This window comes from Semicossyphus pulcher, unplaced genomic scaffold (assembly GCF_022749685.1).
Source record: "Semicossyphus pulcher isolate SPU_LCO1_2020_fin unplaced genomic scaffold, fSemPul1.0.p SCAF_20, whole genome shotgun sequence".
NCBI lineage: Eukaryota > Metazoa > Chordata > Actinopteri > Labriformes > Labridae > Semicossyphus > Semicossyphus pulcher.
In genome coordinates, this window is record NW_027211694.1 from 21,389,205 (window position 1) to 21,459,793 (window position 70,589).

The 70,589-nt window shown below is 40.9% G+C and overlaps 5 protein-coding genes and 1 non-coding gene across 6 annotated transcripts; 5 read left to right on the forward strand and 1 right to left on the reverse strand.

The window, feature by feature from the left end:
* Positions 1–4,711: 4,711 nt before the first annotated feature.
* glt8d2 (glycosyltransferase 8 domain containing 2) lies at positions 4,712–17,124 on the reverse strand. The gene is made up of 10 exons (XM_069671466.1): positions 17,082–17,124; positions 14,451–14,494; positions 11,463–11,555; positions 9,314–9,515; positions 8,141–8,258; positions 7,960–8,044; positions 7,673–7,785; positions 7,351–7,517; positions 5,130–5,242; positions 4,712–5,001 (listed from the first exon to the last, which is right to left on the reverse strand). Exons 2-10 carry the CDS (start codon positions 14,467–14,469, stop codon positions 4,823–4,825), a joined length of 1,089 nt encoding a protein of 362 aa, XP_069527567.1. The 5' UTR covers positions 14,470–14,494; positions 17,082–17,124; the 3' UTR covers positions 4,712–4,822.
* A 1,055-nt stretch (positions 17,125–18,179) lies between these two features.
* Positions 18,180–24,545, forward strand: ankrd16 (ankyrin repeat domain 16). The gene is made up of 7 exons (XM_069670983.1): positions 18,180–18,615; positions 19,939–20,159; positions 20,393–20,435; positions 21,912–22,020; positions 22,114–22,275; positions 22,373–22,451; positions 24,323–24,545. Exons 1-7 carry the CDS (start codon positions 18,278–18,280, stop codon positions 24,484–24,486), a joined length of 1,116 nt encoding a protein of 371 aa, XP_069527084.1. The 5' UTR covers positions 18,180–18,277; the 3' UTR covers positions 24,487–24,545.
* On the forward strand, positions 18,725–18,812 carry trnay-gua (transfer RNA tyrosine (anticodon GUA)). The gene is given in 2 exon segments: positions 18,725–18,761; positions 18,777–18,812. It is a non-coding gene; the product is annotated as a tRNA-Tyr (tRNA).
* A 1,808-nt stretch (positions 24,546–26,353) lies between the features above and the next one.
* On the forward strand, positions 26,354–47,408 carry gdi2 (GDP dissociation inhibitor 2). The gene is made up of 10 exons (XM_069670982.1): positions 26,354–26,489; positions 36,369–36,476; positions 38,769–38,868; positions 39,657–39,791; positions 39,953–40,151; positions 40,273–40,404; positions 42,005–42,104; positions 44,060–44,231; positions 44,644–44,843; positions 46,330–47,408. The coding sequence occupies exons 1-10, from the start codon at positions 26,445–26,447 to the stop codon at positions 46,480–46,482; spliced, it is 1,344 nt and encodes a 447-aa protein (XP_069527083.1). The 5' UTR covers positions 26,354–26,444; the 3' UTR covers positions 46,483–47,408.
* An 11,918-nt stretch (positions 47,409–59,326) lies between these two features.
* On the forward strand, positions 59,327–62,836 carry asb13a.1 (ankyrin repeat and SOCS box containing 13a, tandem duplicate 1). The gene is made up of 6 exons (XM_069671316.1): positions 59,327–59,406; positions 60,215–60,402; positions 60,731–60,887; positions 61,647–61,781; positions 62,013–62,204; positions 62,286–62,836. Exons 1-6 carry the CDS (start codon positions 59,364–59,366, stop codon positions 62,432–62,434), a joined length of 864 nt encoding a protein of 287 aa, XP_069527417.1. The 5' UTR covers positions 59,327–59,363; the 3' UTR covers positions 62,435–62,836.
* A 1,044-nt stretch (positions 62,837–63,880) lies between these two features.
* On the forward strand, positions 63,881–67,312 carry asb13a.2 (ankyrin repeat and SOCS box containing 13a, tandem duplicate 2). Its single transcript, XM_069671426.1, has 6 exons — positions 63,881–63,955; positions 64,640–64,827; positions 64,937–65,093; positions 65,191–65,325; positions 65,822–66,013; positions 67,185–67,312. Exons 1-6 carry the CDS (start codon positions 63,913–63,915, stop codon positions 67,310–67,312), a joined length of 843 nt encoding a protein of 280 aa, XP_069527527.1. The 5' UTR covers positions 63,881–63,912.
* Positions 67,313–70,589: the final 3,277 nt, after the last annotated feature.

Below are 70,589 nucleotides of genomic sequence, written 5' to 3' on the forward strand. Positions count from 1 at the left end.
TCTTTAGCGAGTTTGGCCTCAGAGGCCACTGTAAGCTGGGTGAGGGTGCTAAATGAAGAAGCCTCTAAGCTTCGGATAGGGACTGACTGGATCTGGTGCCCCCTAGATGGTTCACATGTTAAATGCCTGAAGTGTTGTCCAACCAGGCAAGGACATGCTTCCCCTTCGAAGAAAGGAAGAAAATGCCCGAGGGCTAAGTGTACTCCACACAACTTCAGCACGTTTATGTGCTGGAGCCTCTGCTGATGACCCCTGGTATCCCTGCTGTGCTGCAACACACCTGATAAAGACCAGAGGGCCGAACGAGAGCCAGAAAGGGAGCACCCAAAACTGGTATGCCTGTGCCTCAAAGGTAAAGCAAAGACATTGTCTGTGGTCGGGTGCCACTAGCACATGAAAAAAAGCATCCTTCAAGTTGATGCTTGTAAACCAGTCTCCTTCTGACAGCCTGGAAAACATCCGCTGTGCGAACCATGTGGAAACGAAGAACCTTCACAAACTGGTTCAGCTGCCTGAGATCGAGGAGTGGGCGAAAAGCGCCATCCTTCTTTGGAACAAGAACATAAGTTAAATAGAACCCTCACGATCAAAGTGACCACTTTAAGAGCCAATGTTTTATCACACCCCTTTTCTTCTTAGTGCTTGACGCATCACCTTGCGTCTGCCTATGGCTTTGAACCAGAAAGGAGCTGTATGCAGGTAATCCTGATGAAGGTAAACAAGCCTAGCAAAGCTATCAGAGTTGGCCAACCTTGTGGTCCTCTCTGCTGACGGCATGCAGCTGCAATTAATGCAAGCATCATCTGTGGTGGTGACTGACCGGGGTTCTGACCTGCTTCAGGTGTTCAATACCAATGCACCATAGGCATCTGTCATGGCCGTCCTCTGGGCTGAGAGGGATCATGTAGGAGCTACAAACTGAGAGCATAGTCTTCATAGGGCTTGCAATGTAGTAGAGCGAAAACACTTAGCTACAATCCAGATGTAGCAGTAGAGCGAGAAACAGCAAAATCTCCCGGCAGAGATGTGCACCAACTATGCTGCTTCTGGAGGAAGAAATTGTTGCTCCAACCAAAGTTACGAGGCTACTGGCATAGCTAGCTAGAATTTTTTTGATCTATGTGCAATGTTGTGGTACATGTTTTGAGCTGGAAGTTTTTATTTGGTTCCCAGAATGTTCCTTTTAATAGTAGGAGAACGTTCTCTGAATGTTAGTTAATGTTATGGGAACGTATGTGGCAACGCACTGATGCTAGCTAATGCTAACAACATGCACGACCAGCGAGTTTAGGCGAGAAGATGAAAGGAGACGACTGCTGGGTGCCAGGCACCTTTATTAGGTTGCTGGCGTCACCCAGGTCGCATGTGACTTTGTTGATATCATGCCTTGACTTTCTGCACTTGTGCGCAATGACTATCTGTGTATTTCATACTGTCTCTGGCGGTCAGTAAGAATGAAATAGAAGCCCAGGCAAAAGCAGCAGATCAAAGTGCATCCTCTAAAAGTGCTTATTTTTGCAGCCTCACGTTGTTGTATATGAAGTGTCAACAGATTCGGGGCAGCTGTAGCTCAGTGTTAGAGTCAGTTGTCTCTCAATAGGAAGGTTGGGGGTTCAATCTCTGACTGCTACAGTCCACATGTTGAAGTGTCCTTGGGCAAGACACTGAACCCCAAATTGCTCCCGAAGGCACAGCCGTCAGGTATGAATCTGCATAGATACTGATGAAATTGGCACTTAGTCCGAAGTAAGTTACAAAAAGACCTGGAACTAAAGGAACTTGTCTCATTGGATGCTTTTAAGGTGATTTTGAATAACTTGGACACATCTGGCTGTAGATGTTCTGTTTGATATATTTATGCTTGTGTTTGTATTAGACAAAGTTTGACTGATTTTACTTGTTATTTCATGTCTTTAATTGTATTATAGTCACATAGTCTGTGTTAATGTGCTGCTGCCTGTCTTGGCCAGGATACTCTTTCAATCTTTTCCTGGTTGAATAAAAAAGTCTAGAAAAGTGCTATATAAGTACAATCCATTTACCATTTTACCATTACAGAAAGAATCCCCACATAGACAGACCTTTTTGTTCAGGTAAGACCCCCCTTTTTTTTTTAAACAAGAAACAGCTGTTACGATGTAGTCTTTAAACCCACCAGACTCCATTCAAAAATCAAGTAATTTAACATTGCTGATGGCTGGTCTCCTGCTGCTTTAATCCGTGAATCATCGTGTTATTGAGTGACTTTGTTGTTTGAAATGGTCAATTCGGATACAACAAAAGATTTGTGTAAAAAACAAAAACACACACACACACAAAAACCTTAACCAAGCACCGTTAGGCCTACCTCCTGTGCTCTGCAAAGTAAAATTGCTGTTTTTGTCAATGGAGTCTGGTGGCTTTGAAGAGAGCGACATAACGGTTTTTTTATGGTTTTAGAAAGCATCCTACGCTGAAACTTCAGGACTTTCTCTATATGGATCCTATCGGTAATGTTGTCAGACACTTGGAATAACAATCTGAACATGTCAGAGACAAACAAGAACTTTTTGTGGACGTACTTTGTAACTTGCTGCAGACCAGTCTTTGTATCTATTATTCATTTAGACGCCAAAATATGCACCAAAAAAATGGACCAGGCTTCGAAATACAGGAGACGTAATACAGGCAGCTCATCTACAATGTATTTATTAATACCAACAATTGGGGGAGGAAAAAAACGGAAGACAACTGACGAAAGACAACCAGTGTTCGGACAGAAAAAACAGCTTGTCAGACTCTTATTTGTGTGATAATTCCCCCTTCCTGTTCATTCCCTTTGATTATCGGTAAAATTAAAATGATTTATATCAACTGTACTCACCGGTTGTATGCAGAGGGTCCGTTTTATTGTCGACCTGAAGTTGTTTTTCCTGTCGACGGAGAAACGCATCTGGACTCTGTGTGAATTTAAGTTTCATTTCCTGTAAAATGTGACCGTGAGTCACCCCATTTTTTTCTATCCCCCTTTTCATGCAGTTCAGCTGTTGATAGTTTGACCCATCCAAATATAAAGATATGCACAGTCCACATCTCACATGTATAGGGAAACATATAAGGTTAGTGGACCAGGAAGGAAAACTTTCATTTATAAAGCCAGACTTTAACTTTACATCAATTCTATGACATGTATTAAATAGATAAAACAGTGATGAGAAATCACGTTTTTTTAAATTAGGTATTTTCTATATTTTTATGTTTCTATTTATGAACAGATGTGTGTCCAGGATAAAACAAAAAATACACATACATAAAAAAAAAACATTTCCCTACCAAGATGATTTATATAGAGTTTATTTGAAATGAACATTTCTAAATATATTTAAAAAAGAAAAACCTCACCTGAAATGTCCCTTTTAATTCCACAGGTGAATCTAGTGATGTGAATATTTCAGCAAAAGACTAAAAGGCACAAGTCTAGAAGTTACACAACAAGCTATTATCACATTAGTTTAAATGTTATTGTTTATAATGTGATTTTTTTGGGGGAGGAAATGAGTGATAATCTTCTCAGGAGTGTGACACATACACACACAAAAATGCTGCATTAAATATAAACCAATTTTTTTCTTTCTTCAAACTCAGTGCTGGGTCAACTATGAACTTACCCAGAGTTAGGCTAATCGCACAAACCTCTGTGTAGGGTCACAGGTTACACAGATTATATACAAGATCCAGGTAATGTGTGAATGTGTGAAAAGTATTCAGTTCACAAATAAAAAAGCAAATTCACATATTTGAGGGACTGAAATAAATATTTTTACCTGACTTAAATAAAAGTGAAAAAAGACACCATCTTTTACATTTTAGTTTGTGGTCCGAGTAGTACTGACCAAAAACATATCAGCAGGCTTTGGTGTTTGCAGGAAAAACAGTTCGTGTGGAGAGAAAAGCAGACGGAACACAATCTCCTGTAATAACATCCCAGCTCCCATCAGCAATGATCAGCTAACAATTTGTTCTAGATCAAAAATTCAACTTGAGACAAATCTGCTCGACGCTACGCCGTGAAAGCTGTTCAGCGTTAGGATTTCCCGACTTCCTTGAATCCAACCTCCATTAAACAAACTCCTGCATGTTAAAGTAGTTTTCTTCTCCTCTTGAGGACAGACCTGACAAAGCTTCATGCTGACTTGTTCCTAATCTGCATCATGATGTTGTTCTTTCAGCAAACTGAAGAGCCGTTAATTAAAGTCAATCACAAGAAAATCTGTTTCTGTTTGGGCTTCATCCCGCTGCAGTAAGCCAGAGTGCAGCCTCTGTGTAACTTCCTGTTTACAGTGAGACTGAGACTCAGCACAGACAGATGAACGGGCGCTCCTCCGGGGGATGGGACGAACCGAGAGATGACAGCGTTTCATTTCACTTTGATCTGAACACACGGTCGCTTCTCAAGCTGCTAACTGGACTGTAAACAATGCAGTGTACATAAAAGAGAGTCTTGGCAGGAAGTCCTTTATCGCTAACCGCTGGCTACACTGGACATGCCCAAAAAATTCGCCATCACTCTCAGAGGCTGTATCAAAGCCTACAAGTCATGTTTCGGTACCTTTGCAGGTGTCTGTCACCTACTGAAGACAACAGATCAATCATATTTTCTGTATTTAGCGAACAAAGAGAACCAAACACTTTTTTTCATAAAATGTTTAATTTTTAAAAGCATTCCTCATTCTTAAATTCACTGTACATTTCATATCACACCTTCCAGCGATGCTCACGTAAGATCTGAACTTCTCATGCTTCATGTCCCCCTGTCGCTCACACTTGGTAAGTTCCATAGGCCTCAGCTGTCACTCTCGGGTCGTACCAAAGAGAACTTTCTGGAGGGGTCAGGGACGAACCACTTCTCCCACAGATCCAGGTGAACCGCAGGGTAAGTCCACGGTTTAAATGGGCCGTTCCAGTGCAGCAGATGCGCCCCCTGCAGGTAGGTCTCTGAATAGCGGGCATCTGGACTCCAGCCTGGACAAACAGGCAAAACTTTTTTAAATTAGCCTGAAAATTAACCAAATTATTACCTGTATAAAGAAAGCGGTCATTTCATAATAATAATAAATACTTCTGAGTGTGGACAGAATGGCTGATCTTACCCAGGTGTCTGACGTGCCACAGCGGGTCCAGTGTTGTGTATTTGCCATGAAACACTATCAGCATGGGTGGAGTGGCCACGCCTCCCGCCATGGCACTGCTGTATATGTTGTGTCTGGTGGAGAGGAGAGAGAGGGTCTCTGATCAGGCAGATGCTTCTACTAAGCCACTTAAAATGTACATGAAAATACAGCTCAAAGTGACCAATGAAATGAGAAGCCTGTCTTCACTCATCCTCGCTCTGAAATAAAAACAGATTAAAGACAGTAACTTGGTCCTTTTCCAGGAACAAAGTTAGCTGAATCATCTGGATTACTTCCAGGTGAAAACCAGGACACAAAACACACAAAAAAAAACACTAAGCCAGCATGATGGCCAGGGGACAACCTCCAGTGTCGAGAAATTAAGCCAATGTGGAAACTGCAGTTCCATTAGTGTCCACTTGAGGCTCCAGAAGCCAAAAAAATCCCCATTAGGGCCTGTTATATATGCCAATTTTTACAGCAGAAATAAACATGTTTATAGCCTGTACGAAAAAAAGGTTTTGTTGTAAATGGCTAATTTTACTATTCAAGATAACTGTGGATTAACCCTTAAATTATAGGGGCGGGGTCACTTGAGTGACAGGTGGATCCTGCTGGCTGTCTGCTAGACGTCAACACAGACACACAGTCACTGAGCTTAACTTCACCTGTTTGTGTTGTTGGAGCCTTTAGAGGACAAATAATCTCTCTGTGGGATTTATGGAACTTTGTGGGCGGGCAAGAAGTCTCTGCTCCAGCTTTTTAGTGAGTTAAATGTTAGTGTTATTGTATTGATATAGTTGCAGTAAGTAGCAGGTATACTGTGCTCGTCATACCTGGCTTGTTAGCTCGTTCAGTGTTTATCTTATTCGTTGGCCCGTGCAGGAGTCAGGATTGTTGTTGGCTTTTCCCCAGACTGTATTGATGAGTAGACCGGTTATTTTAAGTTTCCCCGTACGTGTTTTTTTTACCCACTGCTCTCTCATTTGACATTCGAGCGAGCGAGCTACGAGTCTGCTGTGTTCCACGAGCGCTCATTGCTTCTTTGACTGACAAATAAACAACCCCGGTCAGTCACCACCACAGAGAGAATCTCCTCTGTGGGAAACACAATGTAACACTAGCATTCACAAGCTAATGAGTCAGACAGACTGTTTAGCTTTGATAACCTAGCGTTTGCTAACCCCTAGCTCTTCTCCTGCTCCACCCTGTCATCCAAATATGGTCACTTATGGCTCCTGAAAACAAACATGGCGGAGGCTTGATTTATGCAGCCGTGAAACCACTGGGTGAAGTCACGGTGGCTACAGCCATCATTTATACAGTCTATGGTAACAGCAGTTTTTCCTTTCCTGAAGGAGCAGTCCGTCCCTGAAAAAGGCAGTGTCAGTCAAAGCTGGTGTTCTCTGTAATCGCTAGAAGCAATAATATTTGAAATTGGCGCATAGCTGTGGAGAAAGTTCAAACAGCTCGCCCATTCTGCAGTCCTACAACACCCAGCGTGCATTGCGCCCCTCCCTCTGAACGGAACGGCCCAGCGAGAGACGCTGGAGTGAAATACCATCGCTGCAGACGACGGCTCAGAGCGAAACAGAATCAGAAATACGACGAGAATATACCGGTGGATCGTCTAAAAAATCTTCAGGTCTGCAGTCTACATTTCAAACCTGATGATTTTGAACGAGACATGACATCAGAGGCGGGCGTCCTAGATTGAGGAAGTGTAGGTCAGCGAGCTCCCTGGCCTCCGCCAGCGTTTTACGTAGTTTTCCAGGTTTTCCAGGGTCCATTGGAGAAGCAGATAGCGTCCTCCAAAGGCACAGAGACAAACTGCATTTTTCTTTTTACTATAGTGGCATTAGCTCCCCATGATAGCATGATAGGACTAAGGTTGAAAATCAGCAAACTGGCCCTTTAATCCCTATATAGAAAAGGGTTCCAGCACCACTCAGCAGGGGGCAGCACTGCTAGAGGACATAGACCCTTTAACACATGCGCTGCAGTCCTGAAAATATAACACTTCCCTGAGGAAAGAATTCCTTCTCGTTTATATTTGACCACAGATCCAGGTGAGGAAGGTCCTTAGAAATGTTCCTTGTTCTCGGGAATCAGGAATCTCAAACGAAAGACGAAAAATTGCTCGTTGTTTTGTACTTAAGAATGTTTTTATATCGTTTAATTTGCTGGTGACAGTTCATACCTGAAATTCTCCTCCATCCATTTCTCCAGCTGTTTGGTGATCTTCTGTTTCTTCCATTCGCTGACATCTGCCACAAACACACCAGGGTTGAAGGAGCAGTCTCTGGGGTGGATGCCCAGATCTTTCACTTCCTTTTTCCTGTAGTCCAGGAAGCCCATGTAAGTCGTCTACGGGAAGAGCTCAGAGGAGAGGACGCCATATTTCAATAACCAGAGCAGAGTATAAGGTAAGGTCACTGTAAGTTGACTCGGTTTGACTTTCATGCTTATTGCATTGCCTCGTTACTACAAGAGAAATAATAATAAAAGGTATAAAAATCCACCTGCATGCCGATGCTGCGAACCATCTCATGTGTGGAGGGAAGGTCGCAGTCTGTGGCGAAAGCAGCAGCATGACCTGGCTTCAGTTTGGTGTGAAACAGATCCTTGATGTCGCCTGAAAAGCATGAATAGCTTTCATCAAAGGTCTCCCTAAACTTCTGCAATAATAAAATCTGTTTTAGGTTGATCCCTGAAAAGGCACAGCTCTAATCATCTGCCAACCTTAAATCAGTTTATTCTGAAGATACAGAACTTTTCACAGGGATTACTTAAAACCCCCCAGACTTACCCTGCACGATGATGTCATCATCTAAGTATATCACCCTCTTATGGTTGATGTCGAGCAGAGGTAAGTAATAGCGCACAAAGTTAAGCTGCAAAACAAAAGCAGGGTTATTCCACCTGCGGGACAGGTAACCCTGGTGACTAGTTCAAAGCTTCATGTAAAATAAAAACAATTCAGAACTCACCGGATGCAACAAGTCGGGTCGGGAGGAATCTGGCTTCACTTTTCCCTTCAGAACCATGGGGTTAAACTCCACTATCTTATACTTGATGCCTTTCAGTTTAGTCTTCTCTATGTACTGCCTGGAACAAAGAACGTACGATTAGGTCAATAAACATGAGAGTCATCTTCACAGGGAATAATAGGCAGAGCAGATAACCTGCCATCACCTACATATGCAGAACAGATTCAATACAAACACGGCCTGTTTGGACCAAAAGCAAAGCGAATTTTCAGCTTGTTTTTCTCGCAGAAGTTTGAGCGTTGAATTATTTGTGTTTATGTGTGTTGATTAAATATGATCTGTTAATATTCTCCCCTTCCAGATATGTTGGAAAACACTTCTGACAAACTTCCAACTATGAGCCGATGAGATGCAGCTGTAGAGTGTTGAGTTCCTCCGACTTCCTTGTGTAGTACACTCAATCAGTGATAAACAGTCACTTCTGTTAGCGATTAAGACGGAAAACGAACACAAACAGGAAACAGACCTGTTGTTGAAGCCGCCCTAAGACATGTGGATCGATAACGCCTGGTCCAGTAACAGCGTTTTTTGCTGGCAGCAGCTATTTTCAATGCAAAACCAATGCCGTGCAGCAATGCAGCGTTCTCAGCACAAAAACACCCTCAGCGTCAGCTGTTTCAGGGCCTGTGTCCACTGACGCCTTTTTTGCACAGAAGTGGCACTGAGGACTGCAGTAGTTTTACTTTGGCTAAAACCTGCTTTATTACAGCATTATGAACCTGAAATAAACAGATTTTGTTGTAATTTTAATGCAATAAACAGGGAGAAAGGATGTCGAAATAACAACGTCATTGTTTAGATTTGTAAAAAATCTGAACACTTGCTTTGTTAGGTCTGTTTGAGGTGAAGTTTAAGATGTTTTTGGACTGGAGTTTCGTTATACAATTTCCAATGCTACCCCAGGACGTCAGGAGGATCTGTGTAGCGTCAGCGTACCATAAAATCTTTGCTGTAGTTGAAAAAATTAGCGTGAATTGTGAACGATTACAATTACATGTTTATTTTTTTGGTTTTAGCGTCGACTTTTTTACGTAAATTCACTCTCCTTTTGGTCTAGAAACCATTGAGGAGCACAGCTCACCTGCTTGTTTTACGTAAAAACACGAGACAAACCTGGTCAGTTTCACGGCATCTCGCAGAGTGACGATGTAGAAGAACACGCTGGCGTCTGTGTTGCTGTAGACGCTGTTGATGGTCGTCATGCTCGCACCCATTCGCTCCTCGGATGCGCAGATGATGACGGGGATGACGTTATCCGCCTCCGACACTTTCACTGCCGGGACTTGTGCTGCTTTTCCGATGCTCTTCCAGCGATCTGAGAGGAATCAGGGAGGAGAGGATGAAGACTGTTTGATAAAGAGACACTAAAAAAACTGCAAAGTCAGCAACGTAGAGTGACAGCAAAAAAAGACCAAAACTCTTTGTGATCTTTGTTCAATTTACCGTTGACACCTGCAGTATCTTCATGGTGTTTGAAGGATAACGTTATTCTGCATTTTCTCCCGAGCTAATTGAGCTAATTTGTCTCCTCTGACTTCCCGTCTGCTGCTCTCCAGGCTCATAGGTAACTGCCATAGAAGTAAATCTTTCAAAATATCTCAAATATTTCATTCATTCATTCAAAAAAATTCTTCTTTAATCTTGCAAAAGGAAATTAGATGTTTTCATATGCGAACTAAACAAACACTCAAGCTTTTGTTTAGTATGCATTTTTACTTTCTCCAAATAATGTGGGATAAGTAGGACGTGATAAGTAAAAAAATAGAGAAATAAGCCAATGAAATTATCAAATAAGAATGAAAAAAAATAAAATCAATGTAGATCATTTTTATCAACTAACTTTACACTTTCATTATGCATGAACAATAACACGAAACACGAAAGTGGGGCTGCACAGGAGTGCAGGGGTTAGTCGCCTTACAACTAGAAGGTCCCTGGTTCGAGTCCCAGTCCCAGACATAGGTGCCCTCCTGTGTGGAGTTTGCATGTTCTTCCCGTGCATGTGTGGGTTCTCTCCGGGTACTCCGGCTTCCTCCCACAGTCTAAAGACATGCTTGTTAGGTTCATCACTCTAAATTGCCCGTAGGTGTGAATGTGAGAGTGAAAGGTTGTCTGTTGCTGTGTTCGAAATGCCACACTATACTAGCAGTACATACTGATGTGGCCAAAATGTAGTATGCAGTATGCAAACAAAAGCAAAATGTGCATTATACCAAAAACCCCCGGATGTCTTACTGATTCGGAGAAAATCTCCAGTGTGCATCGGACCAGTCTACCTCGCCTACTGTATCCCACAATGCAAAGCGCTGGAACGTCACAGCGGCAGTTGAAATGACGGACAGCAGCAGCCTTCCAGCAGAAGGGGGCGCTATAGCTAAAGAAGCGTTGGTTATTGTTTACTTCTGCCTGGCGTGGCATACTGCAAAATACATTTGAAAAGCTCCTCCATGCATACTACCGCCGAACGCAGTATGCAGTATATAGCATGAAGTGTATAGTATAGTACGGCATTTTGAACACAGCCTGTCTCTATGTGTCAGCCCTGTGATTGACAGGCGATCAGTCCTCCGCCTCTCGGCCAATGACAGCTGGGATAAGCTCCAGCCCCCCTGTCACCCTGAACAGGATAAGCGGTAGGCCTATAGATTAAGGATGGATGTAACTAAAGTGAGTACTGCCTGAATCACGGCCGAATATATTGCTAAAACGTTGCATAAAGCAGCATAAATTAACAACTTTCAACCACAAAATTTGATGGTTCTTGTTTCTTGTCCACTTTTCTCGAGATCGGCCGTAGAATTACTTGGCACAGATGGCAGCCATCTTGTTTTAAAAATGTGTATCGCAAAAAGAGCCTAAAATGTAACGTCGCTATAATAGACACATGATACTTGTTTGCAGACACATTTAATGCTGGTTTGGAGCTTTTTATTGGATTCACTGACCAAATTTACAGGAACATTTCAGCCTTTATTTTTGACACATTTTGAAGGACCAGTTTGTGGGATTTGGCGACATCTAGTGGTGAGGTTGCAGATTGCAAACAACTCAATAAACGAGTAATACTGTATGTCGGTGTAACAAAGTGGACTGTGTATAAAAGGACCCACTCCTTACAAAGAGAAAAGAATTGTCACTTATACACACATTAAAATGTACTTATGAATATTATACTCCCTTCCTTTAAATATTTCTTTATTAATCCGCCTCAGTCTCACTCACTGGTCCTTTAAATATTTCAATAAGACCTGTGTGTCTGTACCTGAAGGTTTGGGCCGTGTGGAGGCTCTGAGCAGCGTGCTGTGCAGGAGCAGACACACCATCAGCACCAGCAGCACCAGGAGGACCCGGTTAACTGGAACACACAGGAACAGTCAGCACATGCACATAAAGTAGTTTATATCCAGTCACACTGATTCCTCCGTTAGCGTTGTTGCTTTTGTTTTCATAAAGTTTACATCAGAAAGGCCACAAAGAACAATTTCTCTTCAACTGCTTATCTCTTCTCATTTTCTTTTCAAATATTTCAAACTAGAAAATGTTGAAAATGTTTGTCTAAGGTTGAAGAAGTTGAAGGTAAAGTCTTCATGTTGTTTGTTTTATCGGAATGACTCTCCAAACCCTAAAGACATTCTGTTTGCAACAATATCAAACAGAGAAAAGCGGCGTTTTAGAGGCTGAAACCAGAAAGCATTTTTGCTGCATAAATCACTTGTTCAAAGTGTTTTTGGCATTGCTCAGAAATTATACTTCTTGCTCTCATGTCTGTGTGTTGGGTTTTGTGGTTGCTGCAGCCAGCTGATTAGCCTAGCTTAGCGTAAAGACTGGAAGCAGAGGGAAACAGCTAGCCTGGCTCAAAATTCGAAGGTGTAAACAAACATATCAACACATCTTTTTTATTTAAATCTCATTATTCTAGTCCTTCTGTTCTGTTCTTTGCCGTTTTGCCTGTTTTTAAGAATTCCTGAGAAGTAAAAATACAACAGAAAAATCAAACACAGTCATTAAAAAACAAACTACATTAAAGTAAAAAGCAAATACACTTAAACACCAACAAGAGCGGTAAAGTCCATATTTTTTGGTGATGCTGGTACAGTCATTTTAAAGCACCAGTGTTCACAAAAGAATAAGTTGTATTTTTATCTACCCCTATAAGAGCAATAAGAAAAGTATTGTGGTTTTAAAGGAATATAACAGTTAATATCTGGTGTTAGTCAAGAAATAGGTAATGCAGGTAACTCTGTAGCAAATCACAAGTTGTGATTTTTCTTTTTATCAAATAAGAATGTTTTTATTAGCCCGCGTTAGATTTCCTCAAATGGTGTATTATAAAATGTTGCTTTTGGACACCAAGTGCCAGATGTTCCCTCTGAGGGTGCAACCATTAATCAAAATTTGTTGTCAACGAATTTAACTGTCGATAATTAGTTGGTTACGTCCTTGCAGTTGTTTTCATGCTGTGCGGACATAACGTTGTTTTCCAGAGCTGAGATACTGAGGGGTGAACCATCTCGCATCCTTACTATCGCTATCCCGGTCGCTATGCTGCACCTGCAGCATAGCGACCGGGAAGCGACAGGTAAACAAATCAGCAAAATGGCGGCAGCTGATGCGACATCATCATGTCCTATAACGTCTAAAGCAGGGGTCTCCCACCTTTTTTCAACTGAGAGTCCATCATCAATCTGGCTAAACAGGCTAACAGCACCGAACTCCTCACTTTAGCTCAACTAGCATACAGCATGACTGACCCGACCTGTCGATGGAGGTCGCTGCAACATTGCTGTGATTGGTTCGGTTCAGACGCTGACAAATATGCCAGGAGCATCACCGTGTTTCATTGACAGCTGATAGGCCTATCCTGTTTTGTATCTGAGGGGGCGGGGCATCTGTGTATTTGATTTAAATGACGTGGGAAGAGGCTTTCAAGGTGCATTTATTGTCGTCTGATTTTTTGTACAGTCTGTGAACCTCTGGGCGAGCTACTAAAATCCAGGCCGAGCTACCTGTTGGTCTAAAGTCTGGGAGCATTTCACCGTCAACGCTGCAAAGAAAAGGATCCCCTCAGGAGTTGTGCAGAGGACCTTGCTTTTCACGGGAGCACGTCGGTAATGCACGAGCATCTGAAGAGAAGGCACGACGGACTTGACGAACTTGATATTGTATTTTTTATTTCTCTTCGTATCAGTAGGAGCCAAATCAGCAGCAAAGTTTATTTAAAGACATTTTTGAATGACGAACTCATTTTATTGTATTTATTGTTAGTCAGCACATGCTTAAAAGAACTGTGTAAAAAACTGTGCAATTCATTATGCAACCATTAATCGTTTCAGTAATCGATGACCAGCCAACTATTAAAATCATTAGTTGCAGCCCTAGTTTCCTCCTGTTTCCATCCTTTGAGAAAAACTAAGCTAATTACTTCCCACTTATTGCTGCATAACAGAACCAGACACAGATGTTGAACTGCTCCTTTAAGCAATTTATCAGAATGGCTTTTGATGATGTTTGCAAAGTTAACAGTGTAACTGTATGCACATTGTGTTTCTTTACTTAAGTTTGACTCTTTCCCCGGCGGCCTGTCAGGCAGAAAGGAGGATCAAAAACCCACCTGCAAACAGTTACAGGCCACTTCTAGCACTTTTGGCTGCTCTCTCTGGAGCCATAGCTAATTTTACACAGTATCCCACCTGAGCCTTGAAGTGCATACCTCGAAAAGAATGTGCACATATGTACTTCTTCAGACATTTTATAATCATTCTAAACCTGCTGAATATAAATATGCGCCGTTTTGTTTTTCTAGTTTTGCTAATGAACAAAAATATTGAGTAAAAAATAATTTGGAAGATTAAACTTGAAAACAGTGGTAGTTTTTATGTTTTTTTGTACGACATATTTAAAGCATAATTGTTGTAGTCAAGTTTCACTCTACAGGATTCTGCATTAAGTGCACACAGCTGTTACAGCCTGTCATCTGGCTATCTCATCACACCCTCCCCCAGCACACACACACACACACACACACACACACACACATTGGGTGCACGTGTATGAATGCTGGAACCTCCTGCAGAGACATTTGGGGGTTCTTTATCAGCTAAACTTCAGTCTTGACGCAAAGCTGATATGAGTGTTAAAAAACTGATTCTGCTGTGTCCGAAGCAGAAGACTGACATATTTCTTCTTTGTTTCGTACAAATGTATATCCTCCGAGAGCAGAGGTCAGTCATTACATTTATATTACACTTACTTTTTCTCAGGAGAGCCATATTTCATGTTTGCTTCCAGCGACATCTGCAAACACACAAGAAGAAAGAGAAAGCTATTAAGTCACTCAAGTTAACTTCAGAGTAACAAAAGATGACATATTGTTTAATAATGAGGTGTGGAGGGTTGAAGGATTTGGCCGTGCACTAAGTAGAGTATTAAAACTGAAACCTGGCAACTCTAAGAGATTTTAAAGTCTTCAGTATACATTGAAGGTGACATTTTTTTCTGACGTCACGTTCAGGCTGGGAAACTCAAATGCTGTTCAAATGTCATACTAATGTGTTCCAGTTTGACAGTTGTACAAATGTAAAGCTATCTGTCATATTATAAGACCTTCAATTTAAGAAGCAACTGAAAAGAAGAAAAGAAAGTGAACATTTTTTGTAAGGTAAAACACGATTAGCCGTGATTAAGACTAAATGAAAAGGAGTTTGTTTTGATGCCCCAAAAGATATTCTCTTAAACACCAGTGTTACTATAGATGCTATAAAAAGATGGACGCGTGACAGCTCCCTAAAAGTGGAGCCAAACCCTCTCTATCGCCCCCTGCTGACTGGCTGCAGTATAGCTCATAAAGCCCGCCTCCTCCATGTAAACAGATGGGACATGAGTCAAACTCTAAAATCTGAATACACGTGAAATACATTTTTCTCAAACATGGTTTCTGTCGTTATAGTTAGTTCTTATCATGCTGATTTAGGTCCAAGTGTTCATTTTTCTGACAAGTTTACTTTTAATTAGTTATTTGATGCTGTAAAAAGGGGGCGTGGCCTCATGATTGATCCTGCAGCGTTCTGTTCCCGAGTAGCAGAGTAGAGGAGGAACGGCGAGAGGAGACGTAACTAACACTAACACTACAGTCACTGAACTTTCCAAGCGTGAATATCTGCTTCAGACCGACACAAGAAGCTGTTCTGCTGTTAAACACGCAGACGTGCGGGATCTTTAACGTTTATTTTGTGCTAAGTTAAATGTGTGTTTTGGTTAGCAGAAGAGGCGGGACATGGTTACCTCGGCTCCACTCGCCGATCTCTACTGCACAGATTCTGGCTCCAAATAACGTCACCAATGCAAGATGGCAGTCAGTGGTTGTCCATCTTTTTATACAGTCTTTGGCGTGACCTGACTGCCTGCAAACTCTCTGAAGCCTAAAGCCAGGGGACACTGGACGACACATGTGTCTGTATTATGTCCAAAAACCTGACACCACTTCCTTCTGCTCTTGTGCCAGGGCTTTAGCAAGCATTCTAGCTGCCTTCCAGCCTTTTTAAACATTTACATAACTGCAGAAACAGAAATGCTTACACAATTTAATGACAAAAGCAAATCTTCTGTAATTTCTCCTTGTATAGCCGCCTCTCAGAGTCACTAAGGGTGTCATTGAACTCATTATTCGTGTATTTGTTTTAAAGAGTTGAAACCTTCAGCACACTTAAAGTTTCTCATCAGTTGAACAACACACCTACAGTAGTCTGTCTGCTTTTTATGTTCCAACACTTAACCACTAAAGTGAAATGAAACAGGACGTTCAGTTTGTGTCGTGCATTTGTTTCTGATTTGTTTAGAGCTGACCAAAACATCTGGACTTTATTAGCCCCAGATACACTCCTTTTCCAGGAGGCATACAGGACAGCCTAACAGCCCGCGTCTGGCCTGCATTCGAACAATCTGTAATACACTCAAGACTCACTAAATCACCATCTACTGTGTTCTAATGTGATATGTTATCCAGTGTCAGTGCATGTATACTCATAATTTACAAGTTGTTGCAGAATTGTGCCATCAGATAAAAACTCTTTGGCAAAGAAATAAAACCTAATATTGGTTTCTGCATATTATCCTTGTGGAAATAGGCCACCCAATCATTTTGGATTATGTTGAAGCTAGACACTAGCTAGAGAACTAGTTTTTCCCCTCATAAAAGTGTGCACGTAACTGTGTGTGCGTGTGTTTGTGTGTGTGTCGGAGTGTCTGAGTGTGTTGGATGGGGGTTGGGGGCACAAACCACATGAAGTCATTACACTGCAAAAAATCCCCAACGTGTGTGAAATAGTTAACTTTTCAGGACTTACATTCCCTCACAAAAGAAAAGGTGCGTAACATTTCCACTGGTGTGTAGTAGAGTTAAAGTTTTCTGAGGAATATTCAAGGTAGAAAAGTTTGAAACAATCTAAAAAGAGGCAAATAAATCACTTCCCTTGTGGGCGACAGTTTGAAAAAACTGATAAAACCCCTTTAAATCCTGACCTTTAACTCCAGAAAAGTACTTCATTTCATTGAAACAACTAAAAAACTATATCATGCATCATGCATTTGCGCATCCTCTATTTGTTTTTAGAGTAAAAACACAAATGTTTAATAGGCAGATATTTTTTTCAGTGTATTGGGACAAAAAGTTCTTTATTCTAACAATGAAAAGGGGTTGCATAAAAAGCGCAGCACACAATGGACAGGTTTCATAACATACCACAGACATATATCTGCAACACCCCAATATCTAAGTAAATATGAACTTTAGAAAACGGAGATAAAGCAAGGGGGTGTGTCCCTGTCACTCATTTAAATGATAGCACAATTTAAAGTCCATTAGAAATGACAGAAACGAACTCACCAGAGAAACAGGGTTGTGATTGTTGTCAGTCTCATTCGTGATGTTCATTGTCCATGTTTTAAAACCTCTGAGGACAGAGACTCACCCTCACCAACAATCCAACTTTTCTCCTCTCCCACCACCCTTTTTCTCCTCCTTCCTCCCTCCAGATGTGACTCATCTTGTTCATCAGCGCTGTGATGCCTCGCTGTCCTGTAGCCTGCAGCTAGATTAGCTGACTCCATGATTTTACATAATCAAAGCAGTGATACTGATCATTTATTTTCTTCTTGTGAAAAGCACTGCCCGGTACGGGCTTGTTACTTTAGTCACAGTGATAAAACATGACTTTCAGCCGCTGCAAATTACGCTGACTAACAATTTTGACGTGAAAATGCATATACTAACAGATACACATGGTTGTATTTATTGTCCTTTTACTGGGAGCATAACTTAGAAGTTTATATCCTGGAAGAAATAACCGATTAAAAGCAGTTTGGCGGTCTTCTTGCGGGCAAAATCGTATATTGTCACATAAACTCCATTTCCCACAATGCCAATTGTGCCGCTCTTCCGGAAAGGACAACCAAAGCTGATCCCTTCTTCAACAGGTTGGTGGTCACAGTTCTGAGATTAGATTATCTCAGTTATACCTGTAAATGAAACAGATTCACAACTTATTTAATGGCCATTAAAAGCGTTTGAATTATTCAAAACAATAATCAAATCAGTGATAAACAATTAATGCTATCCTTAAGTTATATACTTTCAGGTAGTAAATGTAAAAAGTTTAGGCTATTATATAATAATACAGCAATTGAATCATATTTGGTGGTAGTCATTCGTTAGTCAAGATTTTATTAAACAGTTATTTAATTAAGGCTTATGCTTAGTAAATCATTTGTAATTCACATGTATTTTCTATATTTATTATTAATATAAATATGTATATCTTTTAAAATACTAAAATAAATTATTGTACTACTACGAGTAATAATTATTAGAATATTTAACAGGGTTTGCATTTTTATTGAGTTTAATTATTTTAAAATAATTACAGTGTAAGGTCATGGTTGGCCAACTATTTTCGCTCCTCTGTGAAATGAACAGGTAAACACTGCTCTGCATGGCGTCAAGCAGCTCTTCGTAACTATTTTCTCTGTTTTTCACCTGTAAGTGACTTTGTGTTTCTGCAGCAGCCTCTTAACTTCACAAGCATGGACGAGAACACTTTAAAGCTGCTCGTGAAGCTCACTCAGGACGGACACTTAAGCTCTCTGAAGGAACATATCACATTAGGCGGCCCGGCAGCGGTTCAAATTGCGTGCAGCAAACATTTTGGCCGGTCAGGGGACACACTGCTGCACTACGCTGCCAGACACGGACACCTGGACATTGTGGAGTATCTAATAAAACAGGTAGGCATGGATGTGGAGGCGTACAACAGTGACTACAAGAGGCCGCTGCACGAAGCTGCGTCCATGAGCCACCAGGCGTGTGTTAGCTACCTGCTGCGGGAAGGAGCCAAAGTGGACAGTCTCAAGAAGGCTGATTGGTGAGTGGGGTCCTTTGAACCTACCTTTATTTATTCAAACGTATCCTGTATTCATATAGCGCCCCCTACTGGCTTTAAGAAGGAACTGCAGTGTTTACAGGATACGCTCCCTTCGATAGCTCAGTTGGTAGAGCGGAGGACTGTAGTGGCTTCATGCTGAAATCCTTAGGTCGCTGGTTCGAATCCGGCTCGAAGGAGCAATTTTTTGATTTACTAAAGAATTGAGCTAAATCATATATATATATATAAAAACGATTATCTCAGTTTTTGCCACTCGTTTATGGTTACATTTAATTCACGGAGATACGCGTCTCTTTTCCTTAAAAATAAATCCCTGGCCATGTTTCAGAAACCCAAAATGTACAAAAGCCTTTTAACACTCTCTTGATCTAAATAAAAACCCATCCTTGCACTTATCCGTAAAAAAAGTTTTGACCGTTTCCTTTCCGGTTATTTAAATTGTATGCTTAGTAAATCCTTTATAATTCACATTTATTTGCTACATTATAAACATTTTATTTATTATTTTAATGATACTTATAATATTTAATGTTTCGTGTAGTTGTGTATTTTGATTCTATTTTATTGTTTTTTGCCGTGTATCTGATAAGACAGTTACAGTGTAAGGTCATGATTGGCCAATTTTTGATCCTCTGAAATAAACTCCACCAAACTATGTAATCAATAACCAAGCCCCGACAAAATAAACATAAAATGCATAAACATGTAATATAGAGTTAAAAGGTTAAATATCAAACACCTATCCAATCGAATTTAATAATGATAATAATAAAACCTTTTACTAGCAGCTATTGATAATATTTTGTTGTAATTGACAGGTTTATCATATATACTCTATTTCCCCTTGAAAAGTCAAGTAAATGTTTTATCTGATCTATGCATCTGTTTTATATTAGAGATTAGATTAGCAATTAATCACATAGATCAGTTGTCATATGTTAAATTAATGACAAATATTTTGATTTTAGTCAAATTTCTCTTTTACCAGCTTCTATAATGTGTATATTTTTCACTTACTTCCCCTATTATGATTGTAACTAAATATACTGTATTTATGGTTATTGAAACTTAAAAGATCAAATAAGTAATTGATTAAACAAGAAAATAATAATCAACTTATAATTATCAAAACAATCTATTCGTTTCACTCTTATTCTTTTATTCTAACTATATTTGCAAGATCTATTATCTGGGAGATAAACTAATACCACTGTGTATTGTTTTAAAAACTAAATGTGACTGCCGATTTCAGTAGATGTCACTTGGTTGGAGTTGGTGTCAGTGTTTCCTCTTGTCTGTCAGGACTCCCCTGATGATGGCCTGCACTCGGAGGAACCTCGATGTGATCCAGGAGCTGCTCTGCCACGGCGCCGACCCTGCACTGAGGAACAAGGACGGCTGGACCTCGTTCCACATCGCCTGCAGGGAGGGCGATCCTCTGGTCGTACAGCACCTGCTTCTGATCGCCCCGGACGTCTGGAGGACGGAGAGCAAGACGCGCAGGACGCCGCTGCACACTGCAGGTAAAGTGTCCTCAGAATGACTGTTTCCTGTTATGGCTACACCTGACACAAACAATGTCCTGACTTGAGGCTGGTTTAAAAGAATACTTCCCCTTGAGTCTGTAACGTTTAAGTACGTGGGATTCTGTTTGTGTTGATCACTGAAGGACAAAAGTAGTATCTGTTATGTGGGAGACCTTTTTGCATTTATGTTCAGATTATAACTTACTGTACTCTTCCTCTTCCTTATTCAGCGATGCACGGCTGTGAGGAGGTTGTTCGGATATTGCTGGAGAGGTAGGTAGACTCACATGGAGACTCAACTTTTGTGACTTTAAGCATTTGCATCCTTTTCCTCAAAACTTCAGCCCTAACATGATAAATGCACCTGTTAAGACTCACAAGTATGACAATAATTTTGACCCAGAGGTCGCTGGTTTGATCCCTGGTTTTGCAACTGTCTTAAACGCACTTGTGACTAGCCTTTACTAACTGAAAAACTAAACAAAAGATAAAGTGGATTTATTCCTCTGCAAGCGTTTGTTGAGCTGACCAGCTTAGAGGTGCAGTACTGCCACCATCTGTACAGCTGTGGAACAAGTGGAGTGGATTCATGGCAGGCTGTGAAATTTTTAAACATTAAAAAGGTACGGAGCCCCTGAAGTCCCAGAAGGTGCTCATTTTTATCTTGTGCGCACAAGATAATAACGTGTTCGTGTAGCAGTTGTGTACTCTGTCTTGCGCTGCGTGATGAAGCAGATATAAACATTCACCTTTGGCTCCAACACCCGTTTAATATTCTGATAACAACAGAAACATATTAAGGGGTCTCACAGCCACCGTTGTAGTTATATGCTCCAAAGAATGCTTAGACACAGGACAAAATAATTTAGCAAACTGTGGGTAAGTGAACTACACCTCGGAGTTAAATGATAAAGCTACAATTTAGCTAGCAAAGCATAGTAACGTGGTGAGCTGAAATGACTCTACAGCAAATTAGTATCATCACAAAAGATTCTCTCAAACACACCAAATGGATAAAGAACTCTTTAACCCAGAAAACAAACTCATTTTGATGTATTTTAGCAGAGGTTATTACACAACATGTGGCGCATCCTTCATGTCTGCAGGGGCTCCAGCAGAGGGCGCTCATGTTACACTAATAGTTCCCATCGATGGGAACACAAAACTCTGGTAGACACGCTAATCTCCGCCCCCTTTCCGGCATGATGCTATGACGCACACAGCTACAAATTCAGCCCGTCCCCGTCCAAGTAGCGCTTGAACATCGTTTCAAATTTGTCGGCGCTGAGTTTGATAAACAGACTGCATGAGTAATAGATACATTAAAGACCACCGTAACATCTTCACTGTTTACTAAGCCTGTTTCCGTCGGTCAGACGGTGACGCATCAGAAAAGAGACCGACAGGAGTATACTCCACTGGCAATGGGGAAAATAGACAATCGCCATTTATTAGCGGGTCTTCTAGGGTCTGAAAAACCTGCGTCAACCTGCTAATTTAGGTGGGAAAGGGGTATGGCATTCATCGGGATTCATGTTTGTTGTCACCTGGCTATTATAAAAAGGAGAAAAAGTGTTTTTAAAGCTCAATAATCTAACATTTAAGTCATCCATCCACTTGAGACACAAATAACTGTAATTCTGTTTGTAGACTCACAGAATGATTTCAGCCCTCGAAAAATTCTCTTGTTTTTCTGACTTGTTCTGGGAGATATAAAACACTTGACTGCCTCTCTGTGTGTCCTTGCAGATGTGGCTACACTGCAGACAGCCCTGACAGCTGTGGAGTGACTCCTTTCATGGACGCCGTCAGGAACGGACACATTTCTGTGGCCAGGCTGCTTTTAGAGAAGCACCAGGTAGACAAAGGCGATTTAATTCACCTATTTGTGCTTACATTAAGATATCTTTGTGTAGCTAATCTGAAGTCCTGACTTGTTTGTGTACTGTAGGCGTCTCCTACAGCAGCTGATGTACTCGGGGCTCAGCCGCTGCACCAGGTCGCTGTCACCGGCCAGGAGGAGGCGCTACGGTTCGTGGTGCGGGACCTGAAAGTAGACGTGAATCAGAGGGCGACGAAAATCCAGCTAACGGCTCTGCATTACGCTGCAAAGGTGAGATCAGTGATTGCCAACCAGAGGTATTGATACACGAGATGCTTGCAATGTGCAAAAAAATCTCTCCTTACCTCTTTGGATCTGTGTTTTCCAGGAGGGCCACACGTCTGCCATAAAAACACTGCTGGATTTGGGGGCAGATCTTCATATTCGTGACAACAAGGGAAGAACAGGTAAGGCTTGGGTCAGCTTTAAAGCATTTTTTTTTTTAACCTGAGCCATATGTTTACAAATTATGGGGTTACAAAAAGTTTTGGAACTGCTCCAGTAGATTGCTTCAGCCTGCAGCCGTCAAAACAGGCTGTAATGACTGCAACATAATCCTGGGGGGAAAAGCATCCCATATTCCAATTGTCTGAAAACATTACAGAGAGAGTTTTTGATCTAAACACCAGATTCCATCATGATAAGCGTTCAGTGAAGAAACCCCTCCCATTGCGCCCTCATCCCAATACTTATAAGTTAGATAAGCTACCACATGACCCTTAGTGGTCACCACAACCCAAGCTGCATTGCCACCTTCAAGAGACCCATACTCTGCCATGCGAGCTCCAGGTATTGACAACGCTAACACCACCTACCCTACCACATGGCTCCTAACGGCCCCCACAACTCAAACTTGTAGATAGATGAGCAGCGAGAGCCAGCACATCAACAACCACATCAACCCCCTTCACCGGTGTTTCGTTAAGTTAGGCCCGCGTTACCTCGGTGAGGCTCAACAGGTAGCTCTGGCGTCCCAGAGCCACCCCCCTCCATGCTAGCTCTCACCGCCCACCGAATCATCATGCTGTCAAATCCTCATGTAAAAAATGCAACTATTCCTGGTGCCAACGTTATACGTGAAAAAGTAACTGCATAGAATAAAGGATTAGTATTACCTTTGTTTTGGTCCCCAACTGGCATTATTTCCCCTCATCCAAATCCGCTGACTTGCTTCTTCTGACATCTCCTTTACTATCTTTCGCTGACTCTGTCCACACCCTCCCAACTCTCCCAGTAGTGAGATAGTTGATCGTGCTATGAACCCTCGACACTTTATACAGGACAAACCCTAACCGTCCCCTATAGAGATAGACTTTTATGTTAAAGAGTAAGATCTTTTTTTGTAACCAGAATAAGCTGTTACATCACTCCCTTGAAAGCCACCAGACTCCATTAATAAAAACATCATTTTAAAAAGCATAACATGGGACTTTCTGATCTACTGCTGCCTCGATCGGTTAGTTTTGTTGTGTAACTGTGTGACTTCGATCAAACACAAGCCGTTTAAGAGAAAAAGTTCATGCATGACCTCAGAGAAAAAAAGGTTTTTTAAAGGCCTTAAACAACAATGCATGTCATGGGTAAGTTGGTGATAAGCTTGGGGAGGAAATATGAAATAAATGGGACTTTTTCACATTTCTTTTTACAGATTATTTCTATTATAAACCAGCCATGATGTTTAACTGTGATGTACAGTATACTGATGTATAATCCATCACTGTCAACACGCTAAAAGCAGGTTGATTTGTTGTGGCTCACAATTTTACGTGCAATTAAAAAGATTTTAGAGTCATCTGCTCAACATTAAAATGAACATTAAAATAAAATCCAGAGAACAATTGAATAAATGTGCAGCCTATTAAAAAGTTTATTATAGTTTTGGATTTGGAAACGTCGTAGCAGCACTTGAATGCACCAGCAAGAACCTCTCAGTTTGTCCTCTCTGCTGCATTACCCAATGAAAATAATTGAAGTCTGATTATTCAGATTCAGAATACTTTATTAGTCCCAGAGGGCAATTCATTTTTACAATCTTACCCATTCATAAAAATAAAGAAGGGCTGTTAAATGTTGCATCATGTGTTATTTACACATGGAGCAGCTTAAGAGTAGCTTTTAAAATGCTCACATAAAATGGGGGTTCACATAAAGGACTGTTATGAATAGAAACCACTGGCTGCCTGGAAGTCAGGACGGCAATCTGGAAACTTCAGTTAACCTTTGTCGATGGGATAAAACATCCCATTATGTCCCCTCTTATTGTCTCTTCTCCTTGCAGCTCTTCATATGGCCGCCATCGGGCAGCACGCAGACGCAGCCAGGGCGCTCCTGCAGCTCGGACTCAGAGACTCAGGGGACGCGTCCGGCACAACCGCACGGCAGTTCGCCAGGAAACCAGATGTAGTGCGAGTGTTTGAATCTGGTCTACATGACACATCGTAAATTCTCCCAAAGTAATACAGAGCACAGACAAGACAAGATATCTAAATTTAATGTGGTTGAAGGCAAACAGTTTGGGTTGTCTGGATTACAATAAATCTTCACTTTCATTGTGGTTTTTTTTCTTGAATGAAAATTACTGAAGTTTAAAGGTTCTCAAACCTTAAAACAGTGTACCAAACACATGACAGCTCCTCAAAGTGAAGATAAACCCTCTCTAGCGCCCCCTGCTGACTGCCTGCAGTATAGGTCATAAAGCCCGCCTCCTCCATGTTAACAGATGGGACATGAGTCAAACTATAAAATCGAAATACACGTCAAATACATTTTTCTCAAACATGGTTTCTGTCATTATAGTTAGTTCTCATCATGCTGATTTATGTCCAAGTGTTCATTTTTATCACAAGTTTACTTTTAATTAGTTATTTGATGCTGTAAAAAGGGGGTGTGGCCTCATGATTGATCCTGCAGCGTTCTGTTCCCGAGTAGCAGAGTAGAGGAGAAACGGCAAGAGGAGACGTAACTAAGACTAACACGACAGTCATTGAACTTTCCATAAGCGTGAATATCTGCTTCAGACCAACACAAGAAGCTGTTCTGCTGCAGACTGAGCCCACCTGAGGGCTCCAACACGGCAAGGCCACAAGGTAAAGGTGTGTTTTGGGTAGAGGAAGGGGTGGGACGCCAATACTGCGGCTCCACCCGCCGAGCTTTCCTGTGCACACTCCGGATACAAATGAAAAAGATGGCAGCACCCGCTCCGGGGGGATTTTGGATTCACTTTTGTACAATGAGGTGGAGACGCGTTGACCATCTTTATATACAGTCATTGGTTTGCGCTGTCAACATCTGCTGCCTTTTCAGGACCAGGATTGTCACAAAAGTCCAAATTCAACTGTGTTAAGCTCACTTTATTGTTGGATGTTATATTCAAATATTTAAATAATGAACAACTAATTCAATTGAATGATTTTTTGGTTTCAGGTGAGGACTTGAGGGCCATTGTTAGGCCTCTCAGCGAGGCTCTCGTTTACCCCCAGGTAAACCTTGTGTCCCACCAGCAGTACACGTACCTCAGTTTGGGAATCACTGCTTTAGTCTGTTACAGTAGACTTAATGCTTGAAACCTCACTTGGACTGCAATTTTAAAAAATGTGTCTTAAATATAACTTGAAAAGGGCTATAATGTTTGTGTCAAAAGGCCAGACAATCTGCAGCATGGGATAATCCTGTATGGAGAACACAACGCACTGAGGTTTAGACATGACTGAACACGCTAAAGATGAACTCACCTACCTGTGTGGGAGTTTATCTGATGTATTTTCCTCTAACTTGCCATCACAGTTGCTGGGATGTCAGACACAAAATGTTAAAGTAAATATTTAATACAGTAAAAGGCTGGTATAGGAATTAATGGTAATGTGAGAAATTATGGAAGCATGTTTCTGCCACTTGGAATTTTAAAAAAAAGGTCCTGTAAGTCATCATATTGAGATTCTTTCTCAATATTTGGACGTCGTATCTCAATATAATGACTTATTACCTCAAAAGTCCTTATTTTGAGATACTAAATCAAAATACTGAGATTCTAAGTGAAAATATTGAGATAAAATACTGAGGTACTAAGTAATTATTTTGAGATACTAAGTCAAGTAGTATCTCATTTTTTTCAGTGGCGGAAACGAGCTTCCATAAGAACTTGTGAATGTATGGTTAATTAACAAGTTTGGGTATTTACAAGTTTGTCTCCTTTTTGCTTCATAATATATGAAGTCTTTATATTTTCCCTCTAGTTTTTTATTAGACACTTTGCGCTTCTTCCTCCAAGTGATTGACAGTCGACAAGCACCGCCCCCGAGGCGCCTGACGCTGAACCGCAGCCCCTTCTCATTTTCAGCCCCGCAGATCTCCATTTTCTTCTTTCCCGATATTCAGAAGCAGAGGAGTGAAGATTTGGAAAAATGAATGAAGATTACGACGTTATCGTGCTGGGCACCGGACTCACGGTAAGAATAAACAAATGTTGCGGTCATTGTTAGCTTGGAAAGGATTTGCAACCTGTTACCAACCCGGTTAGCAGTTGACAGCTCGGCTTTGAGCTAACCGGGCCTAAGCGCTAACTAGCTAGCTTAGCCGCTAAACAAAAGTGGGCGACTACCTGTTAGCTAATGGAAACTGTGAGCAAAGTAGCTAATGCTAACTGTTAGCACCATGCTATCTGCAACTGCTATCAGTGCCTGGAAAGATTAGCGGTACTTAACTGTTTACTTTCACACGATAAGTTCAAAATACCAGCCTTTCCTATGTTTTCTGTCGACTGTGTATCTAATGATCCCAGTTAATTTACCTTATTTGAATGTTGGGCGCCAATTAGGGCAGCTTTTGTCACTCAAGATAAGATTATACGCGGATGATTAGTCTGCTAACGTTCGCCGACCTAAATTAAGCTAACTAGCTGCTTACAACGGAGTAACGACGTGTCAGCTCCACCGATTAATCTCGGGTGTTGACTTTATTTCAGTTCTAGTGTAAGATTAGCTAACCTAGCTACTTACTTTGAAGTCAGTAAAATAAATAGCTAGCTAACTTGCTAACTAAAGCTTAAGTTTCTAAAAGCGCCAGACGGTGCATTAGACTCAACAGGCTGGGGTAGTAAAATAAGTCGTTTATTGAGGAATAAAGCTAATTGTCGTAAAGCAGACGAAGGTAAATCACTTTTAATTACTTTAAGAGGACGAAATTTGGGGACTGGCTGCTTATTCAAACTCGCTGGTTTGCTATGCTGTATCTGTCTGCCAGAAACGGAAGCAAAACGTTGTTAAGATCTAACTTCCAAGTTCTTGCGTCGTTTTACTATAATGCTATATAAGCAGATCCACCTCAAAGTGAGGTGTCTGTTTGTTTTCGGTATTAAAATAGAGATGTGAAATACATTGCAAGTACTCCATCAACAACAGTGACTCATTAATATTTATACAGGAATTCTGTATCTACTAGAATGGCCATGGCAGTCAATCTGTTCTGACTGCTCACACATTTGTGGAAAAAAATACAAGTACATTTAGACAACCTCAGAAACTGCAAATATTTGTATGCGATCATATCGTTCATTTTCTTTTTATAAAATAGAAACTATTAAGTTCTTCCTTAAAACGTAGGATACAATAACTTTTAAAAACATCATCAATATTTCATTTGAAGCATAGTAAAATTCCTTAAAGACCACCTCCAGTGAAAATCCAGTGTTTAACCTTGTAAACATCTCCATGTGGTGTTCTTCATGTGCTACAAGACATATCAGGGACAACATAAGCAGTCGTCTCCATGGCTGGGCCTGTCTGCTGTTAAACTGCAGTGTACCAAGGACAGGCTGAACAATACGTTTTCAGATTGGCAGGTTTGAGACGTCACAAGTTAGCCAATCCCATTAAAACAGCTGTTTTGATCAAAGTTTAACCAATATCTATCTGGGGGTTATGTGAGGTGTCAGTTTAATGAGCTATTCATGTATGTGCACTGCAGGGTTAGTTTACACGGAAATGAACCATGCCACAGCCTTGTAGACATAATTATACTCGCTGACAGGCCTCCTGACTTGCTAACAATTTTACACGGCTGAAGCATGACAAGGAAATACTGTGCTGACTTTGGGACTTTTTTGCAGGCCAATGTGTGCAGCTTCCTGTCAACTCACAGGCCCTAAATTCACTGCAGTTCTAGACATTTCTTAACCTCGACATACTGAGAATAGTTTAAACAATGATGTAATCAATGGCTCACACAACCTTGTAAATTTTCTGGTATTTCTTTATGACCACGAACACCGAGTTACAGTGTTTGCTGCAGGCTCAGAGCAGTGGGTTGCGCTAAATTCTCAGCAGCATGTTGGTTTAGCTCACACTTGGGTGTGGTTCCACCAAGTCTGAGGAACTGAAAGTAGCCTACACTTTAAGTCCTGTTTGAGCTCAGTTAACTGAGAGCTAGACTGACTGCCAGCCAGTCTGAAAAGCACTGCAGACCGTGGCACAGTGTAGTTTCACATGCTTTTACTTCTGTAGTGCTTGTCAGTGACTTCACTTCTGTATATCTGACAGCTTCCGCTTTTATTACTACACACAAACATAGAACTCAGCCGGCGATACAGGATGCCCCTATCTGTTATTGTAGGGGTATTAACTAAGCTCCTACAATGAATACGTTTGACTAGTTTTGTATTCCTAAAAACCCACTTTTTCAAGATTTCTTCACTTAGATTAGTTATTTTCATGTATGACTTTACAAGTGCATTTTAGTGATTCATACCTCACTTGTAATTATTACTCTATCAATTCTACTTTTATCTAATATTGATGGTTATTACTCTTGTTTTTATGTCCCTGTGATGCACTAGTGATCAAAATATTTTATAAAAGGCAATATTGCCAAGTGCTATATTAAAATCAAGAGAAGCTGAATTTTATGATCATTCTTTTACAATAAATGATTATAATGACAAACTGTAGAGCTGCAGAGGTAACACGGCCTACAAATCTTGCTCTCTGCAAATTGTAATTGCAGTTAATAGTGGGAAGGCTGCTTTCTTTATAAACTGGACTGTAACTGGGTGGAGGCCATGAATAAAAGATGTCTTGAGAACTGAAACGGAGAGCTCTCTTTAGTGAAAATAAAAATTGTAATTGCAAAAATAATCATTGCATTGAATCACATCACAATCTTAAAGTCGAGCTGAAACGGCATTTTGAGAGTTTCTAGCTTCCGTATCGTGACGTATTTCCGAGTGAAACAGGACGTGCAGGCGGGACATATCATTAGAGGGATTTGATTTGATCATTGAGAAGTGGGCGTAGACAGACGTTCTCCTCAGCGCAGTAGCTAGCTAGCTAGCTAGCTAGCTGACCGAGCGTTCTTGGTGCTCTGCGGCTAAATGTTGCAGATTGTTTGGTTGAAATTGGTTGGTTCTTTACAGGAAGAAAAAATGATCGAATTTTGATATAAGAATACGAAGAAATGGATTTTCTGTATTTCTTTTGGCCTATATTGTCAAATAGATGCACAGTATTACCGGGGATGTGATCTAAAAGGATTAAAATGACATTTTTCATTTCACCTCGACTTTAATGTCTGTAAAATTATTCCAATATGATTATTTGCCAGTTGCATACAGCCCTAATTTTGTGACTTATTTTGTACATTTGTTTTTAAGTGCTATATAAATTAATTTCTAATTAAAAAATGACTGTTTTACATGAATTGAAAAAGCCAAACTAATCCACCCTGCTACTGTACATCCAGACAGGACATGATTAGTGAGTCCATTGTTTACTCCTCTTAGCATGTTTGATTTGTTAAGCAGCTGGGGGATGGGGTTTCCCATCTGTCCACTACTAATGACACATGAGGGGAGTGGCTTGACACAAAATATCAAACTGTACCTTCCTAGATGCAGCCTGGTTCACATTATGGTGATTTATGATAGGATTTCATCCAAAGTAAGCATCTTTTTTTCTGATGATGAGAGAACTGAGTAAGGTGGCATTGTAGTGCTTTTACAGCTGCAACAATATGCTGTTTAACTGAGCAGTCATCAAAATAATTAATTTAACTATTTCATAATTTATGTTGTTTTTTAGTCATTTTTAATGCAAAAAATGTTCCAGTTTCTGAAATGTGACTTTTTTGCTACTTGTCCTTGTCATAGTGATAGTAAATGAGGATTTTAGGATTTTGGCTCGTTTGTTGGGAAAATAGCAACTTGAAAAAGTCACTTTTGACTCCGTAAAACTGTGACAGCCATTTTTTTAGCATTGTTGCTTTTTAAAAAATCATCTCATTGACATTTTATCGTCCAAACAATCGCTTGACTTATCAGAAAAATCATTATACTTGTATAAATAATGAAAATACGTAAGCTCAGCCCTAATAGGCAGTTATACCTTAATGAAAATTCAGTTAAATATGTAGAGGAACATGGTGAAATTCCTTTTGTTTTCATAGTACTAGAATAGTTTGCTGCTATCTTTGGCCTATCAAAAGGAGGAAATTAAGTTTCATGATGAGTGAAGGCAAGCATTGTTTTCCATTTCCTTCTCTTTATGGAATCAGGAAGGTCAACACATTTTGAAGTTTCAGGCATCACCAATCAACCGATGATCAAACAAAATCTTCAAATGTACGAAACATAAAGGCGTGCATTAATAAGTTTAAATCAACCAAATACTGATGAAGTTTATGGTCATGAAAAATCTAAATACCTCTGAAGCAAGCACATTCCTGTCTAATTTCATAAGCTGATCACATGTTTTTCTTGTAGAACCTTAATCTGCTGTGTAACTACGAGAGGAATGCAGTGTATAAGTACATTGCAGTTAATTACTAGTTCAGTTTGAGTAAAACATAAAGATGCAGGGGACTCATTGTACTGAGTAAGAGTTGACTAAAAACTAAAAAATATTTAATCTTAGTTATTTCATTAATTCACTTATAGTAATGTCTATAGAAAAAATTCTGTCTCAATTTTCCAAGTGCCAAAGTTGATGTCTTTGGATTCTTTGATTTGTCCAACGAGCCTTTTGAAACCCAGGATTGCCCCCTTAAAGTCGCTGATTAAATCATCAGTGAGAAAACCCTCTCACATTTCGTCGGTCGTATTTCTGTCCTTTTGGTTTTTTAGCTTCGTCATTGATTAAACAGAGAGCAAGGCAGCAGCGACAGCGCAGCAGGCTTCAAACTTTACAAACCAAATCTTGAATCTTGAGAATGACCCTTCTAAATTGTCTGCTGTTTCCTTCTCTTTAAAACAAACTGACCTGGTAATTTTATCAACCCTTTATAAAGCAGTTAAAAATCAGAGTCTCTCTGTCGCTTTTTGGAGGGACTTGGGGCCTGCAAGCAAACCTGCCACTAACTTTAGCATACTAGCCTTCATCCTGTAAAATTATGTAGTTTAAAAAATGACTTGAAATTAGGCCTGTGCATAATGTGAGAAAACTTTGCGTTGTGCAATTGTGTTGTTTAAATATTGGGATAACGACATGATGCGAGAAATGAGCAAATATTCAAGAGTGCATATTGGCGATAACTCTTACTTTGTATGTCTATCTGCTGTTCAGCATGTTTTACACAACACGTCCCTCCTGAATCCAAAATCCATCCAAAAAGCAGTTTTTTGTCATCACTAAAATGTCATAAACTAATCTGAGGGGAGCTGATGGCTGCTTGGGCTTCATTTGATCGCATCGCTATGGTGTGAAAACATGACTATTACACCCAGGGCTCTGTCCAATGACTTTTCTTATTCATTGCGTTAAATTCAGACTTTGCAATGTGTTTATTGCGATATTTTTGTCATATTTGAGAACGATGAAATTGCAGTTTATTGCGCAGCCCTACTTGCACACTAAGAAAGTAGTTGGCTGGATATGTTTGGATGTAGCTACAGCTGACGGCACTTATGAAAACCTCTTACAAACATTCTTCAAAAGAGAGTCATGCAAGCTTATCTAAGAGTTTGGTGTGGCGCTGAATGGGGAAAAAAGTAACAAATGGTCATATTTAATGTCAAAATTCAGAGTCAGGTACAGCCCGAATAAAACCCAAAGATAGTCAGTCAGTTTTATAAAACAGAGAAAAGCAACAAATCCTCACGTTGTAGAATCTGTAAACCCAGAACACTTGACCTTAATTGTCGCTGATCGATTAAAGGTGTATTTTTTCAGCTGTTTACTTGGCTACTTCCCACCTCTGAGAAAACATCCAGAGGGAAGGTTTTATGCAATGTTTCTGCTCTGTTGATCCTGTATGCCAAGTGGATTAAAGTCCAACAGATTCTTGTGACTTGAAACACTGTAAAGTGTGTTAAATACGTTCCGTCATGCTTCATCAAAGCTCGTCATGCTGCTGCTGTGATGCTCTGTCATGTGATCGCTTCTGTCTGAACCCCACTGACCCATCCAGCTCTGGTCGGACTTTGTCACTTCTCTGATTTTTATGGGTCTTGTGTGTTAAAAATTGAACCGGAACTTTGCCTTTAGTCCTGGCATTTTATAGTGGCTTAATTTTCTGCCTGACTGTACACTGGATCAGAGTGTTTTCCTCTCCGTCAGCATGGCCACTACACTCTGGCAGAGGTAGTGATGACTAGGCTTCCTCCGGCTCTGTGTTAAGGCCTGTATTTATATAAGCGACAGCGGGTCGGCCACGGCCACATGTCAGCTGCAAGGTGACACATCAGAATTTATCTGTAGCCGGACTATATGTCCTTCCAGTCAATGGCAAGACCATATAGAAGATGACACCCAGACATTTACAGACAGACATGATCAGATTTCCCTGCAGCATGTGTTATTTTGGGAGAGCACCTATGCAGAAGCTTGTTAGGATGTTGTATGATGTAAAAAAGGAGGTACTGTGTGTCAATGAGGTTACATTTTTAAGTCCAGTAACCCTTACAAACATTACAGTGTTTTCAGGCAATTTCACTATTCATGTTCAAACAGGAAATAAAGACGGTTTAAAACTAAAAGACATCCCTGCAATTTGGCATTGATAGCAGCAGTCTGTGAAGGCCTGCTAGCCAGACTACAATATTTCACCTTGTTTTAATGACAAAGGTTTACAGATTAATGTGTCTTGAGACCATTCAAAAACAGATTTTATTGTATGCTACACGAGGGTTGTAACTGTCCATGAATAGAAGCCATATAAGGATTTAAAGCTGCTGTGAGGAACTTTCAGTTTGTGTTGATTTTGGCGCCCCCTGTGGTCAAGGCCTTAACTCTTATCTCTTTGCATGATTTTGACCTGTACATGCTTCAGTGGTGATTTAAAAAAAAAAAAACAGTCATGTAGCCTATCACTCACTTTACATTTTTGTCCTGGAAAATGTAAACAAAGGCAGCGTGCAGGTAATCCTTTGTCCGCTCCCCCCCCGCCAGCGGTTTCAGACATTAAAAATAACTATATGTACAGAAATAATCAATCTTGTTGCTGATGGTCTGGTTTGCTTTTGTAGGTCATATACAGACATCAGTATTAATTTCAGTCTGTTTCATAACCAGAGAAAAACTCCATAGTAGCTTTAATGATCAACAATTTAAATCATCTGTACAGAGTGGAAACATCCTTCCTTATCATCCTCTTTAAGTTGGTATCTGAAGTCCTGCCCCTTCTTGATTTTGATTGGTCGGTGAGGGCGAAGGGACATTGATGAGCGCGGCGGTGTTCCAAAAGTTGAACTATTTTCAATTAAGAGCGCAGCGACAAATAACAGCTGACACCGAGGGTGTTTTTGCGCTGAGGCGCTGAACGCTGAACTGCATTGGTTTTGTTGTTAGTGGACACAGGCCCTAAGTCTCTGATGCAAATTGTAATTGCAGTTAATAGTGGGAAGGCTGCTCTCTTTATAAACTGGACTGTAACTGGGTGGAGGCCATGAATAAAAGATGTCTTGAGAACTGAAACAGTTCGTTGATCCATCAATTGGCCAAACAACAGAACATTTTAAGGGAATTTTGCCACATTTTAAGTAGATGTCCAGTTATTGTTTATGTTATATGAAGCAAATAACTACTGAAGTCCAACCGTTGTGGAAATATTTGACATTTGATTACCGATAAGAAAACATTATAACGTTATAAACCGGTATTAGTCAACCTCTGTATCAGTCAGCCTCTATTTTCATTGTCTCCGTAACTGAATATCTTTGGGTTATTTGGCTGTTTGGTGGACAAAAGAGAGATTCAAAAACTTCACCCTTTGATTTAGGAAACTCTTAGAAGGCCAAACTATACATTGAATAATTTAGTTTAGTTGCAGCTCTACATTTGTCTTACCACAGTTGAAAATGATCGAAGAAAATCTCTAATAGTATCAGTATTTGTAAAAAGGTAGAACTGCATTAACAAATAATTGCATCAACTTACATCATCCATGACCATGTATGCCTCATGGTTGGAAAAAATCCAGCAACACAATAAAGCACTTGTGTGCTTTAAACTCTGGTAAAGATGAGTAGATGGAGATTATGGAGCCAGTGTGTGTCCGTATGTTGATAAAAGAATCATGAGGGGTGGTTTACATCTAAGAGGGGGTTGTACTTTTCTCAGAAAGCGTGCCCCGCCGACAAACTGAGCAACGTGAGGTTTCTGTGGTAAACAGACCTTCCGCTGAGAAGCGCCACAGCTTTTTAGCTTTAGCTTGTTAGCTTTGTTGTTTCTGCTTCTGTGCACTTTACAGTAAGTGTTTGAATTAGGCTTTATTGATTCTGTAAAACCCAGTGTAGGTTAAAATGAGAAATGTGTCTTTTATGTAGACTATAGCTGTCAGGATTGTTTTGCCTTTAGTGGAATATTTTTGTATTTACTGGACTCTTAAGTAGGCAGACCTAATTTATCCTCGCTTAAAGAGATCCCTAAGGTCTTAACAGAAAGGCAGTGAATGCTATTATCCCTTGTTGTCTTTAGTCATGTGAGAAACGAGTTATACCAAAAAGCAGCGCAGTGTAAGCTGTCACTCAGTAGTAAAACTAGTTTTAAAGTCCACACAGGGTCACATGATGCACACAGTGTTTTCTCTCATCTACAAACTCGCTGCTGTAATCGTATTAAAGCCTTTTGGTCTGCGGGGATTCCAGATTCCAGTCAAACATGCACATTTTCTCTTATTATTATTGTTGAAGCCTCAGAGGCTGAAAGCCCGGTGAACGTTGTAATCATCCTCCCATGTCAGACATTATGATGATGCGTTTGATTATAGTGGTGCTTCTGTCATTCTGTCATTGTGTCCAAAGCCAAAATCAACAAAAATAAAACTGGGAGAAACTTAGCTGGATTTATAGTTGTAGGAGAAGATATTAAAAGGCTAAAAGAATAAGCACATGTAAAGTAGAATGTATTTAAAACTCAGGCAGATCCAAACGTCTGTCCCTTGTTGGGATAGCTCAGGGGGACAAAGTCAATTTTATTTTTAATTAAACATTTTCCTGCGAACGATAATAAAAACAAGATAATGGAGATAGAATTAATATTTAGGGGCAGCGTCTAGCTTTGTCCTTGTGTACAGAACAATGCAGGAACAAAAGCATGTCGGCTGTAAGCTTTATAAACAGAGTAAAATAATCCCAAACCACAAAACAAACTGTGATGGAAACAGAGGGAAGCGCTACTCCAGTCTGTCCGCTCTAAAGGTGAACAATGTTGTCAGCTGAGCTCCTTTTGAACCACATGGTGATGAGGTGGTGCGCTGTGATTTTTTAACTGATCAAATCAAGAAGAACACTTTTACTTAGTCAAACTGTGTGGGGATGTGATGCTTTCAATACACAGAAAAAATCCCAATCATGATAATTTATCTATGTTGTTGTAGCTCTCTACAATGGGTCTGTCCTAGGGATGCACAGTGTTGGTTTTTTTGCCAACATCCGATATGCCGTCTCCCCTGTTGTGGAATTGATATCATGCCTACTCTTATTGTAGTGGCCCACTGGCAGATGCAGAAATAACATAAAACAGTGCTTTTTAAAATGTACACATTCACTAGGCAATATAAGAAAACTACTTAAACTTAGTAATGACTTAATAAAACTGTAATGTTCATACAACTTAGACAGGCTTGGATGATGCTCTCCCTGAGACATCCTGACAATGGCCACAGCTTGGGCAAATTTTAGCTATTGCACAGAACAAATACATAAAATGAAATCAACGTTACTGTCTGTTTTGGAAATTTTGAAAAACTGCCATACCGCAGACACCTTGCACCGTGCTTCACGCTTGACGGAAGAGGCCTGGTTCACTTTAAAACTTTAACGCTCAGTCTAATTGACACCGTGTTTCTACAATACAACCATGACTGGTTGGTCTAATTCTTCTTTTCTTTTCTTCCACCAGGAATGCATTTTATCAGGAATCATGTCCGTGAAGGGGAAGAAGGTTCTGCACATGGACCGCAACTCCTACTACGGAGCTGAGAGTGCCTCCATCACGCCTCTGGAGGATGTAAGTTATTCTCTGATCCCGCTTGCTCTACTTTATGACACTGAGGAAGTCATATTAACTTGAAATGTAGACATTAGGAAGAAGAACCTGCTGTTTAAATATCGAAATATTTACTATGTATCTCAAGGCTAGTTGGCTGACTTTCTTTATTTGTTCTTCCCACCAAAAAGTCTTGCCAAAGAAAGAGAACAAGAACAAGCTTTATTCGGTCTGTCTTTTAGTGGTTGTTTATGAACTAAAAACAACCTTTCTTACTCAGTTGTGTTTACTGCATAAAGGCTGTAAAGATGGTCTGATCGCCTCTTGAAGTGCAGACCTTCTTTACTTAAAAGGAGTGACCAATTATTGAGAAATTGGGCTGTAATCACCTTTAAACGTGCACAATTATTGTTCAGACAAGTCACTTTTGTTCGGATAATTTAAATCACTTTGTGCCTTATCATAGGGTTTCCTTGCGGCCTGGCACCAGACTGTGACGTCTCCTTGACACTAACCACTATCAAATCAGAGCACTTATAAATGTGAAATATTATATTTTCTATAGCCTCTGTAGCGCGTAGGTTCCATGAAAAAGCTACTAAGAGGCTAAGTGGGCTTTTTATTGTGACGCATTCAAGAAAATCCGTAAGTGGAGAAGTGTTTTATGGTGTTTTTTAAAGAATAAAACAGTTAAATAATCAAAGAAAGAACTGACGGTCAACAAAAGTCTGGGAGCCTCACTGACCCTCTTTGTCTGAGATCCTGCCACCAAGTGAACTGGTAAATAACGTGAAAACCACACCCATGTGCCAAATCCCAGAAGTGATAGTAACCAAAAGAACGTGTGCAGACATAACAAATAAACATCACAGGCAAAGCACACATTTTGGCTCCTACAGCCTCCTTATAGATCTTTGGTACCAACAATTACTTTTCAGTGTTTGTATGCAGTATGGAAAAGTACGGAGTTAGATTTGAGTCATTTCCAGGCCTGTATAACAATTGAAAAAAGAGTATGGAAAGCTATTTGTTTCCAGACCATTTTCCCTATTTTTTTTCCATGTATAAATTTATCATTTCTATAAACCGAGACTGTTTTTCATATGATTTGAAGCAGGCAGCCGCCGCAATGTTTGCGACTGTGTGAGAATGCATGTACTGGAGCGAGCTTGACTTCGACACCTGAACGTCACTGCAAGTAGATAAGCTCTTAACAAAACTGCCTTTTTAACCGAACCACGACATAACTTTCAGTTTGTTTGACAGAAAATGAAGCAGTTTAATTGCACATTTTCATAACATAATGGCCAAATAATAAGCTTGTCTCATCAAGTTATGTACTGATGTAGATTAGTCGATTAAAAGACAATAAATCCCCAAATATTTTGATAATTAGTTAATCATTAAGGTGATTTTTCAACCAAACGTTTGCAGGTTCCAGCTTTTTAGAAGCAAGAATTTGCAGCTTTTTATCATCTTGTAATTAAAGATTGTTAGTTTTAATAATTTTGAAGATGTCCTCACTTTTGGCTCTTTGAAATTGAGATGAGCATTTTTCGTAACTGAATGTAAAATCCGTCACACCGGAATATAAGATGCAGTCTGTTTTTGGGGTATCCCATAGGGGAAAAAGGTTTTCTATGGCTATTCATTAAGAAAAACATGTATGTTATTTCAGCACTATTTCAATTTATTTTCATTCAAAACACTCTCAAATTACAGCCTACCATCTGTTTTTGCTATGTCAAGTTTGCTTCCTGCCAGCTGTAGCTAGCGGTAGCTGGCAGCCTATGGTAACGTTGATTGTTGTGAGGGTGGCGGCTGCAATGGCGATCGTGACGGTGCATGTCTGTGACAAAGCGTTAGCAGCAATTAAGCAACTTTTCCTCGCTCAAAACAGCGAGCATATTGTAAATAGGAGACAGCTTGGTAGCAGCTTGGACCCGGAAACATGGCCATCGTCTGGGTAAAATACCGCAGCACAATAACATACCTCTCTCTGCATTTTATACTGGTATATTGGTCGCACCAGTCTATAGGACGCAGCCCACTTTTTAGATTACATTTTTTTTAATTAAAAGTGCGTCTAATACACCGAATTTTACGATACTATAAATTGATTCATGTAAAATTAATCAGAAGATAAATCGATTACAAAAATAGGATCAAATCTGATGCAGCAAAAGCAGAGCTATTGTCAGTGGTCCTACCTTTTTATTTAACCTTTATTTGACCTTCCTGAAATGCACACCTGGTTTTATTGGAAGTTGTTTGATGCTTTTGTATCACTTCTGCTTCGTTGTCTCCCTGCAGCTCTTCAAGCGCTTCAACCTTCCCGGCAAACCTCCCGAGTCGATGGGAAAAGGGCGGGATTGGAACGTGGACCTCATCCCTAAATTCCTGATGGCCAACGGTAAATTTGGATCACTCATCTGTACATCACGTGCTGCTTTAGCTTGTGTCTCATGCTGCGTTACGCCCAAGATTAGAGAGATTTTACAGCTTGTGTTATTCACACACAAATATTGGTCATTGAGATAAGTAGAAGAACCAAACCCCGTCAGGTCTGGGTTCATAAAATCAGCACATCCAGATATTTGACCTGTTGGCTTGGTCAGCTTTGCTTCACCTTTGGTCTGAACACTCCATTAACTCTCCGGCCTTTGGACGCAATGTGCTTGCAGAGTGTCAACTAAATATCCCTAATGCATTTCTTTATGTTGTTTCCCAGTGGAGCTGTGACCTTTGGCATTTTAATAATCCAGTATCAATTTGACAGGGGAAGAAATCACTGGGTACCAATATGGCGGCCAAAACAGCCAATTTTTGAAGTGGAATAAAAACAAACATTCTCTTTAACAAATAACTTAGCTGAAAAATATTCAACCTTCTAATACATTATCAACCAATTCTAGTTTGGACGGGCGTCTGCTCAGCTGTGATGCTCAGTTGAGAGGATTGTAAACTATAGAGTCGGACAAAATATGTGAACAAAACATATTTTAAGCACAAAATGCATTATATATATGTTCTGTAAAAAACATGTAATATCTCTGCGTATAAGAAAACATTCATGCCATTACCTATATATGTGATAGGCCCATATCGGCCGACCAATATATCAGTCTAGCTCATGAATGATTGATCCCTTCATTTTGTGTTTTGTGAAAGTAACGCTAACGTTCACATCCCTTCTCTCAGGTCAGCTGGTCAGCATGCTGCTGATCACACAGGTGACTCGCTACCTTGATTTCAAAGTGGTCGAAGGCAGCTTCGTGTACAAGTCCGGCAAAATCCATAAAGTCCCATCAACTGAGGGTGAAGCTCTGGCGTCTGGTAAGTGAAAAATGACTAAAAGAATCGTGGACAGCTTGAAACAACAGAAGATGTTTTTATATTCTCAGCTGCTGGTTGCGTGAAGCGCTGACGCTGGTTGGCCTTTCACTCACCCCATGTTGTTATAGACACTCAAAGTCTGCATTCTTTATCTCTTAAAGGTCTGATGGGGATATTTGAGAAGCGCCGCTTCAAAAATTTTCTGGTCTGGACTGCCAACTATGACGTGAACAACAGCAAAACCTGGGATGGCATTGACCCCATGAAATCTACCATGTCTGACGTTTACAAAAAGTACACCCTTGGACAGGACGTCATAGACTTCACTGGCCACTCCCTCGCACTCTACCGCACAGACGAGTCAGTGATCTCTCATGTGGTTTTATAAATGTTCTTTGTATAATACCTTAACTGCACGCAGTTGTGATATTATGTTCTTCAGTGTTCTCACTTTCATTGATCTCCATCTCTCTCCCCTCAGTTACCTGACTAAGCCGTGCATCGAAACGATAAACAGGATAAAGCTGTACACTGAGTCTCTGGCCAGATATGGCAAGAGCCCGTACCTCTACCCACTGTACGGCCTGGGAGAACTGCCACAAGGGTTTGCCAGGTAGGAGACTCTCCATTTAACATGTATATATATGCAACACTCGCCAGTCCCTCCTGAAAGTTGTAATGTTGCGATCAAGAAAATTTACACAAATTCAACCAATCCCTGCGCTTTTTTTTGCGCCAGTCATCCATCCGCGCGTCATCATGTACGTCACTTAGCATATTGATCCCCCGAGGTCTGCAGTGTTGTATTTACACGCCGTGAAGCAGACAGCTGCGCCGTTCCAAGTTGAGATCGTCTCTCTTTCATGAGCTACCTTAACTGGCCTCAAACTACAGTGTCTTTATAAAGAGACTCTATACAGTGAATATATAATAATACATCCAGCATTTGACGTCTTCTTGTGATTCTTTGTGTTTCCTTGTTGAAAATGATTAGCTATCCACTTAGCCGCTTCCTGATGTCTTCTGTTGCGTCTAATGGCCAATCAGATGCTGTGTTCTTAACTTTCCACCAACCAGAGGCTCTGCTACCAATGTGTGTGTCAGCGCTGCTCTTAAAGATTCATTGTGCAGAGACATAGTGGTCCCTCTGTCTCTTATCAGGAGAAATAAAGAGTAGAACAGCGTACATTTTAATTTATTTTTTGAGCATATTATGGTAATTTACTTTAGTTTCATTTAGTTTTTACACATTTTATTTGGTGTGTCGATACAGAAATTGATCGGAAGTCATGTCAAAAGACAAACACCAAATATGGGGGAAAAAATATATTGTAACATCTTTTTGCGCTGCGAAATTTAGTGCGATTTTTAAAAAAACACAGGAAATTATAGCAGATAAACACAGTGTGTTTTCATGTTTATATAGACAATTAACAATCATACTTTTTATTATTTGGGACTTTTAAGTCTATTTGCTTATAACAAGCCTCGCGTAACCTGTGCCGGTTAACGCCGTGGTTACACAAACGGACAATTCACGGAGCGGACGTGCCGCGGACTGTTTACTTTTAGCGGCTACACCTGCAGCACACACACGGCGTGAGGTTGTGTGTATCGACAGGAAGCAGGAGACGCGAGTTTTCTTGCTTGTTTGTCACCTGCCTGTTAACAGTCTCTGCAGCTCAGCCAGTTCCCTCCGTGCTCTGTTGAAGAGCTGCACTGATACTAACTAATGTGATATCAGACAGATGTTCCTGTGGATTAGTAATTGAAAACGAGAAACTGGCAAGTTCTCGTTTTGCCCCGAGCACTAATAACGTAGCAGCTTGACGTATTTCACTTAATTTGCTTCAATATCGCATGTCCCGCGATGTGACTTTTGCACATGCGCACATTGCATTTGTTAAACGATATACCGTGCAGCGCTATACCAAATCACCAAATGTATGACTTTAAAGGAGCGTTTGTCCCAGTCGCTCAAAATGGATGTGTGATGAAAAAAGCCTTCAAACATCGCAAATTGCATTTACAACTTTTTTAAAAGGCTGCCACAAAATCAGTCATATGTGGCCGCAACAGTCAGAGAAACAGGCTGTGAAGTCCTGAAGGAACTGAACGCAGCAACACTTTCGTGAAGTGTTACATATAGCTCTCAACCATTCTGAAATGTTTTTGTAATGGGACATAATATCTTCAATGTGTTTCCATTCCAGGCTGAGTGCGATCTACGGAGGGACGTATATGTTGAACAAGCCCATAGAGGAGATCGTGATGGAGAACGGGAAGGTGGTGGGAGTCAAGTCTGAGGGAGAGGTGAGAACATGTGTTTGAGTTAGTGGTCGACCGATATGGGTTTTTTTCAGTGGCTGATGCTGAACAAATGAGACACAAAACTTGAATGAACATTTATTTAACACTGTTATTTTAAATAAAAAAATACATCTACATAATAAATGTCCACTGGTAATTAAAAAACTAAACTTTGTAAAACTTTAAATTAATATACACTACCAGTCGAAAGTTTGGTCACACTTTCCCATTCAGTTGTATGAGAAAATGTGTCCAAACTGACTGGTGGTGTATATGAATGATAAATAAGGGATAAGGGACTAGAATTCTGTCCAGCCAGCTGTAATTATTAAAATAGAAAAATGAAATAAAATACGAGGTCAGTATTTGGTTTCTAAACAAAGAACGTTATATAACGTGCTCAACAACGGCAGACCACAGGCTCATTGAGTTAGGTGTTTAAGAACGGTGGTCTTATGGGTGACGTATGCATGTGGCGTTGGCTGGCAGGTTTGTTATGGGAAGTGAAAGTACCTGCAGCAGACCCTGTGAAGCGCTAGCTTCAGGGGTTAAGTTACAGTAGTCAGCAGAAAGTGACCAGATGAGCTCAGGTTCAAGTAAAGCGCTTGTAAAAAGGGCCTTGTATTGTGTTCGCTGCATCGAGTGAATAAAGCACCGCTTTTATGCAACTTTACCATGACGTCTCCCGACCATTCTTTAAAGTTTGCCCGGACTGCAGCAGCTAACCGACGAGCTAAAGCTAATTGAATTAGCCCAAACAAACCAGCGGTCTCCACAGCAGCCACACTGACGAGGCTGCCTGTGTATGCAGACATATTTTGTTTAATCAGCCTCGTGAGCCCAGACATGGGCCAATGCCGATTATGTCAAAATGGCATTGATCGGCCCGATTAATCGGTCGACCCCTAGTTTGATTGCTTTGTTAAACATCTGTATGGCCTGGATGTGATATTGACGAGTGTTTAATGACAAGAACCCACTAGCCTGGAGTTGCTTAGTGCTAGCAAACGGACGATGCCGACAAAATGCCAGGGAAGTGCAGCTTCAACAATGCATGGCTTTTTAAGGACAAATACCAATTATGGCTGTCCAAAGACACAGACCCAAGACGTGCTAAATGCAAACTGTGCTGTAAAACATTTGACCTTTCGAATATGGGCGAGGCAGCGCTCGTTAGCCACTTGAAGGGGGAAAAGCACGAGACTGTAGCCGCAGTTGCTAGCAGCGCAATACCCATAGGTGAGTTTATGAACGCTGATGCTGTGAGGACATCCAGCAACACTACGACAGTTTCCACAGCAACAAAGCAGACAACTTTGGACGTTTCTGCAAAAAATGAAGTCCTCAAAGCGGAGATACTGTGGGCACTAAAAATCACGAATTCACACTACTCATTCAAGTCATCCGAGGACACGAGCCGTCTTTTCGCCGCTATGTTCCCGGACAGCCAGATTGCAGCGAAATTTACCTGTGGCGAGAACAAGTGTGCCTATGTCTGTACTTTTGGGCTTGCTCCGCACTTTAAAAGACTCTTAGCCTACTGTTAAAAGTGTCCCAACAAACAGCATATGTAGTGCTGTTTGACGAAAGCCTAAAGCACCATTTGCAGTCCAAACAAATGGATTTACACGTGAGGCCGTGGGATGGAGCAGAAGTAAAGACTAAATATGTTAAACTGTTGGAATTAAAATATGAGAAAGGGTACCTGTCTGGTGTTGTATTGTTTTAGAGAGGCACCATACATTTCAGATGGAAACCTAATTTTACTTAGTGTTATAATAATTAGTTTACGGTGGTCCCATTGAGATAAAATAATTTCTTTTGGTCATGGAAATTCAGTGAAAGGTTTTGGAGAAGTCCTATTAACTATTTGTCTTAATTAAATACACATTGCGGTATCATAAAGGAAACATTTCACTTTACCTGCAATTAAATCGACTGTGTTTTACCCCCCACAGATCGCCCGGTGCAAGCAGCTGATCTGCGACCCCAGCTACTTCTTGGACAAAACTCAAAAAGCGGGTCAGGTGGTCAGAGCCATCTGCATCTTGAGTCACCCCATCAAAGATACCAACAGCGTCAACTCCTGTCAGATTATCTTCCCCCAGAACCAGGTCAACAGGAAGCACGGTGAGCACAAACAGGAAACGAAAAGAAGCATCACAAGCCAGGCCGACCGTATCCACTTCCTGTCTCCTAAGTAGGCGTGGTCTCTTCTTTGTCCCCGTAGAAACAGTACATTACTGAGACGGAGGCGGATCTTAAAGTTAATTTTCTCCTCAGTTGTCTCTAAAAAAAAGTAATCGTATCAGCAACTAGCTGCACAGAGCAGATGAGCTGGGCAGGAGATCAGACACAGGAACAGCATAGTGATTTATATTTTCAAAATAAAACACCCGACTGAATCTCACAACACTACTTCAACTGCTACCTCATATCGCAAAGGAACTTTGATCTACGTCAATATTCATCAGCGTAGCATGTCATGAAAGCAACATTTGTTTTAACTGATCCTTCGACATGAACTCTTTCCTGTTTTCAGACATCTACGTTTGTATGATCTCCTTCGCTCACAACGTGGCAGCGCAGGGCAAATACATCGCCATCGCCAGCACCACAGTGGAGACGAACGACCCTGAAAAAGAGCTCAAGCCAGCCCTGGACATGCTGGAGCCCATCGATCAGAAGTTTGTCAGCATCAGTGACCTGCATGAACCCACTGACGGTGGCAGTGAGAGCCAGGTAGGATCACACTTCAGCAGCACGGGATAAAACCTTGGTTCACTTATGTATGGCAATTCTTTTTTTTATTATTCTTGTGCAGATTTTTTGTTTCCTGATCGATTCTTTGGCCGTAGCTTGAAGAGGAGAAACAGCTTAATATATAATAATAAATGTTTTAGCACACCATGAAACTCACAGACAAAGTGCAGGCTCTGTAAATCATCCCACATGATGCTACCCAGCCAATCAAATCTCTGCATTCCTCGAAGCATTGCCGCTCCAGTGTGTGAGTGAGATGCACATACAGCAGAGAGACGAGGGAAATAAGAGAGTCAGGGTCAAAGTGTAGGCTGAGTTTACAGCGACCACTTTTTTTGTTTAATGTACAGACGCTGGGACTTGCCGAGGGGCTTTTAAAACTGCTCATTTTTAATGAAATCTTAACCTAGAAACAAACGGAGCTAATGTGAGCAGCCGAGTCTGTAAAAGCCACACACAACACGCATAAAAGCTTATTTTTATACTGTTAGGCTCTGTTGCACATCGATGCATCACTTGGCGCTGCTTTCACACCTGGTGTAGCACCAAGTTAATTTTAGGTTGGATATTCGATAGATGGAAGTGAAATGCTGTCAGATATCTTACACAACTTCAAGAGTAAGTGTTAGGGTTGCTGTAAATGTTTTGTCCATGGATAGAAGCAGATTCAGAGAAAAACAAAGCACTTCATGTCTTTCTTTTCAATTCATCATGTAGCATTGGGGATTTGTAACTTCAAAGATCAAGAGCGTCAGTAAAAATGTGTTTCCCACAGTGATGGTTACATTACACCAATAGTTCTGTATTAGAGTTAAACATTCCAGTAATGTGACAGTCCTACGTGTAACACAGTTTCTGCAGGTATGCGGCTGCTGTAGGACCACAGAGCATTTTGAAATGCATCATCTTCATTTAGATATTGTATAAGTATTCAAGAGCAGTGGTTCCCAACCTGGGGTCCAGGCTCCCTGGGGGGGCGCCAAAGATCGCTGGGGGTGCGCAAGGCTTTGTCTGCACTGAGATTGTCAAGATTAGATTTGCACGTTAAATAAAATAAAAAGCACACACTTGATAATCGAAAGTCTGTTCAACTATTAAGAAAATATATTCATCTATACATACACACACGTATGCACACAGATATATTTTGGACATACATGCATGCAGAAATGCCTTCATCCACATATTTAAACTGAACTAAATTTATTATAATAACTAAAGAAAACTGATTAAACTAAAACAACAAAGAACTGTAGGCTCAATTTTTGCCAGTAAAGATTTGGAATGAATCACTTTATTGTTTTGGTGTACATGTGTGCGGGCTGGGGGGGCTCAGCCTTTCTTAGATACAAGCAGGTGGGGCTCCAAGGAAAAAAGGTTGGGAACCACTGATATAAACTATTTAAGTATCTAAGTACTGGAAAAGTTCTTCTACCTCTATTTGACCCTGTTTTCTCCCCTCTAGATTTTCATCTCCCGCACGTACGATGCCACAACTCACTTCGAGACCACCTGCGACGACATCAAGGACATCTACAAGAGGATGACGGGCTCAGACTTTGACTTTTCCGAGATGGAGCGCAGCAAGAACGACATCTTCGGCGACTGCGCGGAGTAGAGGCGACACATCCGCGACGCTCCTGATCATCAAAGACAACGCTGCCGGCAACTGAAATCTTACAAAAAAAATAGAAAACCTACATAAAAATGTACACACCAATGGGCTGGCTAGGTATATGGTTGGCCCATTGAGGAAGTTGATGATATATATAGAGATATGATATAGTATTGTTGGATAGGGTTCAGGGAGGAAGCTATGCTTTTTCAAATTACAGTCAGATGATTGTTGCACTAAAATACAATAATCCCCTGCATTCTTCTGCTTCATCATGCTAAATGATGAATTCTCCAAAGATGCCAAATCAAATGATAATTCATAATCAGTAGTATTTACAGAGTTAGTGTGTTTTGGGGGGGCAATTCATTTTTCTGTCACTATATTAAAGGTATTTCTCGTGTCAGGGTGGGAGAAAAGTGGCTCGACTTTGTGCGTTAGATCATGCGAGTATCTCGATGTGGTGAATCAACCGTATTCAGGCTGAGCAACAGCACTTAAACAGAAAGTTTATGTTGTCAGATTTTGTAAAATGACTTTGTTTAAAGGGTGTGAGGGCTTTATATTTGTCTTTTTACCCCTTCTTGACTAACCTCCACACACAAGCTGCAAAAGCCAAGCCACAGCGCGCCTAAAGTCCAGCATAACGCCTCCTGAACCTGTTCTCAACAGCTTGAGTTACTATAACGCATCAGAGGAGATATATTAGTTCCTGTATTATGCAAAGTGATGGATGGCCTGTGCATTAACAGCAGGTTAACTGGGAGTGTGATTAACTGTAATTGCTTAAGAAGGACCAAATGTGTACTGCAGCAGTATTGAATTGACGAGAGCTCTGTGATATACTCTGTTTTAAACAATTTAAAAAACATCTTGGGCTCAAATGATTTCTGTACTGCAAAGTAAAAACAACTTTGTCAAAAACAAAACTCTGTTTGATGATTTTTTTTTTAACATGACTGGTGAATATGTGCATCGCACGTGAAATACACACCTGTTCACACCAGCTTTTTCCTGATGGAGGGGGTAAATGTAAATATTCCCTGAATTTAACATACATTTAGCAGATTACAGGCTTCCTATGGTGATGGAAAACCTTGAAGATTCTTATAATTTAGTTGTGTGCAGTGTAAGGGTTTTAATCGTGAAAAGAATCAACAACTAAATATAAGAGAAATAACTAAATGTAAATTAATTAAGCTGTTTTCAAAGGAAGGGAAGCTTTGGGACTTTTAACTTGCAGGTAAATATTAATTTATGACGGACTTTTATTTTGTAGTAACATGATAGAGGCTTCATTTTAATATGGAAATATAAAGAGCTGGAAAACAAATGAAATTCAATATATAGTCCTTTGAAAAACGCCCTTCTTTAATATAAAGGATTGAAATTAAAATTTTACTTGTAGTGAACATTTAATGTATTTTTACCCTTACATTTTATCTGTATTGGACGACGGAGTATTAGGGCCACATAAATAAGGGATTCTGTGTGAGGCTGATCTTTGTCACTGAGAACACTGAGGAAGTGGACAGTCTCCTCCCTGACGGCCTGCAGACTATCCCAGGCACGGTGCAGAAACATCAGGTAAACACTTTTTACCACACACACATTAACTTAGTTACAAAAAGGTGGTTTGAGTGTTTTATCTAAACACGTTGTGTTCCTCTCGATTGTCTCTGCAAGATCAGGAGAGGTTTTCACGCTATTTAACCTGTTTCATTCTTCCACCAGAGCCGATCACACCACTTTGGACTTATTATAGTTTTTTAATTTAATTAAATTTTTTAATTTAATTTAGTCTTTCTGTTTGGTTTATGATTTCAGTTTAGTTTAATTAGTGATTTAAAGAAGCTGAAAGAATGCATGACATCAAATCTGATTTACAAAACCATTGTTAAATGTCCCATATTGTGCAAAGCCATGTAATTCTTGTACACCATGAACCATTAACATTGCTTGACCCACAGCAGAGCTCGGTGTATAAGCACCCGGGGCTGATTTTACCTGCAATGCTATTTAGCTGTAGTTCGTGTTGCACTGGTAATTGTAGTTTTAATTTAGTTTTTTTTTTCTTCTTTAAACTGTCGCTTCATTTTTCTTTCAGTTAACGAAACTATTTTTTTGCTGCTAGTCTTATTTTTCCTTAACGATGATAACCCTGCTTTGCACACATGATGATCGTGAGGACGCAGTTAGATTGATGAAACATATTCAGTACTGAACATACAGCTCCATCTAGTGGACGATCTTTGGTATTGTGTCGTTTAAAATTTATTATCACCGTAACGGGGTTAAATATTTTGTTTTGCAGGACCAGTGCTGACAGATGAATTAAGGCTGTACGGTAAGAGTACCTTCATTGTGTTGTTTTGTTATTTTTGACACAATAATGACACATAAGAAGTCTTCATTTGGAAGTCTCAAAACTCTTGAAACTTGATGATAATTTACCCAAAGTAACGCTTGTTTGGGCTTTAATGAACCCATCACTTTAAGTGACACTCATTCCTTTGTTTTAAGATCTGAAATTGTTTGAGTTTGATAACTGCAGCAAAAAGTTACAGCACATTAAGTCATTCATATTCTGAATACCTTCAATAATGCAGAGTTTGAACGTTACACTGTTCCACATTTTTAAGGAAACCAAAGAGTAACCTGATTAGAGTTTTCAACGTTTTTGACATTTATTTGAGAAGGTGTTTTTTCTGCAGCCTCGCTGTGAGAAACATCGTGCAAGTCTTGTGTTGTCGTCTCCTGACTCGTCCCTCTGCCTCTTTGGATGGACTGTTTTGTCTGGTCCTCCAGTTGCTTTGTGCTCTCTGCTGAAACAGACCAACATTACAAAGGTTAGTTGGATAAATACTCACGTGTCGCAGAATAAAAATATGTATATCTCAATGTTATACAGTTTGCCTGAGCTCAGCCTGAAATGACATAGTCTATTAAGGTTGCATCGACTGCAAGTCGTCACATCTGCTACCACCAAAAGGAAGTACTATACATGTCTGTAAATAGAAATGATCTCAAGGGTCATTTCACTTCCTGTCCCAGCCCCCATGGCCTGAAAATGAATGATGCATGATAAAATGACTTCTCTTCCTTACCTTGCTCTTCATGTCGTCTCTCTTGCCCTCTGCGTCCTGGGGTTGCTCCTCGTCTTTGGGCTCTTCTGGGCTCTTCTCAGTCCTTTGCATCTTGAAGTTTCGTGAGGACAGACTTCAATTTGAGCACTTCATGGATTCTCTGAAAAAGTAACAGCATTTTTTTTTTAGAAACAAAGAACTATAAGAGAGAAGATAGAACTTTATTAATCCTGAAGGAAAAAATAGTGTCAGATAGCTCCAAAAATACAGGAGAAAATTAGAGAAATACAAAAAAACAATTATTTTATAAGTGAATATAATAGTCTGATAATCGTCTTCCACATCATCTACCACAAATCATTACGTGTGCTACCACATGACATTCTAGGAGTGTTCTGTAACATTAACAAGCCAGACAAAGTCTGCAAGAAAGGTTTTTAAACATTTAAGACACAGCTGCACAAATGATTCACCTTTCACTTACCTGTGTTCTCAGCGTAGCCTGCAGGTCGACACGTCGCTCTCCTGTGTCTTTCAGCTGCTCCTCTGCATTTATTCCTGGATCTCCTCTTCCTCAGCTGGGTGACCGTACGGTTGGAAAACGTCTTTGGATCGGAGCATCTTCTCTGCAGTTTAGACTTTGTTTCTTCTGCTGCTGAGGCCAGGGAGGAGACACTGTGCTGTTCCCTCTGTGTTCACTGTCAGACTGCACAATGAGGCCGGGCTGTTTGAACCTGAAGAGGAAGGCCAGTAAAGTTAGGAGACGAGCTCCAGTGGAAGAGCAGAAACTACAATGTCTAAAAAGCCATCTTTAAGGTTTGTACAGTGATACAGGAGAAATGATGATGATGATGCATGATAAAATGACTTCTCTTCCTTACCTTGCTCTTCATGTCGTCTCTCTTGCCCTCTGCGTCCTGGGGTTGCTCCTCGTCTTTGGGCTCTTCTGGGCTCTTCTCAGTCCTTTCCATCTTGAAGTTTCGTGAGGACAGACGTGAATTCGAGCACTTCATGGATTCTCTGAAAAAGTAACAGCATTTTTTTTTTAGAAACAAAGAACTATAAGAGAGAAGATAGAACTTTATTAATCCTGAAGGAAATAATAGTGTCAGATAGCTCCAAAAATACAGTAGAAAATTTGAGAAATACAAAAAACAACTCAAATATAAGTGAAAATATAAAGTGTATGGGTTTTTGCAAAAGAGACAGCGCCTAAAGTTAAGTATGTTAACATTACAAAGGTTAAATGGATAAATACACACATGTAGCAGACTAAATATATCTCAATGTTACACGGTTTGCCTGAGCTCAGCCTGAAATGACATAGTCTGATAATCGTCTTTAAAGGTGTCATCTACCACAAATCATTACGTGTGCTACCACATGACATTCTAGAAGTATTCTGTAACTTTAACAAGCCAGACAAAGTTTGCAAGAAAGGTTTTTAAACATTTAAGACACAGCTGCACAAATGATTCACCTTTCACTTACCTGTGTTCTCAGCGTAGCCTGCAGGTCGACACGTCGCTCTCCTGTGTCTTTCAGCTGCTCCTCTGCATTTATTCCTGGATCTCCTCTTCCTCAGCTGGTCCACCGTACGGTTAGAAAACGTCTTTGGATCGGAGCATCTTCTCTGCAGTTTAGACTTTGTTTCTTCTGCTGCTGAGGCCAGGGAGGAGACACTGTGCTGTTCTCTCTGTGTTCACTGTCAGACTGCACAATGAGGCCGGGCTGTTTGAACCTTAAGAGAAAGGCCAGTAAAGTTAGGAGACGAGCTCCAGTGGAAGAGCAGAAACTACAATGTCTGAAGAGCCATCTTTAAGGTCTGTACAGTGATACAGGAGAAATGATGATGATGATGCATGATAAAATGACTTCTCTTCCTTACCTTGCTCTTCATGTCGTCTCTCTTGCCCTCTGCGTCCTGGGGTTGCTCCTCGTCTTTGGGCTCTTCTGGGCTCTTCTCAGTCCTTTCCATCTTGAAGTTTCGTGAGGACAGACGTGAATTCGAGCACTTCATGGATTCTCTGAAAAAGTAACAGCATTTTTTTTTTAGAAACAAAGAACTATAAGAGAGAAGATAGAACTTTATTAATCCTGAAGGAAATAATAGTGTCAGATAGCTCCAAAAATACAGGAGAAAATTAGAGAAATACAAAAAACAACTCATTTATAAGTGAAAATATAAAATATAAAGTCGACTATACTTATGAAGACATTTAGTATAGAGCCATTCATCTTCAAGTTACCATGGTTACTCGGAGCGGTCCTTCATCTTGTCCTCGTCTCTCTCGTCACGGGCCTGTTCCCTCAGCTGGCTCATCATCCTGGGGCTCCAGACTCCACTCTGATGAACCACATGTAGTGGACTTAACTTCTACTAACTTAAACTTAACTTCTACTAACTTAACTTCTACTAACTTAAACTTAACTTATACTAACTTAACTTCTACTAACTTAAACTTAACTTCTACTAACTTAAACTTAACTTATACTAACTTAACTTATACTAACTTAACTTAAAGGAATAATAAGTAGGATTTTCCTCGAAAAATAAAATATAGACTTTTACAAATGTAATATAACATAAATCATAACTTCTGGGCCTCTATACATGTGTGATGGTGAGTGTGTGTGCAGACCCTTGTGAGACCCCTCCCTCTGCATCTATTCTGTTGTTTTGCTTTGCACGGGATGTTTTCAGGAGGGGATCTGTTGTGGTTCCCTGAGCCAATCACAGCACAGCGTACAGGTGAGTGTGGGAACGGTTCAAACTAGCAACTGGGCCCCATTCAGACCGGCGAACATGTTGAAAGAGTGACGCAGCGCTGGCCTTCTTTCTGTTGGACATGTGTGCCTCTGGAAGGACAGGCTATCTGGTGGTTAGCATGCTAGCGCAAAAGGTAACCGTGATGCTGTCAGTGTTAGCCCGGTGGGGTGGGCGTGTTCTCGCACGTGAGAGTGAGCTTCTGGTGACAAAGAGCCCAGGAGGAGGGGCCCAGTTTGAATGTGTTGTTGATCAAATCCTACTTATTATACCTTTAACTAAACTTAACATATACTAACTTAACAATATATATTTTTTAGATGCTTTAGTAAAGTTCAGTGTTTTCACTCACAAATACACACATGCACAAACAGGACCCCATGGACATGCACATGTCAGAGTGAGGGGGCTGCGCCCTGAGAAGTTGGGGGATTCAGTGCCTTGCTTAAGGGCACCTTGACAGTGCCCAGGAAAGGAACTGGCACCTCCCCAGCTACCAGCCCCAATTCCACACTTGGTCTGTATTGGGACTTGAACCGGCCACCCTCCGGTTCTCAAGCCAAGTCCCTCCAGATGAGCTACCGTCTACCCAACTTAACTTACACTAAACTCATCCAAAGTTAACTAAACTTATCTAAACTTATACAAACTTATACAAACTTAACTAAACTTATACAAACTTAACTTAACTTATACTAAACTTATACAAACTTAACTAAACTTATACAAACTTAACTTAACTTATACAAACTTAACTTAACTTATACTAAACTTATACAAACTTAACTAAACTTATACAAACTTAACTTAACTTATACAAACTTAACTTAACTTATACTAAACTTATCTAAACTTAACTAAACTTATACAAACTTAACTTAACTTATACTAAACTTATCTAAACTTAACTAAACTTATACAAACTTAACTTAACTTATACTAAACTTATACAAACTTAACTAAACTTACACAAACTTAACTTAACTTATACTAACTTAACCTATTCTATCTTATCTATATATAAGAAGGCACTTAGCTCTTCAGAGGACGCTTCGGTGGAGGGGGTCCCTCTGCCTCCCCAGCAGGTCGCTTGCGTCCGGGCCTCTGCTCCTCCTCTGTCAGCGTCAGGCAGGCGGGCAACCTGTCTGGGGAAGAGCTTACACAGGAACAACGTGATGAAACAGTTCTGAAACTGTCAGAGGAAGAGGAGGAGGTGGAAGAGGAGCTTGAGGAGGAGCTCCTGGAGGAAGAGGAAGAAGAGCCCAAGGAGGAGGTGGGAGAGGAGCTCGAGGAGGAGCTCACCTCAAAGTCCTTATAAAAGCTAGAGGGGGAGCCAGAGGGAGGGCGAGGAGGAGAGCCAAAGGAAGAGCAAGGAGGAGAGCCAGAGGGAGAGGGAGGAGGAGAGCCAAAGGAAGAGCAAGGAGGAGAGCCAGAGGGTGAGGGAGGAGGAGAGCGAGGAGGAGGAGAGCCAGAGGGAGAGGGAGGAGAAGAGCGAGGAGGAGGAGAGGGAGGGGGAGGAGGAGGAGGAGGAGGAGGAGGAGAGGGAGGGGGAGGAGGAGAGGGAGGAGGAGAGGGAGAGGGAGGGGGAGGAGGAGAGCCAGAGGGAGAGGGAGAGGGAGGAGGAGAGCGAGGAGGAGAGCCAGAGGGAGAGGACCCGGCAGCAGCAGGAGCAGCAGCCGGGACCCTCCGAAGAATCAGCCTTGGTATGGACCCACCGGGGCCGTGCACGAGGACCGAAGTCCAGGTCGCACACTGAGGAGGAGAGCCAGAGGGAGAGGGAGGAGGAGAGCGAGTAGGAGAGCCAGAGGGAAAGGGAGGAGTAGAGTGAGGAGGAGAGCCAGAGGGAGAGGGAGGAGGAGAGCCAGAGGGAGAGGACCCGGCTGCTGCTACTACTGCTGCCGGGAGCCTCCAAAGGTTCACCCTGAGGACCCGCATGCCGGGGACGGGGACCTCGGTCCAGGGAGAACGCTGAGGAGGAGAGCCAGAGGTAGAGGGAGGAGGAGAGCGAGGAGGCGAGCCAGAGGGAGAGGGAGGAGGAGAGCAAGGAGGAAAGCGAGGAGGAGGGCCAGAGGGAGAGGGAGGAGGAGAGCCAGAGGGAGAGGACCCGGCTGCTGCTCCTGCTGCTGCCGGGACCCTCCGAAGAATCAGCCTGGGGACGGACCCACCGGGGCCGTGGACGAGGACCGAAGTCCAGGTCGCACGCTGAGGAGGAGAGCCAGAGGGAGAGCGAGGAGGAGAGCGAGGAGGAGAGCCAGAGGGAGAGGGAGGAGGAGAGCCAGAGGGAGAGGACCCGGCAGCTGCTACTACTGCTGCCGGGAGCCTCCAAAGGTTCACCCTGAGGAAGCGCATGCCGGGGACAGGGACCTCGGTCCAGGGAGAACGCTGAGGAGGAGAGCCAGAGGTAGAGGGAGGAGGAGAGCGAGGAGGAAAGCGAGGAGGAGAGCCAGAGGGAGAGGACCCGGCTGCTGCTACTGCTGCTGCCGGGAGCCTCCAAAGGTTCACCCTGAGGACCCGCATGCCGGGGACGGGGACCTCGGTCCAGGGAGAACGCTGAGGAGGAGAGCCAGAGGTAGAGGGAGGAGGAGAGCGAGGAGGCGAGCCAGAGGGAGAGGGAGGAGGAGAGCAAGGAGGAAAGCGAGGAGGAGGGCCAGAGGGAGAGGGAGGAGGAGAGCCAGAGGGAGAGGACCCGGCTGCTGCTCCTGCTGCTGCCGGGACCCTCCGAAGAATCAGCCTGGGGACGGACCCACCGGGGCCGTGGACGAGGACCGAAGTCCAGGTCGCACGCTGAGGAGGAGAGCCAGAGGGAGAGCGAGGAGGAGAGCGAGGAGGAGAGCCAGAGGGAGAGGGAGGAGGAGAGCCAGAGGGAGAGGACCCGGCAGCTGCTACTACTGCTGCCGGGAGCCTCCAAAGGTTCACCCTGAGGAAGCGCATGCCGGGGACAGGGACCTCGGTCCAGGGAGAACGCTGAGGAGGAGAGCCAGAGGTAGAGGGAGGAGGAGAGCGAGGAGGAAAGCGAGGAGGAGAGCCAGAGGGAGAGGACCCGGCTGCTGCTACTGCTGCTGCCGGGAGCCTCCAAAGGTTCACCCTGAGGACGCGCATGCCGGGGACAGGGACCTCGGTCCAGGGAGAACGCTGAGGAGGAGAGCCAGAGGTAGAGGGAGGAGGAGAGCGAGGAGGTGAGCCAGAGGGAGAGGGAGGAGGAGAGCAAGGAGGAAAGTGAGGAGGAGAGCCAGAGGGAGAGGGAGGAGGAGAGCGAGGAGGAGAGCCAGAGGGAGAGCGGAGAGGAGAGCTAGAGATAGGTGTGTGAGGGTGGAACCTGCTAGGGGTACCTGAGGAGGACCCGGCAGCTGCTCCTGCTGCTGCCGGGAGCCTCCAAAGGGTCACCCTGAGGACTCGCATGCCGGGGACGGGGACCTCGGTCCAGGTGGCGCGGCGGTCGTCCTGTCGACAGAAACAAACCAAACATTTCAACCTCTCTTTTACCAAAATGACTCTGGAAAAAAGTCCTCACATCCTTAGATTTCAATTCAATAAGACTCATTTAAAAATAGAAGTCACAGACACACAAACACATGACTTTAAGCAGTGCTTGTTTTGAACACTTAACTGTATGTTTCTGTAATTTGCTTCTCCCATTAACAAATCAAAACGCACACTTGTAGAATTAAACAACTGAATGGACTGAAAGCACAATAATATCACACTGCTGTAAGTACAAAAACATGATGAAAAAAGCTTTTTTGCTGTTTTTTTACTATTTTCAATAACTGACAGCCTGCTAAGCTATGATATATTTGACTTTGTATCCCAGTAAAAGGCCTGATGAATACACAGGTAAGAAGTTAGCTTGTATAAAGGTGATGACACAAACACCTGCCAACGTCTTTATCATCAAGAAGATGGAGTCTCATATCATCATCCACTTTTCAGCAGGATTTTGTGTGTATTTAATAAAAAAAGTTAACATTAATATCAAATCTGATACATTAATAATACCTCTGGAAAAGATACAGATGATTTCCTTTCAAACAGTGTTTACATTTTCTCGTCCCTATGCGTTTCTGTCAGTTAACTTAGTGGAAAATAGATCTTGTTTGACTTGAATTTGCAACATGCATTTGAATATTAAGTCATCTAAAAAGAATAAAAGATTAGTAAAAAATATTGTAATGTTGCTATCTTTATAACGTGGACTCAAACATGCGGGCCTGAAGAAGTTTCATGATTATTTTTGCGATATTTTATCAATCGTCCAAATATTAAAATGATTTCGTAATAAAGTTGTGTTACTGTGCACAGTCATTTACAGAGTTACGTTTTGTCAAACGGCTGTCAAATGAGATGAATTCACCCTTCAAAATGTCATTTAACAAACTCTTTATCAAGTTAATGCATCTTTCACGTCTCAACAATAAAACAAGCCGAGAGTAAATCTCACGTCTGCCATGCGGAAACAGTTCAGCACCGTATTTTCTGACGTCATTCACCTGCCAGCCTGCAGCAGCTCTTTAAGGGTTACTATGGAGATTTGAAATGCTATTTACTTTTAACGCCGATATCAAGCTAAATTTGTTTTAGCTGAAAAACTTCCGGTTTCATCAAATTTAATACATAGGCCTATAACGCATGTTAAATTCAATAAAAAAAAACATGTGTTGGAACTTAAAAAGAGAAAAAAACATACAGCTGGATAAGAGTAATAACCGGATGTAAAAAACAATACCATTGTACAGAGACGAAGACGAACAAATGAGCAATATCATCATAATAAATACAAGGTTGAAGCCGATATAAAATAGGCCTTAGTGAATTAATAGTGTGAAAAATACATTGACGTTTATTTAAATGCAAAGAAACTAAGAATTTATTCCCTTTATAGGTTGGAAATATTATACCGGGATCCCAAACATGCAGATTTAAAGATAAAATGCATTTATGTTTTGGAAAATGTCCATCAAATTTGATGAATTAATACTTTAAATGCCTTAAAAGTAGCGATTATATGCGGGACTGGACCAAAACGAGTTTCATTAACACTTTGATTTTCTCAATGTAGGGCCTACTAGTTCAAAATGTACATTTTATTCGTAATATTCTGGTGTTACTGTGCACAGTCATTTACAGAGTAACGGTTTGTCAAACGGTTGTCGAATGAGATGAATTCACCCTTTAAAATGTAATTTAACAAACTCTTCATTAAGTCAATGTATCGTTCACGTCTCGATAGTAAAACAAGCTGTTTCTTAAAGAGTAAGTCTTACGTCTGCAATGCGGGAACAGTTCTGATCCTTGGAGAAATTTCCCGATGAAGGGTCGATGAAGGGTCGCTGAAGGGTTGATGAAGGGTCGATGAAGGGTCGCTGAAGGTCGTTTTTTTGTAGAAATCCTTGAAATTTTCAACTTTGAGAACCACTGCAAAAATCTGCTGCCAACTCTCAAATTGTTTGTGTTGAAAAGACTTTGAGTTTGTTTTTGTTCGATTAAGTACATGTTAGAATCTGTCCTGACGTCACTCACCTAAAGGTTGCTATGGAGATTTTAAATACATAACGTCTATGTCATTTTATTTAAAGGTTAATTTACTTCACATTATTCATTTATTGAAATCCCATTTTCAATTTCTCTTGAATAAAAAAAATCCAAGATGATTTTTAGCTTGATTTCTGGCTCAACTACTTTTTTTTAAAGATGAATGTTTTCACGTTGTTTACCATAATGTTCACTCTGTCGTCTTTGTTTGTGCATTGAATGGCATTGGCAAAAATGTAAGGCATTTCTGTTGCTGTTTTTAGTTGGAAATTAGCTGTGCTCCCAACCATGTAGGCCTGAAAGCACTCATGCTTATTTTTGATTATTATTATTTTTAAATTAATATCAGCAAATTAATAACAGCAGAGGCCCAAACGCATTGTGGCATATGGATTCATATGACAAACTAAAGCCGTATGGCATTGCAATTAATGGCTGCATAGACGGATTTAGTCGACACATAATGTGGATGGAGGCATATACAACTAACAGTGATCCCAAGGTAATCGCCGACTACTTCATAAGCACAGTCAGGCTCATTGGAGGCTGTCCACAGCGGTTGTGGGCCGACCCAGGTACGGAAAATGGTCATGTCAGAGAAATGCAGCTGTTCCTGCGTAGAAATCATGCGGACCATCATGCAGGAGAAGGAAGCTTCACTTACGGATGCAGTACGGTAAATTAAAGGATAGAGTCATGGTGGGGGGTCCTGCGAAAACAGTGTGTACAATTTTGGATGGACATTTTTCAAACCCTCAGAGATGATGGACATTTCACAGGTGACTTCCTGGACAAACACCTGATGATGCAGGTCTGCTTCCTCAACCTTATCCAGGTAATGCCTTCTTGAAATATACAAATTTCATAGGCTACAGTATACAGAAAATGTAAACCTGTATTTACTCAACAAGTAAAACCGCATTTTTTTTAAACGTTTAATTATGAGATGATTACGTAAATTTACCTGTTAATTGTGTGGCACGACGCCTGAACAGCTGCTACAGGAAGCAGACTCGCGTTGGTTACTGGTAATATATTTCCCTTAAAAAACACTTTTTCCTTTTCTTCTTGAAATTTTACGATTTAATTCTCGTAAAATTACGTCTTTTCTCGTAATATTACGACTTTATTCTCGTATAATCACGACTTTATTCTCGTAATATTACGATTTCATTCTCGTAAAATAACGACTTTATCCTCGTAAAATTACGACTTTATTCACGAAATCTTAAATTTATTTTTTTTATTCTCGAAGTCTTCATTTTTAATTTTAATTTTTTTTATGTGGCCCTAATACGTCGTAATATTGTCTAATTTATTTATTTCGGGATTTATTTCATAGGCATATTTGCTGATTTAAAAGATTTCCACGATTTAAGACCTAAAAACTACGACTCCCACACACCTCTGCTGCATTTCCGTTCTACACGTACAACTTCCGGTAATGTTTTGAGTTTTCTGCTTTAGCTGTAGTCCAGCATAAAGTGTTTTATCGTTAAAACATGGAGGTAACAGCTGCTCGCCGTTCGTTTCTTTGCGACATTGGTGAGCACTGTTAATCATTTTCTCAACTTGCGTGCTAGAAAATGTTAGCAGCTAACAAATATTAGCTGTTAGCAAATGTTAGCTGTCTTCAAAACAGTCTTCTGTATAGATTTCACTTGAAGCTAATTTTAGCAGGTGCTCCTGCTCCTGCTCCTGCTCCTGACACTGACAGTTTATGTTTTACGCAGGTTTACCAATGAATACAGTTATACTACAGCATTGTCAGCCATTACCTTGACATACAGACTAAGCGTGATACAAGACTAAATTAGTTATTATTTTTATTATTATTGTAAAGAGTTGTAATTTTTGTTGAGGTAAATAAACTCTGTCAGGGCAAACACCCATTAGGGAATATAAAGTTGTTTCTGTAGGAAGTGTAACTGTGTCAAAGATAGTAATTCATAATACTTAATAATGTTATATTAATGTTATTAATTGCATCCATATTTTTTAAACAAACAGTTAAAACAAGGGAAAGCTAGCATGAAATGTTTATGAGACTGGGTTTAAGATTTATGAAACATAATCATAAAAAGCACTGTTAATTATCATTTTAAATATTTATAGAAATCAATTAACCTTTATTCACACCACTGACAATTTGTCTGGGGTAGCTTTAACACGAAACAAAATTAACATACCAACAATATGTAAATGTTATTAAAAAAAAGGTAAAATACAAAATGGGATCTTAGAATATTGTATCTGTCTCTGCTGAGAGACAAAAAACTTACAGAGCAATTAGTACAACAAATCTTTCATTGTACTTAAATATTAGTAAATGAATGTGTGCTGTCTGTGTAAGGTTTCTGGGCAGACCGAACCGCCCTGCATGAAGCAGCGTCTCACGGCAGAGCTTTGCAGCTGAAACAGCTGATAGAAAGTGGAGCGGCGGTCAACATGGTGACGGTGGACAACATTACTCCGCTCCATGAAGCCTGCATACAGGCTCATCCAAACTGTGCACGGCTGCTGCTGGAGGCTGGAGCGCAGGTGAGACGAATAAAGGACCAACACCTGACTTGTGTAGAGATGATAAAATACAATGCTAAAATAAACTGGGGCACCTTATCATGAACACCAGTATGAGGTTTTGCAATTTAATGCAGAATAAATACTAAGTCGGCTTGTAAAGCAACCAGCAGTCTCAAAGGTTACAATGGATTTAAGTCTCAAGGACAGGGTCCCAGGTTTAGAAGTACCCCAAATCCCCTTTGATTGTATTATACCAACCTACTTTTTAGCTTCTGATATTTCAGAGTTTCTAAACTAAGTTAAAGTAGTTTGAAAAATGATCAAATAGTTTCTTTGGTTCTTCCAGGTGGATGTACGAACCATCCATGGCAGCACTCCTCTGTGTAACGCCTGTGCTTCTGGCAGCCTCGAGTGCGCCAAGCTGCTTTTGGAGTACGGAGCCAAAGTGAATCCGTCCCTCACAGCTCTCACCGCCTCGCCGCTCCACGAGGCCTGCATACAAGGTCAGACATCAACGGCAAAACGACAGGGTTCAACTGTTTCATGGCCCAGTGGGTCTCAAACTTTTAGCAACAATGAAACCCTATTGGAATTTTAATTCAGCCAGGTACCTTCTGACCAGTGCAAATTATTTTTGGCAGCAAAAAGAGGAAACACAGTCCTGCATCATCCCTTTATGTGTGCTGCCTTCGTGCAACTGTTGAATATTTTCTCACTGCAAAAAAAACTATTCTTCTTGATACTGACAGTATTTTGTAGGCTCTGTCTTTGCTTTGTTTTTGCTTTTATCTCTCTGTTTTCAGCTGTTTTGCAGCCAAGTTTCAACCACAAATCCATTTTCTTGTTTTCTGCCTGTCATCAATGTCAGGCTTTAGGGAAACATAAATAATGTAACAAACAAACATGAACCTGAATGCCATTGCTTTTCTTTTGATAGAAGACAGTTTACTGAGGTTAACAATTGCATTTAAAGCAGGAATATTAAATTTAAACTGTGTTTTTTAAACCGACAGTGTTTATTATTTTATAATTAGTAAGAGTATAAGTTTGCAAGTGTTTCTCTTGAGGGTAGTACTAAAACCCCTAGAGGTACTTTTGAGAACTGCAGGGGGTACTTCTAGAATGTTATATGTATTTTTTTATGATGTTAATATGAAAATTATCAATCATGCATGACACCTAAAGTAGCTATACTATAACAACTTCAAATACCCTATAAGAGCTCTTCACTGTGTGTTAAAAAAACTTTACATCCCTCTCAGGTAACGCTGAAGTAGTGAAGTTGATGATATCCAGCGGAGCCCAGCTAGAGGCCTATGACGTCCACTTTGGTCCACCGCTGCACATTGCGTGTGCTAAAGGACGCGTGGACTGTGTGAAGGAGCTGCTGAAAGCAGGTCAGCAAGAAAACTGAAGGTCAGAAACTGTGTTTAAAGAATTAATCCATCTTAAAATCTGAAATAAAGTTTGATAAATGTCTGTATTTTTATGCTAAACGGTTCATGTGTCATTAAATGTTCATTGTAAGAGCACTGAGGGTTAATTTTACTTAATTTAAATGACAAAATCGACCAAATTTAAGCTGTAATTAACCCAAAAATACAAACACTCATATTAACTTCCTGCAGGTGCCAAAGTGAATTCAGTGAAGTTCCATGAGACCGCTCTGCACCACGCAGCGCGAGTCAACATGGTGGACATGATCGAGCTGCTGGTGGAGTTTGGAGCCAACGTGTACGCCAGCGACAACCTGAGCAGAAAGCCTGTAGACTACACAACACCTGCGTCTCCTGCTCACACCTGCCTCATGAGTTATGAAAGTAAGGTTATGCAGTTGGTCATAGATTATCTTGCTTTTGAATCAACATAACTTGGCTTTTAAATACACTTCCTGTCTGCAGATTATCCTCTGAGCCTGCAGCAGCTGTGCAGAATCAATGTGAGGAAGTTTCTTGGGACCGGAGCGTCAGAGGTCATAGGTCAGCTGGACGTATCCCATCGCATCCAGAGCTACCTGCAGTTCTGCCATCATCCCACATCACTACAGTGACACGTGAAAGGAGCTCTAAACCTGTATGAAGGACTGATTCATTTTAAATGTCTTCAAAATATATATGCTAATAATTTAAAATATAATTAAGGTTGATCATCATATGTCTTAAATGTATGACTCAGGATTATTTTTTATTTCACTTTCTTTTGTTTTTCTTTATTTAAAACATTTTCTGAGGACATGCACAAAAAGAGAACATTTTTAGAATTACACCAAGAGGGATAAAGATATTTAATTATCTAGTTTTCTTTCACATTAATGGTTGTTAGTAGTAGTTTTAATTATTTATTTTAAGTGTATTTTTTGAACTCTTTGCTTGAGGTAATAAAGCATGGTTTCTCACCTGAAAATGTATATTTATGAATGTGGAATTTAGCCATAAAAATATGACTGATTTGAGTTTTTATTGCATATTATTTTCCAGGAGACCAAACACTACAGTCTTTTGCAGTTAGATTAAAACTTTCAGCTATATTTTAGCGATAAATGTAGTAGATACATTTTGTTAAATATATTGTCAATTGTGGCAGTGCCAAAATACATACACAACAGTTTCTGGACATCTGTGACCAAAGCTATAATTCATTTCAATGTCGCTTTTAATTATTATTTTTTTAAACCTTGTTTTTAGCTAGAACAGGATAATCAAAAACAACCACTTAACAACTTAAAAACCACATAAAAAGTCCCCTGTTCAAAGCTATAATCTACGCCATTGGAATATAGCTTTCAGTAAAAGTACACATTTTGTTGAGGGTCCTTTTCAGGGCCCTGTGTATATAACAACAACAACAAGCCCTGTATTATAACAGTGCATTATTAGGGAGGCATGTATATGATCTAATGTGTAATCTTGCTGCTGGTAAAAGTGGGACTAATTTAATTTCTTAGTGTACTGCTGGTTGGCTGATTCCATATATGTACATCATCATTTCTCATTTGATTTGTGTTTTGTTCTCAAGTTCAAAAGTTATCAAATGAAAGTAAAAGGAGTAAAAGGTAAAATAGTTGAAAAACAATGAGGTAGATTAGAAATATAAAGTTGCATAAAATGGAAACACTAAATATTAAATCATTGGAATAAAATATATTACTTAAGGAAGTGTGCTCATTTTTATCCCACCGGAGTTGATATTTATACATCACTTATTAAATATGTATACATCGTTAAATTGTAATATATTGTTAAGTCTTATATTTTATTATTTATCCTGATGTCGAAAAAATAAATCTAATATAAAATGTATAATATATAATATAAATATTAGTTATGTCCTTCACAAATCAGGAAATAGTCTACATTGGTGTAAAAACTACAAATTCCATCATGTGATTCCATTTCCGGGTATGTCACGTGACGTGACTCCCGCCGCATGTAAACATTAACAGGACGCCGCTGTTTCTAAACATCTCATGTCTCTGAGTCTGGGTGAACGTCGGTATTTCAGCGGACATTAAAAAAAAGACGGAAAACGATGGAAATTGAAAATTCTCAGCCGTATTTCTTCGGAGACATCGGTGAGTTTTAATAAAGACGACATGTCCGGTGACTCTAAGCTTTATCGGCTTTTGACCTGATTTGACGTCTGTATAGTATGGCAGGAATGTCAGCAAGCTAACATGTTAGCATGTTTTACTATTGCAAGCTGTAACTAACAACTGTATCTTCTGATATATATTATTATTATCGTTGTACATTTACACTTCCAATTATTGCTTAGCTTCTTCTTTTGTGTATTTAAAGCTTTTTTTACATAAATATACAGTGTTCACAATATGTACAGCTTAAGTAAACATACTGAACATAGAGTATGTTTGTGCGATATTAAAATTTGAGAGAATATTTATTGTATATTTTAATTTGACAAATCAATCACGCTTGCATATTTGTCATGATTTCAATATAATAGTATTTTCATGCAAGAAATGCAGGTCAGAGTGCTTAACAACGGGAAAAATGAATGTACATGGAAGCATAAAAACAGATATAGAGCCATATTAAAAATAAGATGGTGAGTAAAACCCAGTTAATTTTAGTTGTAAAATAAGGGTTAAAAATATAGAGTTAATGCTGCCAACAGTCTTTTACATTAATGAAGACAGTGACAGCAAAGTTACAATAAAAAGAAAACAGACAACTATAGTGATTTATGAATTATCTCTACATATATATTACGTTTGTAATGTCCTGTCCCCCTGCAGGCTGCTGGTCAGAGAGAACAGAGGTGCACAAGGCGGCGTCGCTCGGTCAGGCCTCCCAGCTGCAGCACCTCATAAAGAGTGGAGCGTCGGTCAACATGGTGGCCGTGGACTCCATCACGCCGCTGCACGAGGCCTGCCTCCAAGGACAGACCCAGTGTGTTCGTCTGCTGCTGGATGCTGGAGCCCAGGTTAAAAACAACAGTATTATTATAATAACTTTGTAGGAGAAAATATAAATGTAGGTAAAAGGGGAAAAAAGTACTTGTGTGTTTATATCGTGTGTTCTGTGTATTTCAGGTGGATGCGAGGAACGTAGACGGGAGCACCCCGTTGTGTGACGCCTGTTCAGCTGGTAGTTTGGAATGTGTGAGACTCCTGCTGCATCGTGGCGCCAAGGCCAACCCGGCCCTCACCTCCCACACAGCCTCCCCGCTCCACGAGGCCTGCATGGGAGGTGAGGACAGGATCTCTGAAGTTGTTTTACCCACATTTGTAAGCCTGACATTCCTCTTTATGAATAAATGACACAACCTTCTCTCCTCATTTCTCAGGAAACTCAGACTGTGTGAGGCTCCTGATTACCATGGGTGCTTGTCTGGAGGCGTACGACCTCTACTACGGGACCCCACTACATGTGGCGTGTGCTAACGAACACACAGACACTGTTAAAGTGCTGCTCAATGCAGGTGAGTAGTGCAACCATTCATTTCATACCTTTTAAATGTATCTCTTGTAGGTCATATTTAAAATCTCTTGACATGGATTGTGAGTGTTGATGTTTTGGTTCTCATGTTGGTGTAACTTAAGGACAAGCTAGCTGGGCTGTAAAAACACCCCCTGTAACCTCAGATGCTACGAGACACCAATTATACATGTTGCAATACCTTCACATGTGCGTGTTGTTAAGTACAAACTGTTTATACTTTTATTGCTTATAACACACACTGTAGTTTATTTGGACTTAATCCTTTACACACCATCCTGCTGCCACAAATGATCACAAGAGCACCAAAAGCACATTAATACGCCGCTGAAAATAGTCCCTAACGAAAGCTGCATGCTTCTTGTTGTTTGAATTATCAAATGTTCAAGGAAACATGAGAGCTGATTTACGTCTTCAGAAAGAACCAATGGACTACTACTTAAGACGTAGGAGACGGACGGTTGTGTTTTTCCCTTTAGGTGCTAAAGTGAATGCTGCGAGGCTCCACGAGACGCCGCTGCACCACGCTGCTAAAAACATGCGAGCGGAGATGATCGAGATCCTGGTGGAGTTCGGGGCCAACATCCACGCCAGAAACCAGCATGACAGAAGGCCTGTGGATTACACCACGCCAGGCTCGCCCTCGGCAGCCTGCCTACGGTTTTATGAGAGTAAGTTGGTCATGAGAGTCACGACTGCAGGGAAAACAAACGTTGAGATTTCATCATGGTCAGGAGTGTAGTGTCAGTGAGTCACCAGCAGATGGTGAGAAAGGATCGCATGTCACTTCCTAGAAGTCAAAGACAGATGACACCTGTTGTTTACTGTGAGGTCATATATAGAGCGGGTCATTGTGGGTTGGATGCATATGAGAGAGCATCTTTATTAAAGTGACAGAGTTCATGTTCACTTCCTTGCGTCCTCTGTCCTCAAGTGCCCCCGAAATCGTTCCCCCTCCACCATGAAGGAGGATCTTACCGTGTCCTAAATGCACCCGGAGGAGACGAGAATGGAGGAGAGGGGAGGCTTCTGGACGACCTCAGAGTGAGGATAGGGGTGTCACGATACCACAATTTCAAACTTTGATACAACACAAGTTAAAAAAACGATACCTGAACGATAGTCCTAGGACTGTCTGTCTGTCTGCAACAGACTCTATCGTAACTTTTGCGTCTATGAGACGTGGAAGGGACTTCACAAAACATCTTAATGTGCTGTTCTGTGACTTAGAACAGTCCGCTGTGTCGCTGCTGCATCAGAGCTCCAGGTGTGACGGAGGGCGGAGCAGACTTCGGCCTATGAAAACCAAACCCTATGCCTTCCTGCGGGGTTGTACGGAGGTGTAGGCGTGTTAGTTTGTCAGAAAATAACGTCTTATTTCTCTGTTTCACTGCTTAATTTACATTAACTCTCTCGCTCTCTTCCCTTCCTTTGTCGCTCGACCACAGCTGCTCTCTCTCTTTTGCTCGCTGCAGCTTCAGGTTAAAAATCTGACTGTAGGTCTGTTGTTTTCTTAAAGCTGTGGTACATTTCGGTGCTGTCGAACGTAAAAAACACGGAGATTTTATCGTTTGAAACACGTATCGAAATATATCAAAGTATCCAAAATTCGGACAACCCTAGAGGATGCACAGGTGTCTTACTTGGAGGTCTTTTTAACCAAAGATGTGGCATGAACAGGTCTGTCTATCCATCCATCCACCTATCTAGTTAGATATCATCTTTGTGTGTCTCGTGTCTCTGTTTCAAAACCTCGCTGGGAGGAGTTATGGTGCGAGGAGACACATGACTCATACAATTTATTGCACTGCTGAAATCTAAATGTTGTTTTTCTGTCTGTAGCCACTCCGATGAGTCTGCAGCAGCTCAGCAGGTTGGTGGTGAGGAACACGCTGGGCACCAGAGCTCTGCAGGTCATTCATCAACTGGACATACCGAAAATCCTCATCAGCTACCTCAGCTATCAGTGACCTCTCACCTGCAGGACGGTTAAAGAAAGACTGGAGACTCAAAGCTGCTGAGAAAAACAGAAAAGGTGCCATTGTTTGAGATAATTTAACAGTAAACACACAATTTAGTGACATTTATGAAGCACTTTTATTTGTAAAGATTTAAAGCTTTTATTAAAAATAAAATACATGTAAATATATCTTAATTTAAAAGCAGTGACAGATTTAAAAAACTGTATTTCAGCAGGTCGGTCATTCCAGAGTTTGGGTGCCCAACATCCCTTAGTGAGTATTAAAAAGTGTTGAGGAATTAATTTATCGATTTTTATTATATATATTTTTAGGCCTTTAATGCTTTTATTGATGGAGGACAGTGAGTTGTGTTGGGAACGGGGAAAGAGAGAAAGGGGGGTGACGAGCAGCAAGGGGCCGAGGGTACTGTAGCCTCTGTATGTGGGACGCTGATTTAACCGCTGAGCTAAACCGGCGCCCTAAAGAATTAGTTTAGCCTTCAGCATTTTTTATTTCACCAGAGCCGTCTGTGCACGTGTATGTCATGCAAAGATCATAGATCAAAGTGTGAACCCCAAAACACGGGGGGGAATGATACGTTTAACCAGGATACAATTATATCTCTTTTTCGCTCCGTGTTTGTTGAGCGATGCTGTACTCACTCACATCTCAAGGCTGCAGAGATACGATTCTGATTTGCTTCAATCCTGAGATCATTAATTTAATACTGTTTAATAGAAGTAGTTCAATTTATATAAACTCACAAAAACTAAACTAAAATGTGATTTCACAACGTGATTACTTTCCGGACATTTGAATGAAAATCTATTTAACATGAATAAATAAATATATAAAGTATTTATGAATCAGTCCCTCCAGGAGGCTGCGATGTTGCAAATTCACTCAAATTCAACAGCTTTTTGTCGACCATGAAATCCAGTGATCCAGTTTCCACCGCACGCGTGAAGTCATTTACGTCACCAAACTCACTTCTTTATATCCACAGTGTTGATCCCCTGAGGTCTGAAATGTTGTATAAACATATGCGGATATATTTTTCTGTAACGTTAAAACGTTTGGAACGCTGCATACATGTTTTTTTTTTGCTGTGCCGTCCTCATGAGGCTACGGCGTGATCGTCTCTCTTTCATGAACTACCTCTGTGATAATAGATCCAGCACTCGATGTCTTCTTGTGATTATTTATTCATGTTCACATGTTGAAAACTGTTGCCGTGCCGTCCACGAGATAACAGCTAGAACAGTGTAAATGTAATAAACAACACACATGTATAGAGGCCCGTAAGTGATTATTTATATTATATTTGTAAAAGTCTATATTTTATTTTTCTAGGAAGATCCTACTTATTACACCTTTAAATAAGCTGCAGCAGAATCAGGCGTCTTTGCCAGCAACAATCACAGAACATGCTGCGAAATCCTGGACGGACTGATAAATATCCTTCAGCTAATAACCGTCAATGTTTTCACTTTTATTGATGATCTTTAAACGTTTATCATTTAATCTTTATATCAGTCCATGTCGATGCGTCGTTAAAACCCTGTTGACAAGACGCCAACGGTGCTTCAGCATGAATTTATTTGTTTCTATTTATAAATATGTTTTAAATAAAAGACAGAGAGTGTTTTTAGGTTTTAGAAATAACATCTGAGTCACAGCTTTTATAACCTTGTTTATTGTGCTGCGGCTGGTGATGTAAAAACTCGCTGGCTGTGGAGTTTTTCAAGTGTGCAGCTGTTAGAGAAAGCGACTGTCACAACAAACGATGGAGAGATTAGTCACTGTAAATACAGCTCAGCCATCATCACATCCTGTCGTCTGACCCACGGCGTGGAGACTGTGCGTGTAAACCTGCCATTAGCTGTTTGTTTCAGACGTCACCCGCCCATGGTTTTCAGAAATCCCCTTTTAATGTGAAAAACAACCGAAACGTTAGGATAGCAACCTGGACGGTAAAAATAGCGACTTTTGTCGAAACAGACTGGCCTTACGTCTTCTGTCCTTACATGATGTACAAGTTTTCCTTTTGTTAAATTGTTTTTAGGCCTTGATTCAGAGAGAGAGGACAGTGGACAGTGTTGGAAACAGGGGAAAGGAGAGTGGGGACAGCACGCAGCAAGGCTGGGGCCGCCACAACGAGGACCGTAGCCTCTGTACATGGGACGCGTGATTTAACCGCTGAGCTAAACCGCCGTCCCTGTGTACTTTTCATGTTGTAGTGTGTATTTTGTTCGGCAGGGATTCAGGAATTTTATCTTTTCCCACATTGATAAATAATAAAAGGTCTTAATAATAAAGCCGCGGCCTCCCCACGTGCCAACAAAATAGTCCCCTTGTGACACGATTGTGCAAGGACGCCGCTGATTCCTTCATTTTGTGGATTTGGGTTTACAGGAGCTTTAAAGCCAGTGTCACTTACTTTATGAACCATCTGTACTCTGTTTATTTATGTGTGTTATTTGATATCTGTACTGATGTTGGTCTCATGTGGACTCAAATAGCTGGTTTGGGGATTAATTGGCGGCTAAAAATGTGCACTACACTCGGTCAGGGCAGCCATTTAGCTTAAAGAAAGAAGGCGTCAGCTACATCTGACAGTTTGGCACACAGCTTATTAATCAAACGCTGGTATTGGAGCAGTACTCACTATCTGCTAAAAGTCTTAGCCCAGGTATCGGTGTTGGTATTGGGACTAAAAATCCGTACAGAATACATCATGGGTTTTGTTACGTAACCTTCTGACAGGAAATGATCCTGAAATAGAAACATAAACTTTGGTCGCCTCCTCTTTGAACTGTTTGTGGCTCAGGGTTGTAAACGCGATGAGCAGCTCTGTGAAGGTTTTGACTTTGTGTAATCTTTAGTACAAACTGCAGATATCTTAAATAGCGTTTAATGTTTAACGTTTACATAAATAGAAGCGTAACTGGCACCACGAGAGAGGAAGAGTCTGCTTCTTACGTTCAGGATGATTGTAGTGGAGTATTTAAACACGTGTCAGAGCTCAGGGAGGGAGGAGACGGCTGGCGTCGTTCGTTAAAGACGCTGATTGAAATGTGAACACTTAAGTGTACCGTTGAGTCAGAAAAGAGTGTTATGGTAACTTAAGTTTTTTTAAAGTAACATCCAGAGAAATCCCAAGCAGGTTTTGTTGTCACTCTGAGAGTGACGCTCTCCAGACGCTCACGCTACACGCCTGGTGACGTCCCTTTATTTTGCTGCAGGCGCCGAAGTTCCGTGGAAGCAGCGATGCAGGCGGCCTATT

What these genes read in the sequence shown, in the direction of transcription:
- glt8d2 (XM_069671466.1), bottom strand. An exon ending in CACACGGCCCAAACCTTCAG is followed by an intron (nt 9,516 to 11,462) that starts GTACAGACACAC and finishes GATTCCTCTCAG; the next exon opens with ATCGCTGGAAGAGCATCGGA. An exon ending in GTGGCACGTCAGACACCTGG is followed by an intron (nt 5,002 to 5,129) that starts GTAAGATCAGCC and finishes CTGTTTGTCCAG; the next exon opens with GCTGGAGTCCAGATGCCCGC.
- ankrd16 (XM_069670983.1), top strand. Translation starts at nt 18,278, where the DNA reads ATGGACGAGAACACTTTAAAGCTGCTCGTGAAGCTCACTCAGGACGGA. An exon ending in TGCTTTTAGAGAAGCACCAG is followed by an intron (nt 22,021 to 22,113) that starts GTAGACAAAGGC and finishes TGTGTACTGTAG; the next exon opens with GCGTCTCCTACAGCAGCTGA. An exon ending in TGACAACAAGGGAAGAACAG is followed by an intron (nt 22,452 to 24,322) that starts GTAAGGCTTGGG and finishes TTCTCCTTGCAG; the next exon opens with CTCTTCATATGGCCGCCATC.
- gdi2 (XM_069670982.1), top strand. Translation starts at nt 26,445, where the DNA reads ATGAATGAAGATTACGACGTTATCGTGCTGGGCACCGGACTCACG. An exon ending in CTGCCACAAGGGTTTGCCAG is followed by an intron (nt 40,405 to 42,004) that starts GTAGGAGACTCT and finishes TTTCCATTCCAG; the next exon opens with GCTGAGTGCGATCTACGGAG. An exon ending in GAGTCAAGTCTGAGGGAGAG is followed by an intron (nt 42,105 to 44,059) that starts GTGAGAACATGT and finishes TACCCCCCACAG; the next exon opens with ATCGCCCGGTGCAAGCAGCT.
- asb13a.1 (XM_069671316.1), top strand. Translation starts at nt 59,364, where the DNA reads ATGGAGGTAACAGCTGCTCGCCGTTCGTTTCTTTGCGACATTG. An exon ending in TTCGTTTCTTTGCGACATTG is followed by an intron (nt 59,407 to 60,214) that starts GTGAGCACTGTT and finishes TGTCTGTGTAAG; the next exon opens with GTTTCTGGGCAGACCGAACC. An exon ending in CCACGAGGCCTGCATACAAG is followed by an intron (nt 60,888 to 61,646) that starts GTCAGACATCAA and finishes CATCCCTCTCAG; the next exon opens with GTAACGCTGAAGTAGTGAAG.
- asb13a.2 (XM_069671426.1), top strand. Translation starts at nt 63,913, where the DNA reads ATGGAAATTGAAAATTCTCAGCCGTATTTCTTCGGAGACATCG. An exon ending in TGCTGGATGCTGGAGCCCAG is followed by an intron (nt 64,828 to 64,936) that starts GTTAAAAACAAC and finishes TGTGTATTTCAG; the next exon opens with GTGGATGCGAGGAACGTAGA. An exon ending in CTGCCTACGGTTTTATGAGA is followed by an intron (nt 66,014 to 67,184) that starts GTAAGTTGGTCA and finishes TTCTGTCTGTAG; the next exon opens with CCACTCCGATGAGTCTGCAG.